General features: G+C 37.2%; 1 long non-coding RNA gene across 1 annotated transcript; it reads left to right on the top strand.

Annotated features, from left to right (window-relative positions):
- Positions 1-35,997: 35,997 nt before the first annotated feature.
- LOC121138942 lies at positions 35,998-62,289 on the top strand. The gene is made up of 4 exons (XR_005875807.1): positions 35,998-36,233; positions 54,251-54,301; positions 57,167-57,276; positions 62,068-62,289. It is a non-coding gene; the product is annotated as an uncharacterized LOC121138942 (long non-coding RNA).
- The last annotated feature ends 9,800 nt before the right edge of the window (positions 62,290-72,089 follow it).

Genomic DNA, 72,089 nt, shown 5'->3' with positions numbered 1-72,089 from the left:
GCCGAAGAGTGGAGTTCCTGGGTATTTTGGTAGGTTTATTCCCATTTTTCTGAGGAATCTCCATACTGATTTCCAAAGTGGCTGTACAAGTTGACACTCCCAAGAGCAGTGGATGAGGGTTCCCCTTTCATCACATCTGCTCCAGCATAAATTGTCTTTGGTGTTTTTGATTTTAGTCATTCTGACCGGAGTGAGATGGTATCTCAGAGTTGTTTTGATTTGCATTTCCATAATGGCTAATGATGTTGAGCCCTTTCTCAATTATCTCTCAGCCATTTTAGACTCCTGTACTGAAAATTCTGTATTTAGTTCTGTAGCCCACTTTTTAATTGGATCCTTTGGTGTTATGGAGACTTGCTTCTTGAGTTCTTTGTAAATTTTGGAGATCAGCCCTCTGTCAGATGTGGCGTTAGTGAATATATTTTCCCATTCTGTGGGATGCCTTTTATTCTTGCTGACTGTGATCTTTGCCTTACAGAAGCTTCTCAGTTTCAGGAAGTCCTATTTACTAATTGTTGATCTCACTGTTTGTGCTACAGCTGTTATGTTCAGGAAGCTGTCTCCTGTACCAATTCATTCAAGGGTATCACCCACTTTCTCTTCTAAGAGGCTCAGTGTGGGTGGATTTATGTTGAGGTCTTTGATCCATTTGGACTTAAGTTTTGTGCATGGTGATAGACATGGATCGATCCGTATTCTTCTACATGCCAGCATCCAGTTATGCCAGCACCGTTTGTTGAAGATGCTTTCTTTTTTCCATTGTATATTTTTAACTTCTTTGTCAAATATCAGATGTTCATATGTGTGTGGGTTTTCACTTCAATTCCATTGTTCTACTTGTCTATTTTTGTGCCAATACTAAACTGTATTCAGGACTATAGCTCTATGATAGAGCTTGAAGTCAGGGATGGTGATGCTTTTGGATTTTGCCTTGTTGAACAGGGTTGTTTTGGCTATCCTGGGTCTTTTGTTTTTCCATACAAAATTGATTAATTTTCTTTCAAGATCTGCGAAGAATTGTGCTGGTTTTAAAGAGGATTGCATTGAATCTGTAAATTGCTTTAGGCAAGATTGCCATTTTTACTACATTGATCCTACCTATCCAAGAGCATGGGAGATCTTTCCATTTTCTGAGGGCTTCTTTAATTTCTTTCTTTAAAGATTCAAAGTTCTTGTGATACAGGTCTTTCACTTGTTTGGTTAGCATTACCCCAAGGTATTTTATGTTGTTTGTGGCAATTGTAAAAGGTGATATTTCTCTTATTTCTTTCTCAGCCCTTTTATCATATGTATATAGTAGGGCTACTGATTTTGTAGAGTTGATCTTGTAGCCTGCCACTTTGCAGAAGGTGTTAATCAGCTGTAGGAGTTCCCTGGTAGAGTTCTTTTGGATCATTTATGTAAAATATCATATCATCTGCAAATAGTGAAAGTTTGACATCTTCCCTTCCAATTTGTATCCCATTGATCTCTTTTTGTTGCCCTATGACTCTGGCTAGAACGATATTGAACAGGTATGGAGAGAGTGGACAGCATTGTCTTGTCCTGATTTTAGCGGAATTGTGATGATTTTCTGTCCATTTAGTTTGATGTTGGCTGTTGGTTTGCTGTATATAGCTTTTATTATGTTTAGATATGTTCCTGTTATTCCAGATCTCTCCAAGAATTTTATCATGAAGGGGTGTTGGATTTTGTCAAAGGCTTTCTCACCATCTAGTGAGATGATCTTGTGATTTTTGTTTTTCTGCTTGTTTATATGATGGATTACATTGATGGATTTTCATATGTTGAACCATTTCTGCATCCCTGGGTTTAAACTTACTTGATCATGGTGAATGATTGTTTTGATGTGTTCCTGGATCTGATTTGCCAATATTTTATTGAGTATTTTTGCATCAATGTTCATGAGGGATAGTGGTCTGAAGTTCTCTTTCTTAGTCATGTCATTGTGTGGCTTGTGGTTCAAGGTTATTGAAGCCTCGTAGAAAGAGTTTGGCAAAAACCCTTATGCTTCTATTGGGTGGAATACTTTGAGAAGAATTGGTATAAGCTGGTTTTTGAATTTCTGGTAGAATTCTACACTGAGGCCATCTGGACCTGGACTTTTTTTGGTTGGGAGACTTTTGATGACTGCTTCTATTTCCATAGGGGTTATAGGTCTATTTCAATTGCTTATCGGTTCTTGATTCAATTTTGGCAAGTGATAGCTATCCAGGAAGTCATCCATTTCCTTTAAATTTTCGAATTTTGTGGAGTACAGGTTTTCAAAGTATGACCTGATGATTCTCTGAATTTCCTCACAGTCCATTGTTATGTTCCCCCTTTTCATTTTCTGATTTTGTTAATTTGCATGTACACGCTCTGCTGTTTGATAAGTTTGGACAAAGGTTTGTCTATCTTCTTGATTTTCTCAAAGGACCAACTTTTTGTTGCATTGATTCTTTGTGTTGTTTTCCTAGTTTCTAGTTTATTGATTTTGGCCCTCAGTTGATTATTTCCTCAGTTAGATCTCTTCCTCTTGGGGGAGTTTGCTTCTTTGTGTTCTAGAGCTTTCAACTGTGCTATTAATTCTCCAGTATAACTATTCTCCAGTTTCTTCATGTGGGCACTTAGTGCTACGAACTTCCCCCGTAGCACTGCTTTCAAAGTGTCCCATAGGTTTGGGTATGTTGTGTCTTCATTCTCATTGAATTCGAGGAAGTCTTTAATTTCTTTTTTCATTTCTTCTTTGACCCAGGAATGGTACAGTTATACATTATTCAATTTCCATGAATTTGTAGGGTTTCTGAAATTTGTGATGTTGTTGAATTCTAATTTAACACATGGTGGTCTGATAAGATGCATGGAGTTATTCCAATTTTTTTTTTTTTTGGTTTTTACGAGACAAGATTTCTCTGTGTTGTTTTGGAGGCTGTCGGTCCAGCCCAGCCTCGAACTCACAGAGATCCACCTGCCTTTGCCTCCTGAGTGCTGGGATAAAAGGTGTGTGCCACCACCGCTCGGCTATTCCAATTTTTTGTAGCTGCTGAGGATTGATATGTTGCCATGTATGTGGTCAATTTTTGAATAGGTTTCATGTGGTGGTGAGAAGAAGGTATATTCTTTTTTATGTGGATGAAATGTTCTATAGATGTCTGTTAATCCCAGTTGAGTCATTACTTTTATTAGACCTTTTGCTTCTTTGTTGAGTTTCTGTCTAGTATGCCTCTCTAGTGGTGAGAATGGGGTGTTGAAATCTCCCACTATAAGTGTGTGTGGCTTTATATGTGATGTAAGTTTTAGTAATGTTTCCTCTATGAACGCGGATGCCTTTGTATTTGGGGCATAAATGTTCAGCATAGAAACTTCATTTTGATGGATTTCACCTGTGATGAGTATGTAATGACCTCCTTCATCCCTTTTGATTGATTTTATTTTAAAGTCTAATTTGTTAGATATTATGATTGCTACCCCTGTTGTTTATTAGGTCCATTTGATTGGAAAGTCTTTTCCCAACCTTTAACTCACAGGTAATGTCTGTCTTTGAGGATGAGGTGTGTTTCTTATATGCAGCAGAAGGATGGGTTCTGTCTTTGAATACATTCTGTTATGGACGAGTTAAGGCCATTAATATTGAAGGATGTTAATGACCATTGATTGATCATTCTTCTTTGATTTGGAATGGTTGGTGGTGGAATTCCACCCCTTCGTTCTGTCGGCTATTGGTAAGTTAGGATTATCTAATGCCTATGTTTTTCTGCTTTTAGTTAACTTCCTTGGGTTGGAGTTTTCCTTCCAGAATTTTCTGTAGGGCTGGGTTTGTGGCTATGTATTGCTTGAATCTAGTTTTGTCACAGAATTATATTTTTTTCTCCATCTATAGTGATTGAAAGCTTTGCTGGTTATAGTAGTCTGCTCTGGCATCCATGGTCTCTTAGCATTGGTAGAATCTCTATCCAGGACCTTCTGGCTTTCAGAGTTTTCATGGAGAATTCAGGTGTAATTCTGATAAGTTTGCATTTATATGTTACTTAGCCTTTTTCCTTAGCTGCTCCTAATATTCTTTGTTATGTATATTTGGGTTCTTGATTATTATGTGGCAGGGAATTTTTTGTGGTCCACTCTGGTGTTCTGTTAGCTTTTTGTACTTTCATTGGCATGTCTTTCTTTAGGTTGGGAAAGTTTTCTTCTATGATATAGTTGAATATGTTTTCTGCCCCTTTGAGATGGTTTTCTTCACTTTCTTCTATACCAATTATTCTTAGGTTTGGTCTTTTCATGGTGTCCCATATTTCCTGGATGTTTTGTGTTAAGGATTTGTTGGACTTAAGATTTTCTTTGGTTGATGAATCCATTTTTCCTAGTGTATCTTCAACACCTGAGATTCTGTCTTCCATCTGTTGTATTCTGTTGGTAATGCTTGTATCGGTAGTAACTGACCATTTGCCTAGCTTTTCTATTTCCAGCCTTTCTTCAAATTGTGGTTTTCTTTTATTGTCTCTATTTCAGTTTTCAACCCTTGCACTGTTAAAATTGTTTCTTGCAATTTTCGTTTTTTCTTTTTGTCAATATGTTGCATTTTATGAAGTTTTTGGGTTGTTCTTTCTTCCATTTCTTGCATTTTATGGTTTGCTTTTTCTTCCATTTCTTGAAGTTTTAGTTTGTTTTTTCTTCCAGTTCTTCCAATTTTTGGTTTCTTTTTTCTTCCATTTCTTGCATTTTTTTGGTTTCTTTTTTCTTCCATTTCTTGCATTTTTTTGGTTTGCTTTTTCTTCCATTTCTTGTATTTTTTGGTTTGTTTTTTTCGTCCATTTCTTTGAGGGATTTTCCTAGATCCTCTTTTAGGGCCTCTATCATTTTCATGAAGTTGTTTTTAAGGTCATTCTCTTCTGATTCATTTGCATTGGAATGTTGGAATCTTGATGGTGTGGAATCTCTTGAATCTGGCGGTGTTATATTTGTTATTCTGTTGCTGAGTGTGTTTTTGTATTGTCTCTTTCCCATCTCTTCTTCTAGTGGGTGCAGAAAGAGCCCCTTACTAGTCTGGTGGTTAGGTGACCAGAGTTCCCTTTCAGTGGGTGCTAGCAAGTGCAATACTCTGGCAGTTCTTCTATTCCTTGTCCTAGTTCTGGTCCTGGATCTTCTGGTTTCCTGGTCTCGTTGGTGGAAGAGAAGACCTGGGATCTGGCATGTTTGGCTCCTGCCAGGATGGGAAGCTCTGTGGCCAGCCCCAGTCACTCCATCTTTATGAACTTAATCCAACCTAAATGCATTATATATTTTCTGCTACCATCATCAATGTTACAAACCAAATTCTTTATTTTGATTCTGGAATATTCCCCCAATATCCAGTGCCTTGGATGACTGATTGTTCTAAAGGATGCTATTATGGGAAGCCAGTGTAAATGTGAAGTAATGGGTCCCAAAGGGAAATATTCTATCATTGTGGCCATGTCCTGTAGGAATAAAGTATTCCTGGTAGATTTCTTCTCTTTTTGCAAACTGGCTGTGAAGGGAGCAGCTATATTTAGTCAACTACCAATTCCCCACTAAGACATGCTTATTTGCCCCTGGCCTAAGACCAGTGAAACCAAGAGATAATGCTCTAAATAGAATTTCCTTCCTTATAAATGTAACACTTGGAGCATTTCCTAACAAAACCAGAAGATGGCTAATGCATCAACAGCTGCCTCTCACCTGTAGCCAGAATATTTAAGGTTTTACTTAGAATCTTGCATAAAGAAAGAGCAGAGTCAAGGAAACACTTTTTCATTTTTGTAATATTGGTGAAGGGATAATTACAGTACTTAGATGTATGCAGATACTACAAATTTATTACAATATTGGAATCTTGAGAAAACATAGAGAAGTATTGGTAATTCTGAGATGGGTCCTGTCAGGTGATAGTGACAAATCAAAGAGTATCTTCATTTTTTGCTTCTGTTTCTTTCTTTTGGTTTTAAACATCTAGGAGGCAAGAAATTTAAAGTGAAGCTAGAATTATCACTGCCAATGATTCTTGCTTGCAGAAGGAGATATTGAGTAACATCTGCTGTTTAAAAGTGTCCTTCTCTGTCTTATGTTATCGTGATCATAGAGTGGTCTAGTCTTAGTATTGACTGCAGTGTGAGAAAATTGTTTATGTTTAGTTTGAAACACAAAGGCCAGGCTGTCAGCTGCCAGCAGTGAGCCTCTAGGCCCATTTTTCACTTTCCCTCTGCCCATATCAAGTTCTATATCCAGGCTTTCCAATTGGTTTGCAGCATCCTGAAAGACCTGTGCTCTTGTTAGTATGTGAGTCTCAGTATGTCTTTTATAGACCCTGAACAGTTTCAAAGGCCCTTCATCTATAACTTCCTCCTACTCATTCTTGTGAAAAAGTATGTATCTCATTAGTACAGTAACAGTGACTGAAAATAAAGTCATATGAAAAAACAAAGAACTAAATGTGAGTCCCCATCAAGTCATTCACACCCTATTTCTTTCTGTCACAGTACAATCTTTTACATCCCTTGATTTAAATATTTATAGCAGTTTTTTACATTTTATCCATTCAATAACACTTATTTAAATAGAAAGAATGAATTTCTATGAGGGTTTTAGTATGCTCTGTTGATCACCCTTAAGAATGATTTGTAAGCCTATATATGCTTGCCTACATTATTCTTTACCGGAATGCCCTATTCTTGTGTTTTCTGAGACTTTTCCTGGGGAAATGTAAATAAATGTCTCCTCACCCACATACAGAAATGACAACAAAGCAAAGTAACAATTCCACCAAAGTCTAATTTGATGAACTAGTGTGTTTATTGGTATTACTTACAGAAGTATGGAGACAGATTACTTATGGAAATATGAATGATACAAAGCATATGCATCACCACAATTCACTTTATTGTGGGTAATGACTTACAAACGTTTTAGGCCTAGAACTCTCTGTACAACTCATGAGAGCTCCACAGGTCCTGACTGTTTATCATCTTGAGGGAAGGAAAACCCTTATCACTATGGTAAGTTTCTGAAACTTCTTATTCCTGCTTATTTTCTGTGACTTAAAGAGTGCCCTCTAATATGCAGTATTTCTACTTGGAGGAAACTGGTACACATCTTGACTATAATACTGTCTATACTGAACTTCAATATGCACAGTGCCTGAAACATACATTCCTTAATAATTCGAAATACTCATACAAGACAAGAATAATCACATAGGTGATCAGTTTATAGAAGGTTCTTCTGGTAGATATAAGAAAGTATGGGATGTCAGTGAAGAGGTCTGAATTAATATGCTCTGAAGCCTTTCCTTTCACTGTGAAAGTCAATTGCTTAAGATTTTCAGAATGGTTATTGTCAATGCTCAGGGCAACTCTCCCAAACTTACTGGGGCTGCCTGACCTCCTGCTGGACACATGGCTTACTGACTTAGCATTTGTGAAGGAGTTCTCAGGGGACTTAAATGTTCTATCAAAATGCTTATTTTTACCAGGTCATTTTTCTCATTACTTCCAATCTAGCAGCTTGAAGATTTTCTCTACTCTCTCAGGAACTTGGTTTGAAAATATAAAGAAATGAGCTAGGGTTTTACATATTGTCTGGGAGACTTCATATATCGAATGACTCAATGAGGATTTGAATAGAATATGAATTAAATAACTTGAGATGAAGTACTTTTCTCTGCACAGGCACTTGATATTACAGACTAAAAGGAGATCTACATTCTTATTCTACATGTGAGTTAAAAGTATAGTATCAGGACTCTGCATGTCACTCAATGCCAAATCACCTGCCTGTTATGCCAAAGACTCTGAGTTTTATTCCGGCAATAAAGAAAAGAAGTAAAGAATGTCTCTCAATATGAATCAAACTCTTTATACTTTTCCCTTTATGAGAAAACTGTCATGAAAACAAAAGCAATTAATTGAATGTGCGAATACAATTTATCAAAGATGGTCAGATGGATGCAATATTCAGTGTGTGTGTAGGGTATTTGTAGAGTTGAAATAAAGAAAGCATATGATTATAGTGCTTCTTTTTGAGCACAGTGCTCATGAATATATTTTTCTGCATAGTTGAAAGAGTGACCTTAGGAAATATATGTCTATCACAAATAAAGTAAATAATCTTTTGAATAGAGTTATTTGTAACTAGCCAAATAAAAAGTGTTCATTTGAAAGAATCAAACAATTTTTGCATGGGAAAGACAATGATAAATTATAACTTTGATACGAATTTTCATAATACCTTGGAATATTCAGCTGTAAATGTGATGTTCCCATCAAATCTCTGTCCTCAAAGCTCAGGGAACTCCACAGAAGAGGAGGCAGAAAAGATGTGAGAGCCACAGGGGATGAAGAACAACATGAAAATTAGAGGCTTTCAGCAAAGCTCACATAGCTCACAGAGGCTGAAGCAGTATGTGCAGACCCTGGACAGGTCCACACCAGGTCGTCTGAATACATGTTATAGCTACCACTTCAGTGGTTTTATGGGATTCCTCAGTATGCAAATTAGTGCGTATGTGATACTTGTGCTTTCTGTTGGATATTTTTCTTTTGTTAGTTTGTCTTATGCAATTTTGATGTGATAGTTTTGTTTTATCTTATTTTATTTTGTTATATTTTTAAAACATTAATTAACCAATTAATCAGTCAATCAATCAATGAAACTCTAGACAACATGGTAAATGTTAACTAGAGAACTTTAACTTATACCTGTTGGGAAAGGTAAAAGCTCTCCAATAGTTTTCTCCAAAAGAATTATACTGGGTATTTCAGCCACTCCATGACAAAGATGATAGTCAGGAGTAGTTGATCAACATACAATAGATGCCACAGTTAAAGTTTGGTGTTTGCTTTTCTTTTTGGGTGAAATAGTATTTTGTTTCTTGGTTTGGGGGATTTGTTGTTATGTTGTTGTTTTGACTTTGAGAAAGAACAAAGTTTTGAGGGATGGGAAGAATATGATCAAAAAATATTTAAATATAAAAATTATTTCAAATAACAAAAATATGATAAAATTTGCTTACAACTTTACTTTTCCATTAATAGCAAGAAAATCTGTAAAGGTTCTCTGAATTTGGAGATGGTAGTCCTCTTGAAGTGAAGAAGAAATTTTGGATCTTACATCCTGATGGGAGATATACTATATTTTGCACCAAGAATGTATTGGGAAAATAAAATAAAATCTTAGACACTACAGAAAAATTATGTTGTTATTGAAATAGAAAGGATTTTCTTCTTTGAATGTTTGAAAGTGACACTTGAAAAAAATCAAAATTCTAACAAATGCTGAAGATTTCATTGAAAAATTATGAAAGACTCAAGATATTATAAAATGTGAGATACCGTAAGACTGGTGTATGATTCAAAAGTTTTTATTATTTTATTTTTATTTAGTATGTATGTGTATACACATATGCTACAGTGTGCAGGTGGAAGTTAGAGAATGTCTTACAAATGTGGGTTTTCTCCCCTGCTCCATGTAGGTCCTGGTGCCTAATCTCAGCTTTTCAGGTTTAGGGTAGATACATTTGCTCATTATGCCCATTTTATTTTCTCAATGGTCCTTACAATATAATTTTGGCACATTTTAAATGTGTATTTTAATATTTCAAATTTTACTGTCATTTCCTAGTTTTCCAACAAGTGCCTCAAATGCAATGAAAAAACAAAGTATCAAAGTGAGAATAATGTCACTCCACTCAGATAATATAACGGGAAAAACAAGAAGCCATTAATATCGAGATTGCATGCATTATGGAAGAAATGGTATATATGCACTCATGCTCATTCAATCTTTTCTTTTTTAATTTCATTTTGCATTCCAACCACAGTTCTCAATCCCACCCCTCTCACCTCCTTCTATCCCCCTCACCTCCTCCAACCCCATCCCCTCACCTGCTCCGTAGCACACCCTGAGTCCACCCTTCCTCACACAGAGGGCTTCCATGAGGAGTCAACATAGTCTCACATGATAGGTTGGGGAAGGGCTGGTCTCTCTCTCAGGCATTAAAAGTGAGTGTGGCACCTCACCCTTAGGAATGTGCTCCAACAAGTTAGCTCATGTACCAGGTTTGTGTTGTGATCCTACTGCCAGGGTCCCCTCTGATAGTCCAAGCTTCAAAACTGTCTCCCACATATGGAAAGCCTAGTTCAACTTCTGGAGTCACTACTGGATGAGGGATCTATGATAATAGTTGGGGTATTCATCAATCTGATGACAGGGGAAGGCCAATTTAGGCATCCTCTCTACTATTGCTAGGAGTCTTAGTTAGGGTCCTCTGTGGATTTTGGGGAATTACCCTAGCACCAGGCTTCTCCCTAAGCCCATAGTGGTTCTCTCTATTAAGATATCTTTTTCATTGCTCTTCCAGTGAATCCCTTCCCTCCTAGGCCATTTTGCTTCTTCCTATTTTCACCCGCTTGCCCTTTCCAACCCCTACCCCAGTATGCACTGTGGATATCACCTAACTTTTTTTCCCAGGATGATCCGTGTGTCCCTCAGTATCCTCCTTATTATATAGCTTCTGTGGGGCTCTGGATTGTAGTCTGGTTATCCTTTGCTTTACATCTAATATCCACTTATCTGTGGAAACATACCATGTGTGTCTTTCTGAGCTTGTGTTATCTCACTCAGGATGTTTTTTTCTAGTTCCATCCATTTGCCTGCAAATCTCACAAAGCCTCATTTTTTATATCTGGGTAGTACTCCATTCTGTAAATGTACCATATTTTCCTTATCCATTCTTCAGTTTAGGGTCATCTAGGTTGTTTCCAGGTTCTGGCTATTAAGAATAATGCTTCTGTGAACATGGCTGAGCAAATGTCCTTGTGGTATGACTGAGCATTCTTTAGGAAAATGCCCAAGAGTGGTATCAATGGGTCTTGATGTAGAATCATTCCTAATTTTCTTAGAAACCACCATGCTGATTTCCAAAATGGCTATACAAGTTCACACACCCACCATCAGTAGAGGAGTGTTCTCCTGACTCCACACCCCCTCCAACGTAAGCCATTCACTGTATTTTTTATCTTAGCCATTCTGGCAGGTATAAAATAGAATCTTATAGTTATTATTTTGCATTTCTCTGATGATTAAGGATGTTGAGCATTTCCTTAAATGTCTTCTGGCCATTTTGGATTCTTCTAGTGAGAATTCTCTGTTTAGATCTGTACCCCATTTTTCAATTGGGTTATTTCGTAATTTGATGTCTAGTTTCTTGAGGTCATTATATTTTGGAGTTTAGACCTCTGTCAAATGTGGGATCTGTGAAGATCTTTCCCCATTTGTAGACTGATGTTTTGTCATATTGACAGTTTCCATTTATTGATTGTTGACAGATCCCATTTATTGATTGTTGCTTTCAGTGTTTGTGTTACTGGTGTTATATTTAGGATGTTGTCTGCTGTGCCAATGCATTCAAGGCTACTTCCCATTTTCTGTTCTCTCAGGTTCAATGTAGCTGGAGTCATTGATCTACTTGTACTTGAGTTTTGTGCATGGCAATAGATATAGATCTGTTTGCAATGTTGACATCCAGTTATGCTAGTACCATTTGTTAAAGATGCTTTCCTTTCTCCATTGTACCATTTTGGCTTCTTTGTCAAAAATCAGTTGTCCATAGGTGTGTGGATTAATGTCACGGTATTCAATTAAATTCCATTGGTCCAAATATTTGTTTTTTATGCCAATGCCAAGCTGTTCTAATTACTAGAGCTCTATAGTAGACTTTTAAGTCTATAATGGTGATGCCTCCAGAAGTTCCTTTGTTGTGCAGGATTGTTTTTGTCATTCTGGGTTACTTGTTTTTTCATAGTAACTTGAGCATTATTCTTTCAAGGTTTGTGAATAATTGTGTTGGGATTTTGATGAGGATCAAATTAAATATGTAGATTGCTTTTAGTAGGATTGACATTTTTAATATATTGCTCCTACCCATCCAAGAACATTGAAGATCTGTCTATTTTCTGATGTCCTATTTAATTTCATTTTTAGGGACTTAAAGTTCTTGTACAGATCTTTGACTTGTTTTATTAGTGTTACTCCAAAATATTTTATATTTGTGGCTATTGTAAAGGGTCAAATTTCTCTGATTTCATTCTCAGCCCCTTTATCATTTGTATGTAGAAGAGCTGCTGATTTTTTGGAGGTAATCTTGTGTCCTGCTACATTACTCAAGGTCTTTATCAGCTGTAGGAGTTTCTGAGAAGGACTTTTGTGGTTACTTATGTATACTATCATATCATAGTGATAGGTTGAATTCTTCCTTTCCAATTTGTATCCCCTCAATATCCTTTGTTGTCTTATTACAATAGCTAAAACTTCTAGTACTATATTGGATAGATAAGAAGTTATTTGAATTTATGTGGCTTTTTAGAGACTTATTATAAATTAGGAACTTAGTTATTCTATAGGTGTTATTCTGAAATAGTAAAAACAGATTTTAGATAATATAATAAAAATATAAAACAAAAATATTTTAATTATTTAAGAAACTATATGAATTCTAAGTTCAGATTAGTAATTTAAATCAAGCTATTTGACATTGATTTAAGATGTTATGGAGAATCCTGTTCTGTAACCAATAACTCTAATTTACTAATATGGTCCATAATATGTCATTTCAGCAAATTTTTTAAATTGACAAAAATTATAAGTATTATTTTAAGTCAAAACAGTTTCCAAACTTTTAATACATTAATAGGCATTTTAGGATCCTAAGATGTTAAAATGTATGCATCTATCAGAACTTCACAAATCACATATTTATGTATAATTATGTAATTTCAAAAGAAAAAAGTTACAAAAATAAACCAGCAATAAAAATCACAATTAGATTGCACCATGAATTGTGTGTAAAGCTCTTCTTTCTCAAATTTATACAAATATAATATGAAGTGCTAAGTTTATAATTTTTTATTATATAATACCTTAAGCTTATGGGAAATTCACTTGAACAAACCAAAATAAAGCTTACATCCAAAGGAGTAGCTGTGTAGCTTGGAATTTAAGCTAAATGTTAAGCCATGTGAAAGGCTGCAGTTCTTGACAAAAAATGGCAAAGTGGTTATTACTAATAATTAAACTGAAAGAGAAAATAAAATTAGAGGAAAGAAAACTAACTAAAGAATGAGACATACACAAACCAGGAAAGAATGATATTATTAAAATATCAAAAATCATAAAAGTCATGGACTAAGCATGGTATAGAATTCAAAGCTCCTGGATTCTATACCCAAGTTCTATTACTTTTCCTAGAGAAGTGTGAACAATTCATTTCTCCACCCTTTATAAATAGGACACTGAGGACAAAAGAAATGAGCCCACCAAAACTAGTTTGTGGAACCAGTGAGAATTATTGGAGTCATTTGCAAGAATATAAGTGACTCTCATGTAACTGTACCACCACCAAGCCCCATATTAGAGTGGATGGCAACTCACAAGAGCTGATTACTTGAAACTCATTGCCCAGGTTCATGCAGTTGTGTTGAAGAATCTCCTTTTCTTAAGCAATTCTTTAATTACCTGTGTAGCCCTGTGGTGGAGGAAAACTGTGAGCATTACCTGTGTAGCCTACTGCAGGAGCACTTTATTTCCTGTGTAACCTCATGCAGGAGAGCTGTGAGTATTACCTGTCTAGCCTAATGCAGAAGCAATGCATTGCCTGTCTAACCTGGTGTAGAATCACTGTATTACCTGTGTAGCCTTATGCAGGAGCACACTGAGTATTAACTGTCTAGCCTAGTGCAGGAGTACTGTGAGTATTATCTGTGTAGCCTTGTGGAGGAGCACTGTGAGTCTTTCAATATTCTGAATTTTTTCTAACGTTGGGGGACTTCATGAAAGTCTTGAGTTTCACTAATTTCCTGAGTAACACAAGCTTCTTCCCTCCTTCCTCCAGGAAAGAATGTTTCAATTCAGGGGAAATAGCTACATAAAACTCTAATGCAATCTATGAGACCTTGGTTAGTAGATCAGTATTTATCCCTGGCATACAAATGGAATTTGGGTACCCATCCCACAACGAGGGATGCTGTCTTACCCTGGACTCTTGGGTAGGGCCTAGCCCTGCCCTGAATAAAATGACTCCTGAGGAACCGAGTGGGGATTTGGTAGAGGGCTCTGGAGGCTGGTGGAGGGGTGGGTGAGGAGGTGAGCAAGAGGGACCTGGGATTGACATGTGAAGCAAGCTTGTTTCTAATTTAAATAAAAAAATAAAAAATCTTATTCCTTATTTTAATATTAGAAACAAACACACAACAACAAAACTCTAATGCTGTTTCTATCTCTCACATTTTAGGGTATCCTCTTACATAATGCTCTCCCACTCTTAGTGGGGATGGTAGAGATATCTGATTATTCTCTTCATTGTGGATGTTGAACTACTCTAAGACAGGACTAGTTACTTATTAGTGGAAGTGTGTACAAAGTAACTCTCTACCATAACCACCACTGGCTACTGGAAATCCAAGTTTTCAACTGTGATAGAGATTAGTAAGAGTAGTATTTTATCATCATCAATGAAAATGTTAAGGAAGCAGTTTTAAAGCTTAACCAAATACTTTTAATAAAATAATAGCTGTAATCTCCACTAGGGTTTGGAACTTTACAAGCCACCCTCATGTCTCCAGGAAGGTATGCCTCAATTTGGAAGAAAACGAAAGAAAAAATAAAAAGAAACTAAAAACAGGAAACTGTTTACCTTTTTACAATAAATTAAGAAAACAGTAAACAGACTACTTGTAATGAAGACAATAAAATTAGACATGATACTTCTACAGTTCATTTTTCTTTCTTTTTATTTATTCTTCTCTCATACAATACATCCCAACAACAGCCTGTCTTCCCTCCAGTCCTCCAAGTTCTCCCCTAGCTTCTTCCTCAACTCCTTCCAGTTTCTCCTTACCTAACCTCTCCCCCAGATCCACTGTTTTTTTCATTCCCCTTCAGAAAAGATCAGGTCTTCCAGTGATATCAACCCAATGTGGCATAACACGATGCTATAACACTAGTCACAACCCTCATATCAAGGCTAGATTAGCCAACACAGTAGATGGAAAGGGTTCCAAGAACAGGCAAAAGAGTCAGAGACACCCTCCCATTCCTACTGTTAGCAGTCCCACCAGAACACCAAGTTACACAGATACAATTATGCAGAGAATCAAGAACAGACCCATGTAGACTCTAAGACTGCAGCTTCAGACTCTGTGAGCACCTATGAACTCTACTTGGTAGATTCCATGGGCCATGTTTTCTTGGTGCCCTCAATCCCTTATACTCTACCGGAGAGGGTTCCTCTAGCAGCTTATGGAAACTGAAACAGAGACTCACACACAAACATTAGGTAGAGCTTGGGGACAAACAGTTAATTATAGAAAAATATTCTTTATTATAGTGATAAACATTTAATGAAAATTCATTAACCAAAGCAGATTTAAGTTCACTTTCAAATTTACTTTGATAAGCATACTCCTAATATAATTAGATTATGAAGAGATCATTTAAAATAATATAAGGCCTTTATCAATGAGTGATTATATATAAAAATAATAATTGGCTTAATAGTAATGTCACTTATATATCAACTCCAGCACCAAATAAATAAATATCTGTATCATCACCTCCTATAACTATATTGTCTTAGCATGAATATTTATGGAGAATCTTGTAAGAGTAATAGATATTTTTCTACCTAAGCTCTTACATACACGCGTAAGCCATTAATAGTGAATAAGTAAATGTAAGAGAGAAATAGAAATGTTTTACTTTAATATGCTATTAACCTAAAGCTATAAAGCAAAGGGAAAGAGTAAAATCAAGTAGTAAACAATTAACTGTCCCTCCATTTACTAATAGCATTCATAAAAGTTTATTGACTAGATATGAAATTTTATTATGTAAGATGCTAAACAATGTGACCTAAATTATTCATTATGGTTCATTTAATCTCATAATAAAAAACCAACACATATTCAAACTTTGTCTTCAATTTGTAACTATTTTATTTTTCCCAGTTTTTTTTGTTTGCTTTTGTTTTAGACCAGGTATATTTTAGTAGTTCCTTAAGAGTTGTCTACATCTATTAAAAAATCAAACACACTCTTGTCTCCAACCCTACTTTGTGTCTTTTAAGAAAAAAAAACACTTCAAGAACAATTTGTGCTGCCCAAATGCCCTTGGATGTATAATCTTCCATTGGAGCATAGTCAACTTACTAGGGGGTATGTTCTTACAGAGACTGAATGTTTCTGTTGAGCAGCTAACTACTGACATTAGCTCCATTGCTAGAGACAAGTGATGGATCTCATAAGGATCCCCCATAGAGAGAGGCAATCCAACTCCTCTCTCCATATTGGGATTTTGTCTGGCTTAAAGTTATACAAATTTTGTGTACTATGTCACAATTACTGTGAATTCATATATGCAACCGCACTGCTCTGTCCAAATGGTAATGATCTTAAAATCATTAGAACATACATTTGAAATGGTAACATTGGAATCTCACTTTGAATATGAAGAGATAATAAGATTTACAGTTTGATTATAGTCTCCAGAGATCCTGAAGTTCATCTGGTGAGATGACTCAGCGGGGAAAAAACACTTTCTGCCAAGCCTGAATACCTGAGTTTGATCACCAGGACACAAAGGTGGAAGGAGAAATCTGACTACAAAAATTTGTCTTATGACTTCCATATATACTTCAGGTATGTGCGCCCCCTCCAAACAAAATATTTTATAAGATACAATTATATATTATTTTGTAAGATATATTTATATATTATTTTGCCAATTTAAGTGCTTTGTAATCTGAATTCATATTAAAATATATTAAACAATTCATATTAAAACAATTTAATCTGTTATTTTTTGCATAATCATATCACATAGTATGAAAAGAGGTAAAATATAAAGTCAAATGAAGCTCAATATATCAGCAGATATCTATATGAATAAAATAAATTATAGTGTTCTATGCCATGGATCTCTTGGAGGCAACACAAACAATTATAATGTCAATGAAACTTTTTTCCTGAGGTCCATTGTTTTTTACACATGCTTACTTTGTATCAACTAGTAATTATTAAATTTCCTTCCACTATTAACCTGAGCTTCTTAATACAACAGTGAAAAATGTTTAGGTCACACTGAAGTTCAAAAAGAACCAGCTGTCACACATAGATGACTCCAGCCAATTGCAGATGCCAGAAAATTGCATATAAAGGGTTCATCTTGACATTAATGGTATCAATTGTAACACATATTGTGGTTTCTATTATGGTCTTGAATCTGGATTGACAACCGAATGTCTAAGTCCAGGCCATAGTATAGTATAGCCAAGAATGGGCATGTGTCTATCAAGTGTACCTAGCACTGCATGTGTCTCACCAACCTGACAATATGAGAAATGACACAAGTGCCACATGTGGTTGGGCAAGCTTTGGTTCTGTGATGTTTGATGAGGATTACATATGTTCACACATGTTATGCACATTAATTGATAACTCTGCAGTGATATTTGCTTTGATCCACTTTGAGAAGAGACAGAGGCAGCCCACCTGTAGTTCACTGCAGTTTAATACACAAACTAATCTAACTATCTTATCAGAGTGACTGTTGATAGTTTGCTTGTAAAGGAAACATGCTGTGTAAAGGGTGGTCTAAGGTATTTTTCAGAGTCACCTACTCCTTGCTTTCTCAACAGATTATAAACTGCTAACTACCCTTTAATTTGCCTCGTGCTTAAACAAGTATACTAGAGACATTCCTGTTCACATTCATTCAGATTGATTTTAGTTAACTGTCTTTCCTTGGAGGATTAGATTCATATTTTATGCTACAAGAACACATATCATATTTACTATTTTAGATTGCATTACTTCCTGTCAGTTATTGAGGTTTACTGGGGTACCAGCTGTAGAGAGAAGCCTTTTTCTTGTCTGCCACTTTGGCATTTCCCCATCAGTCGCCTGGGCTCTGCCGTGTTGTAGTCCCCAAATAACACACAAGACGCTGTATTAATTATGAAGCTATTGGTCTTGCTTGTTTCTTACTGGCTAGCTCTGACTTAAGTATTTATCCCATAATTGTTAATCTAAGTATTTCTCTCACAGGAGAAAAGTTCTGGACATCTTACTTCTCTGGTGGGCTACATGGTGACTTCTTGTGTTTTTCCTACCCAGAATCCTCCTGGACTCCTAGTCCCACCTATCTTGCTTCCCTATTGGCCAACACTGCTTTATTGACAGATACACAGGATTTCCCCATCAACCAGCCCCCTAAACCTCTCAGGATCCAGAAGTTACACTTCAGTGAGCACAGGAACTAGTTAAAGGGATCTGACAGTGAAGGAAACCAGCTCATGTATATCTTCTTCTCATCTTGTCTCTTTAATCTTAAAAAAAAACTCTACCTCGGCAGTGGTGGCACATGCCTTTAGTCCCAGCACTCGGAGGCAGAGACAGGTGGATCTCTATGAGTTTGAGGCCAGCCTGGTCTACAGAATGAGTTCCAGGACAGCCTCCCAAACAACCAAACAATACAGAGAAACCCTGTCTCTAAAAACCAAAAAAACCAACCAAACAAATGAACAAAAAAACTCTCTCATCCCACAGGTTTCCAGTTTATATACCCATACAGACACAATTAGCAATTCCCTGCCAATATCAAGGTTACAGGCAAGCACCTCTCATGGCCAAGAAAACATATAAGGGCTAACAAGGTGGGTGCCTGTTGTCTTACTTTATGTCTCAGAGGGGGCATGGTTGTCAGATTCCCCTTCAGATACTGGGAGGATTAAGGAGGGAGGTTTAAATCAGTATAGAATTCTAAGAAGAGAAAAAGGGGGTTTTCATGTGCTGAGCTACATTCTTAAATGTTGCTAGTTTAGCTAGAAGTTTGTAATTGGTAAATGTTATAAAAGGAGAAGAGAGGAGACACTGTAGCTCTGTGCTTTCTAAGCATTCACTTCACAGAGGCTGAGAACACATCTTCATGGTAACTATAACAATCAGTGTAACCTGCTGAAGAAAAATGAATGGCATTGATCAGAATTAGCAATTTCACCAAAATTTAGCTGATTAAGGGGACCTCTCAGCTCTAGAGATTAAATCTAAATAGACTAGACCAAAGGGAAAAACTATGGCTATATAGTGTAAAATCCTCTTGCTAAGTGGTGGGGCACTGGTTCCCACTGATGCCCAGAAGGAATTCCTTACTCTGCGGCTGCTTAAATCATCCATAATTTTTCCTGTAGTTCTAGGGATATAGGCACAAACAGTCAATTTCCTAGACTACGATCAATCTTGTGTCAATGAAACTGAGGTGAGGGTAAGTACAGAATATTAATAGCTTATTAGGGAAGAGCAGGGCCCAGTTAAGGTTGCACCCTCCTAAGTTGGCTGTTAAAGAAATCATAGTGCTCAGTCATGTTTATCCTGAGGGCAGACAGACATGTTCCTGTCCTTTGAGGCTCCAAATGTAGTCTGTTTGCAAGGTTCCACTCCTTGCTGGACATAATGTAATAAAAGATAATTGTGGGGGATAACTTTTAAGATTATATCAGGGAATGGACATAGTTTTGACTATGAGAACAAAGCTTTCTTTAATGTGTGAATACTTTCACAACAGGGACCCATTGTGTGAGGGAAGGTCATCTAGTACACCAGTACATGAGGAAATTATGCCTAAGAATTGAGTAATACACTGCTGGGGTTTGGCAGGACAAATCCCACTTTGGAAAAAGGAGTGCTGTGGCTTCACAAGGGTTTTATAGAAGTAACAGTGACTATTCAAAAGGCAACTATAACTAATGTCTTGCAATGTGGGTGTCCTCCAATGGAATATCTGATCCCAGTGTATCCATCTCATAATTTTGTCATCTGAATTCTCACTGTATAATCCTGTAGTCTGTAGCAGTCAGTGTCTTTTAAAATTATTTATTTATTCTTCTCTCACATATTAAATCCTGACTGCAGTTTCCCCTCCCTTTTCTCCTTCCAAACTTTCTTACCCACCTCCTCTCTACCTCCAATATCCACTCATTGTCCATTTACTTTCAGAGAAGAGCAGGCCTCCTAAGGACATTAGCCACATGTGGTATAACAACTTACAAGACTAGGCACACAGCCTCTTATCAGTTCTGGATGAAGCAACTGAGTAGGAGGAAAAATGAATATATGCAGAGGGCCTAGGTCAGAAATATACAGGTTCCCTGATTGTCAGTTCAGTCTCTGTGAGCACCTGGAAACCTAGGTCAGTTGATTCTGAGTACTTTCTTATGGCCCTTACAATTGTTCCTCCCCTCTTCCACAGGATTCCCCAAGTTCCACCAATAGTTGTCGATCTCTGCATCTGCAGCTATGTTACTGGATAGATCCTCATTGATGAGGGTTATGCCAGGCTCCTGACTATAAGCATAGCAGAATATCATTAGAAATAATTTTATTGACATTTTTGTTTTACCAGTCGTGTTTTGCTCTATTTTAGATCTCTGGATTATCCAGCCTCTGCTTCCTAACCCTTCAGGCAGTGTCAGACAGATATAGAACTCAGATTACATCATTCTTTGATTGGTCATTGCCACAAGTTCACCAACTTCACATCTGACAGAGGTTAATATCTGAATTGTATAAAGAACTTAAGAAACTAAACGTAAGCAAACCAAATAATCCAATTTTGAAATGGGGTAGAGATGTAAAGAGAGAATTCTCAACCCAAAAATTGCAAGTAGGTGAGAAATATTTTTAAAAATGCTAAACATCCCTAGCCAACAGGGGAACAGAAACAGACTCTTGCCCATCCTGGACTACCAACCCTAGAAGAGCATTGATCCAGGTGAATTGTCAAGGTGGTCAGCCAACCTTTTGTATCTCAGTAAGCCAAGTATGTATTACCCTTCTAGGAGGATTTTGTCCTCAGTGTCTAAGAGTCATTAGTACATAGAGAGTTGCCTTGGTGGCCACCTTTTGTTGATTAATATGCTGCAGGGGACATTTAAATGAAAGAAGAATTAGCCACACTCCCCTCCACAGAGGAGGCTTTTAAACTAGTGATTATTGCCAACAAAACAGGGATAAAGAATAAATGAGGGGCTACCTCTCTCTTTCTATCCAGAAACAATTTGCATTCAGAAATCAGGATCCCACATATTCTCTAGGGAGATCCCAGGCACTAAAACCATGACCTCCATGCAAACTGTTTCTAGGTTCACAGTTCTGGCCTAAAACATAGTTCCTGACACTATTCATTATGGGTCAACCTAAGACAGACATAGTTCATTATGTTGAGCCCCACTGAGGTAGGGACAAGTTCAGGGCAAAGTACCCTAGCTCCCACTGAATAAGTCCTGTAAAACAATGAGAAAACAGGTAAAAGTGGGAGATAACTAAGCTTCAATGGGTCTGACAGATGGCCTAGAGCATGAGCAGTAGTTATTTCCTGGGTCTGCCAGAGGGTCTTTAAAACAGCAAAAAGATGATGTAGACCTATGGACAATGACCACCTCACCTCAGCCAGCCTAGATTGATAAGAACCTGTACAGTAGATATTTCCTGACAAAGCAGAGATAATGTGGACTTATAGTCAGTGACCATATCACCTCAGCAGATTCCAGCTCAGTGGATCTCCTCCACTGGGTCAGGGTTGGGAAGTATATAAGGCTTACCCCTCCTTGGAATAAACTGAGCTTGTAGTTTCAACTTGTTCCTGATGTCTGTGTCAATTGGTGTCACATCTATTGTACTCCACCCCCAAGGGACACTGGTCAGGATCCTGCAATGTCTATTGCCCTGCAACATAGGGCTATATATGAGTATTGAGCCTTCCTGGATTGCTGCCATTGTTGATGTTGCCTCAGTAATTTTTTGTTACCATTTTTGCCCTTTTCTGTCACCTATGCATTAGGTATGAGTAACCCAATCTTGCATTCATTTTTTGACATCTCAGGAAGAGGGATTCCTTCTCCTAGCTCATGGTGCTAGGTTTCACTCCCTGATCAGTGTTTTTCAGTAAGTAGACCCCCTCAGCGTTGAATGTTCCTTATTCAGTCCTGATATGGGAACCCCTCTCTTCCTTGCACTGTTTGTCTTTGTCTCATGAAGGTGATAGAGAGGCACACATCATTTGTCTTGGTTTGCCTGGGACCTCTGTATAAGGGTTGACTCCCCAGGAGGTGCAATCAATATTACCTCCTGATAGGCTCTCCCCATCCAGTGACATTATATACACATCTTTCTCTCTGTCACTTGCCTGCATTTCACTATAGGAAAAATCTCCCTTCTCATTGTAACAGGGCTCATATGGGGCCCTCAAGTCCTTTTTAACCATCTGAGGTGGATAATTTTGAGTAAACGTTATTTGGAATGAGTATGTATATTTTAATAGATAATTCAGAAAAAAAGAAAGTAATTTTAGATGAGGTTAAAGCAGTAATGGAGACTGGCCTAGAGCTAATGCCAGCCTTCTTTTCTCATTTTTCTGAATGCTGGGATTACATACATAAGATACCATACCAAAGTGAAGAAAAGAAAATAGTTAATTGCCTCAAAAATCTCCTGAGAAATTCTGTGAAATGGACCTTTTGGATTTGTAGGTATCAATTCATAATTTTGCTCTAGTAAGCACAAAAACAACTGCTTTTAAATACAAAGGGGAGACTTATGGAGCACACCTACCAATGAGACATTGTTCAGACCATCAGCTCATGGGGACCACATGAATATTCATTCTATATTCTAAATAAAATTCTTTGGGTTATTAAGTATGAATGAAAATGAAGACCTTCATGCCCTATAAAATTCTAAATTGACTTTTATTTTGTTTTTACTTTGAAATTAGTTATTATTTATAATTAAATAACAATATTTTAAGAACAACAAAGCATTAACTTAATTAAAAGAAAAATGGGTCAGATGATTTCAAATATTTAAGCATATATTGCATGACTGAGAGTTAATTTTAGTTAATAGTAGATGTACAATAAACAATTACAAGCTAAATTATAAATATTATTATCAGGCATGGAAATAAAAAGAAAAAATACTGAGATGACCTTAGTACAAAACAATTTGATTTGGGAAAATCAGAATTGTAAATTGATGCATGTAAAGAGAAAGGGTGGCTACTGTTATGTCCAAGAAACAAAGAAAATGTTAGGTTTTAAGGGGTGATAGAAAACTAGACATAGTGTTTTTAAAATTCTCATTCATGCTTGAAGCGTTTTTGGAAAGCTGGTAAGGAAGATTGTCAAGGTACTGTATTCAGGAGTCCCAGAAACTGATAGCTTGAATTTAATCTAGTTATGACTATTTTACCATAGAAAAGAGCAGTTGTGTTTGGTTTCCACAGTAAAACTGAAGTGCCATAAGTTTGTTTTATACTCCAAGGAAAAAACTCCTTTATACCTTTCTTTGAAATAGTAACCACTCTAATACTATTCATTTACCAAAAAGGCTTAGTAATATTTTACAACAAATGTAATAGATCATTGTTGGCTTATTCCTATCGCTCATTAGTCCAAAGGTTGTCTTAATCATGTTCTTTATCTTGGTACTTCATACAAGTGTACAACTCACAGTTGCTCAAATTCAATCATATGTCTTGTGTGATTTAAAAAGACTGAATTTACAAGTAACATAATGACCTGGCATACACATGCTACAGTACAATAAAGCTTAAGTGCTTACTCCTTTTGGAGGTGTTTTGCCACACAAAAGATGTCATTTAATTTATGTTTTCTATAGACTATTAAACAAGCTAACAGCATGTTATAGACAAAGAAACAATATCTGAAGGGTATATTCACAGGTCTCCAGAGATCACTTATATAAAAGATCTTAGGCATAAAATAACTCTCTTAAATATGCCAGACATAGTTTTAACACAACGTTTTTGAGCTTTCATTCAAGTGTAGCTCCTGTACCAGAATTTGACAGAGGCAGATCACAAACATGTATCAAAATAGTAAACAACTATATCCAACAGTACATTATTTCTTAGTCTTTTTCACTGTCATGCTGCTGCATTATCCATCATTTGAATCTATCGTATTCTAAAAATAAGAAAATAAAGCCAATATAGTCACAGTTAATATCACATACATGGGTACATTAAGGTAAATTTTGGAGCTATTACAAATATACTAATTTTGATTGCTCCTTTTTTACTCAAATGTGGACTATTCATCACAGACTGTACACAGTGTTTGAACCCATGCTGTCTACCTTTGCACTGACTTAGAAGATTAAAGATCCTGTGGGACATAGAGTTTGAGACAAGTAATTGTGGTGCATGCCTTTAATCCAAGCACTTAGGAGATAGACACAAGAGGAGCTCTGAATTTGAGGACATCCTGGTTTCTAGAGCAAGTTCCAGAACAACCAGAACTATATAGGGAAACCCTGTCTTGGAAAAAAAAACCAAGAACAAAAACCCCCAGCAGTTTGTATAGTTTTATAGGTCACAGACATACCACATCAAATGAATTGATAAAGGTTAAAATTACATAGCTTGATAAGGAAAATTTGACACATTGTTATGGGTAGGCCATAGCTACCTAATCTTCTGCTAGATGAAATGATAGTCATTCTGTCTTAAAATCAAGCTATATAATTATTTCACTACAATGCTCAGAGGAGGGGCCATAATTACTTGCTACTTATAACACATTTTAACACTATATATTAACTTAATAGTAAAAACTATATTTGTTTATCTTTATTGACACCCAAAAGCTTTTGTAGGCTTCACAATTCTAATAACTTTTGTTACCAAATATATATTTTAGTCTTAAAACTATGAAGCAATCGTTATGATTCCTACCTTAAGTATGGCACTTTAAAGCAACTTCTAAAATCTACTAAGTTTGTAAATATTTATATTATTTACATAGTAAAATAATTTTAATACTTCATTGAATTATTTTTCAATCCACTGATGATAGCACACAATGATGATAATGCACTAAACCTCTGAAGATGTAAGCCACCCCAATTAAATTTTCTTCCTTTATAAGAGTTGCCCTGGTTATGGTGTCTCTTCACAGTAATAGAAAACCTAACTAAGACACATATTGCCACATCTTTACACTCTCACAATATCATGAGAATTTCTAAAAATGATCCATTTAATTAACAGATACTTATTACCACCTGCTATATACCAGAGACTAAAATAACATTGGCATACAAGAGTGAATAAGAAAGCAAATTATCCTCCTCCACTGAGCTTCACACTATTAACACATACAAGCTACGTCAAAATAATCTAATGTCAGACAGGATAAGAAAAATGAAGAAAATTTTATATAGGTAAAATGAACATAATGATAGAACATTCACAAATATGGTCAAAGTGTAGAAAGACCTTTTGTTATTGATGTAAAATTAATATAATTTGATTCTCAATACTTGAGGACATGGGTTCTATTTCCTTATGTTATAAATGGAGCTCAAGTTGATTTTGACAGCCAGTTTATCTTTTCTGACTCATAAATTTGGAGTAGTAAGAAATTGAATCCTAGTCATCTCATAGTTGTGTAAGACCCTACAATTGCTAACTTTGGGAGGTTTAAAGAATGCAAGAGATTTATCCATGGTATATAACATATAAAATTAACTGTCTATGCTACCTGGGATATTCAAAAGCATATGAAAATATGGTATGTGTGTTCTGGACTGAATATCATTTTTGTTATTCCTTTGATTCCTAAGGCTTTCTTAGTTAAATTTTACTTCCTAAAACTATTCTGCTCTAAGAACACTCCTTTATTGCTGGTGGGAGTGCAAACTTTGGAAATCAGTATGGCAGTTTCTCAGAAAATAAGTTATCAATCTACCTCAAGAACCAGCAATACCACTCTTGAGCAAATACTCAAAAGATGCACACTGATACAACAAGAACATTTGCTCAACTACATCCATAGCAGCATTATGTTTTTTATTCATATTAGAAACAAGCTTGCTTCACATGTCAATCCAAGATCCCTCTTCCTCCCCTCCTCCACTGTTCCTCATCAATATCACCAAACCCCCAACCAATCCCCACTCCACTCCTCAGAGAGGGTGAGGTCCTTCATGGGGGATATCCAAAGTCTGTCATAACATCTGGTACAAGGCCTATGTCCTCCCCCATGTGTCCAGGCTGAGAGAGCACCTCTCATGTAGAATGGGCTCCCAAAGTTCATTAGTATGTCAGGTATAAACACTGATCTACTACCTGAGGCCCCATAGATTCATGAGGCCTCCACACTGACACCCAAATTTAGGGGATCTGGATCAGTCCCATGCTGGCATCTCAGCCAGCAGTCTGGGTTCCATGAGTTCCCCTACTCCAGGGCAGCTATTTCTGTGGATTTCAGCAGCCCAGTCTTGACCCCTATACTCATCACTCCTCCCTCTCAGAAACTGGGTTCCTGGAGTTCAGTTTAGTGTTTAGCTATGGGTGTCTGCCTCTGCTTCCATCAGTCACTAGATGAAGGCTATAGGAGGGCATATAAGGTAGTCTTCAATATCATTATTGGGGGAGGGCATTTAAGGTAGCCTCTCTACTATTGCTTAGATTGCCAGTTGGTGTCATCCTTGTAGATCTCTGGAAATCTCAATAGGCTGTCCACTCTCTCCATATCTCTTCAATATTGTACTTGAAGTTCTAGCTAGAGCAATAAGACAACCAAGGGAGATCAAGGGGATAAAATTAGAAAGGAAAAAGTCACTGTTTGCAGATGGGAACACCTACAACTGATAAACACCTTCAGCAATAGGGCAGAATACAAGATTAACTAAAAAATTTCAGTAACCCTACTATATACAGATGGTAAATGGGTTGAGATAGAAATGAGAGAAACATCACCCTTTACAATAGCCACAAACAACATAAAATGTTTTAGAGTAATGCTGACCAAACAAGAGAAAGACCTGTATAGCAAAAACTTTGAGTCTTTAAAGAAAGAAATTAAAGAAGACACCAGAAAATGAAAAGATCTCCCATGCTATTGGATAGCTAGGATTAATGTCGTCAAAATGGCAATCTTGCCAAAAGCAATTTACAGATTCAATGCAATTCCCATCAAAATACTGGCACAATTCTACACAGATATTGAAAGAACAATAATCAACATTTATATGGAAAACCAAAAGACCCAGGATAGCCAAACAACCCTGTACAATAAAGGAATTTCTAGAGGCATCACCATCCCTGACTTCAAGTCCTACTATAGAGCTATAGTCCTGAAAACAGTGTGGTATTTGCTCAAAAAATAGATAGGTAGACCAATGGAACCTAATTGAAAACTTGATATTAACCCACACACCTACAAACACCTGATTTTGGCAAAGAAGCTAAAATTATACAATGGGGGTAAAAGCATCTTCAACAAATTGTGCTGGATTAACTGGATGCTGGCATGTAGACGACTACAGATAGATCCATGTTTATTGCCATGCACAAAACTTGAGTCCACATGGATCAAACACCTCAACATAATCTAGTCACAGTGAACCAATCAGAAGAGAAAGTGGGTGGTACCCTTGAACATATTGGTACAGAAGACTGCTTCTTGAACATAACACCAGTAGCACAGACACTGAGATCAACAATTAATAAATAGGACCTCCTGAAACTGAGAAGTTTCTACAAGGCAAAGGACACAGCCAACAAAACAAAATGACACCACACAGAGTGGGAAAATATATTCACCAACTCCACATCAGACAGAGGGCTAATCTCCAAAATTTATAAAGAACTCAAGAAGCAAGTCTCCAAAACTCCAAAGGGTACAATTAAAAAGTGGGCTACAGAACTAAATAGAGAATTCTCAATAGAAGAGTCTAAAATAGCTGAGAGACACTTAAGAAAATATTTTTAACATCCTTAGCTGTCAGAGAAATGCAAATCAAAACAAATGTGAGATACCATGTCACTCCTGTCAGAATGGCTAAAATCAAAAACATCAATGACAATTTATGCTGGAGAGGATGTGGAGAAAGGAGAACACTCCCCTATTGCTGGTGGGAGTCCCAACTTCTACAGCCACTTTGGAGATCAGTATGGACATTCTCAGGAATATGTTAATCAGTCTACCACAAGATCCAGAAATTCCACTCTTAGGCATATACACAAAAGATGTGCATTCATACAACAAGAACGTCTGTTCCACTATGTTCATAACAGCCTTATATGTAATAGCAAGAACCTGGATACAACTTCACCTGATGACTAGATAGAGGAAATGTGATACATTTACACAACGGAGCACTACTCAGCAGAAAAAAAAGGAATCTTGAAATTTGCAGGCAAATGGATGGCACTAGAAGAAACCATCCCAAGTGAGGTAACCCTGTCACAAAAAGACAAACATGGTATGTACTAATATATGTATTTTAGACATGGATCAGGGAATTGCCAGCCTATAATCCCACTTCCAGAGTGTCTGGGAACCATGGAGGACCCTAAGACAGATATGCCTATCAGCTTTATTTGTAATAGTCAGAACCTGAAAACAACATAGATGCCCCTCAACCAAAATGTAGATAAAGACAATGTGGTACAGTTACATAATGGAATACTAGTCAGCAGGAAAAAACTACAAGGACATCTTGAAATTTGCAGGAAAGTGGATTGAACTAGAAATATCTAATTTGAGTGAGGCAACCCAACCCAGAAAGACAAGCACAATGTCTACTCATTCATAAGTAGATATTAGATATAAAGCAAAGGATAATCAGCCTATAGTTCACCACATGAGAAAATCTAGGTAACAAGGATAATTCTAAGAGATACATGGGTACCTTTGGTAAAAGGAAATAGACAAGATCTCCTGAGGAAATTGGAAGCACTGGGGTGAGGGAAGGCAGAAGGTGATGGGGAGGAGACCTTATAGGAAAGGGAAGTAGAGAGAGGGACAGCAAATAATGAGATATCTTGATTTAAGGAGTCATTGTGGGACTAGCAAGAAACCTAGAACTAGGGAAATTCCCAGGAATCTACACAGTTGACCCCAGCTAAGACCCTAAGCATTAGTGGAGAGGGTGCCTAAACTGGCCTTCCACTGTAATCAGATTGATGACTACCTGAATTATCATCATAGACCCTTCACCAAGCAACTGATTAAAGCAGATGCAGAGATTCATAGCCAAGCACTGGGCAGAGCTCCCAGAGTCCATCTAAGAGAGGGAGGAGCAATAATATAAGTCAAGGAGTCAACCCAACTTTTGGACTACCCACAGAAACAGTTGATCTGAACTAGTAGGAGCTCACTGATTCTGGCCTGACAATGGGGAACAGGCATAGGACCAAACAAGACCCTCTCTGAATGTGGGTGACAGTTATGTAGCTCAGGAAGTATGTGGGGCTACTGACAGCAAAACCAGAATTTATTACTAGTGCTTAAACTGGATTTTTGGTGCTCATTCTCTTTGGAGGGATACTTGGTGAGGTTAGATACAGGAGGGAGAGCCTTATTCCTGCCTCAAAGTAATGTGCCAGACTTCATTGACTCCTGCTTGGGAAGCCTTATCCTTGGGGGGGGGGAGGAAAAAGGAGGAGTAGAGGGAGTGGGAACTAGGATTGATATGTAAAATGAGAAAACATTATATTAAGATAAAAAGATAAAACAAAAACGTGGTCTTAAATACTCAAATTTCAAAATGTTATTCAACATATACATAGTCCTTTGAGAGTGTGAACTATTGCATTGATAAAACGCAGTCTACTTGTGTCCTAGGGAAGCCTGGCAGGCTCAGCAATACTAAAGTAGGCAACAGAATAAATTTCACTGAGTGGATACTTTAGATGCCTAAATTCTGTCATGGGCAGACTCTATGCTGCTTGTTGTGTCCTGTGCCTCCAGGACTTAGTCTTACCTTGAGGAAGAACTTAAGCTTGCCTGCTTTATTCTAGAGACCCTCACTCCTGTGGCAATGGGAAAAACGGAAGACATTCATAATTGGAAAGAAAATGATGTCTGCCAAAGTCACAGGTATCAAAATAATTTTCATTTCTAACACATTATAATAGTGTGGTCAGTTAAATCTTCTAGTTAAATGCCTGTAGCTATTATTAAAATGCTCAGAAATTTTAACATAAGGGTAAATTGGCAGAATCACTTAGAAGATATTTTAAGTTACATGTTTATGTTATGTAGATCATAAATAGAGTAATCATATTTTCACATAAAATCAATCATTTATATAAAGTCAAAATTAAATAATGTGAGTCATTATACCATTAGGAAGTGACTAAAGGAAAACAAAAAATTAGATTGGGAATTAAACTTGTTGACATATTTGAAAACTTTCTTTAACATACTCATACTGATGTTCTTAATGTACTTCATGTCATCTCTGTAAAACAATATGTACTGTAAACTACACATGGAAATGGAGCACATTGATGATAGTGATTGCTCAAACCTAAATGTTCATAAAACTGGGTTCACACCTCAACTCTCAGAAAAAAATAAAACTTGCTAATTCTTGTTATGATTTATTCTTTCTTTAGCTATGTTTTTCCACTGCCATTTTTCATTATTGCTAGAATTTTAACAAGAAGAGTACAATGGGAGCTGAAATTAGTGGGTCAATAATTCATAGCCACTCAATTGCTGACATAAATGTGGATATCATTCATCACACTTCGTATTTACCATCAAACAGTTGAAACAATTGTTTCTCTGAATTTCTAAATTTCTAATCACTTCATTTCCCTTCTTTCTTCCATACTCTCTGAAAATGCACTAGATTGTAATTGTCTAAAGTTTAATATACTGGTGGTGGATGGGGAGTGGGTGAGAGTGGAAACTGGGATTTGTATGTCGAAATATTGTTTTTAAAGTAGAAATTGATTTAAAAAACTTTGCACCTCTAAATGTCACCTGCCATTTCAGAGTCAATGTAGAAGTAGACACTATCTCACATCATAGTAACAAAGGAATTCTACATCTTAGGGTCATTTCTGATGTTCTATCTATACAAGAAAGAAATTTCAAGTTGCTCCATCCAACCAGCCTCAGATATACCATATAATGAATCCATCATGGCTCTTACCTATTTCATGAGAGTAACCATATCTGGATGGACTCTAAAACAAATCTTATTTTCCCCTGACAGGTGAAACAATTTTGGACATCTTTTTAAAACTCATTAACTGTCAAAATATATAAAGGGACTTAATAAGCCTCCTCAAACTTTTCGATGAAGTTTCACCTGTTGGAACTGAGGATTTGATTATTAGATATTAACATGTTTTCTGCCTAGTTTTATGTCAACTTGACACAAACAAAAGTCATCTGAAATGAAAGAACCAGGTTGTAGGCAAGTCTATAGAATATTTTCTTAATTAGTGCTTGATTAGGGAAGGTTCAACCCTTTGTGAGTAGTACCATCCCTGAACTGGTGGTCCTTGGTTCTATAAGAAAATAGGTAAGCAAGCTAGGAGGAGTAGGTCGGGAAGCAACATTGTTCCATGGCCTCTGCATCAGCTGCTGTCTCCAGGTTCCTGCCCTGCTTGAGTTTCTATTCTGACTAGCTTCTATGATGGACTACAATGTGGAATATACAGCAAATAAATTACTTCATCTCCAAGTTGTTTTGGCCATGGTGTTTATCATAGTAATAATAACCCTAATAGGACAACATGTATTTTAATAACACCTTAAAGAAATAGCTATTTAGTTGATTTGATAAGGTTGACCCTTCCTTTGCATGCCCTCTACCTAGTTTGGATCAGGAGTAAGGCAGAATAAGATAATGACAGTACCTGTAGGGTGGTGATCAGCTTATATAAGTAGCTGGGCCTCAAAAACAGAGAGATAAGAGGAAACAAGACCTCCATGTCTCTCTAAAGGATGTGCCCTCAATTACTTGAAATTTTCTACGGGAAACATCATCCTCAGGCTCCCTATGTCTCTCAGGAGTTACACAGGTGTTTGGTGTATGAGCTCTCAGAGGACATAAATCAAAATCCTAATCATACATTTGTGTATAACAGAGTATCCTTAGAGAAGACCAGAACAAAAGTGTGGACATAGATATTTGCTTTCATAATAAGTTAATTTGTGTTGGAAATCTTTCTAATGGATAAGTATTTAAAAATAAGGAATTAGGTATCAGGGTATTCCAATATTTTGAGTAGAGAAGGATGAAGAATCAACATAGTCAAGTAATGGTTTCTAAGCCTGCTCAAAAAGAACATTGCTTCCTGTGTTAGTCAAGTTCTTGGCAAGGAAGACATAAAAATGTAACAGATTACTGTAGATTGATTTACACATAGCATAAGACAGAATATGGTAAGGGCATATTTGTTTCTATAAAGATTGATGAAGTGAGATACCACTGTGTCTCAGAGTAGAGGGAAGAAAACACACACACACACACACACACACACACACGAAGCCTATAAATTTCTTGCAGGACTACAGAGTCAAGGATGTGTTGGAAGTATGCTGCTGTGCTCCAGAGAAAGACTGCACATGGAGACAGATTTCTTATGGAGAGATGTGATCTCTCAAAAGAAAAGACTTCAACAATGCACTCTAAATACAGAGCTGTCTGATCAAATATATTTATGCTACTAAAACAATGTCCCTCTATCACTTTCAGAGATTATTGTTCCTTGCAAATCCAACATGGAGATATTGTTCCTAATAGCATGCCTGATTAAGCAGCTATTGCATAACATACTGTGTTGCCAGTATATATGCTTTAAAAGAATAGGTTTTTTTAATTTTAATTTTAAATAGCTTGTTTAACATGTCAATCCCAGTTCCCTCTAACTCCCCTCCTCCAGTACCCCACCACCACCCCCCATCCTTCCACCCTATTGCCAATTCTTTCCGCATAGGAAATATCTAGACTCTATCATTTCACTCAGGGTAGGGTCCAGGCACTTCCCTAACAGTCCAGGCAAAGAGGGCAAACCTCTTTGTGTTATGGACACACGATGTCTGTTAGTATTCGAGGAATAAACACTGATCCACTGCTCAGGACCCCATAGGTAGCCCAGGCCTCCTCACTGATTCTCACATTCAAGAGCTCTGGATCGGTCCCATACTGGCCTCCCAGCTGTCGGTCTGGGGTCCAAGAGCAATCCCCTGTTCAGATCAGCTGTCTCTGCTGGTTTTGCCAGCCCATTCTTTGCCAATTTGCTCATCGCTCCTCTCTCTCTGTCACTGGGTTCCTTGGGATCTGTTCAGTGTTTAACTGCGGGTGTTTTCCTCTGCTTCCATCAGTTACTGGATGAAGGCTCCTGGGTGGTTTAGACATCAAGTTCATTATCAGGAATAGTCATTCGAAGTGGTCTCTACACTATTGCTTAGCTTGCCAATTGGTGTCATCCCTTTACATCACTAGAGGTCACAATGGTGCCTTATCTGTCTTCTAACCTATGATTGCCTCTTCCCCCTATCTTCCCCCCAGTCAATCTTCCTGTTCCTCCACGACCTACTCTCTCTTCCTCTTCTCCCTCTCTCTTCTTCCCAGCTCCCACTCCCCTCTACCCCTTGCCGTGTTCCCCATCTGTTTAGAGGATCTTGCCTCATTTCTCTTCTCTTGTGTACCACGTATATCTTTTATGTTCTTTCCTGTTTCCCAGACTCTCTGTCAGTGGAAGTATAGACTGGCACTCTCCTGTTCCATGTCTAAAATCCATATATGAGTGAGTACATACAATGTTTGTCTTTTTGTGACTGGGTTACCTCTCTCAGGATGGTTTCTTCCAGTGCTATCCATTTACCTGTGAATTTCAAGATTCCATTGTTTTTTTCTGCTGAGTAATAATCCATTGTGTAAATGTACCACATTTTCTCTATCCACTGTTCAGTGGAGGGGCATCTAGGTTGTGTCCAGATTCTTGCTATTACAAATAATGCTGCTATTATATAGTGGAGCAGATGCCCTTGTTGTATGAATTTGCCTCCTTTGGATATATGCCTAAGCGTGGACTTGCTGGGTCTTTTGGTGGATTGAGTCCCATTTTCCTGGGGAATCTCCATACTGCTTTCCAAAGTGGCTGTATGAGTTGGCACTCCCACCAGCAGTGGAGGAGTGGTCCCCTCTCTCCACATCCTCTCCAGCATAAATTGTCTTCGGTGTTTTTGATTTTAGCCATTCTGACAGGAGTAGATGGTATCTCAAAGTTGTTTTGATTTGCATTTCCCTGATGGCTAAGTATGTTGAGCACTTTCTTAAGTATCTCGTGGCCATTTTAGCCTTTTCTATTGAGAATTCTCTGTTTAGTTCTGTACCCCACCTTTTAATTGGATCCTTTGGTGTTTTGGAGACTTGCTTCTTGAGTTCTTTGTAAATTTTGGAGATTAGCCCTCTGTCAGATGTGGGGTTAGTGAATATCTTTTCCCATTCTGTGGATTGCCTTTTTGTCTTGTTGACTGTGTCCTTTGCCTTACAGTAGCTTTTTAGTTTCATGAGGTCCCATTTGTTAATTGTCGATCTCAGTGTCTGTGCCACTAGAGTTATATTCAGGAAGTGGTTTCATGTACCAACTCGTTGAAGAGTATCTCCCACTTTCTCTTCTAAAAGTTTCAGTGTGGCTGGATGTATGTTGAGATCTTTGATCCATTTGGACTTACGTTTTGTACAAGGCGATAAACATGGATCTGCCTGCAGTCTTCTGCATACCAGTACCCAGTTATGCCAGCACCATTTGTTGAAGATGCTTTCTTTTTTCCATTGTATAGTTTTAGCTTCTTTGTCAAAAATCAAGTGTTCATAGTTGTGTGGGATAAAATCAGAGTTTTCAATTCGGTTTCATTGGTCTACCTGCCTATGTTTGTGCCAATACCAAGCTGTTTTCAGGACTATAGCAGTATAATAGAGCTTGAAGTCAGGTATGGTGATGCCTATTTGTATCCCCTTTATCTCCTTTTGTTGTCTTATTGCTGTAGCTAGGACTTCAAGTACAATATTGAAGAGATAAGGAGAGAGTGGACAGCCTTGTCTTGTTCCTGATTTTAGAGGAATTGCTTTGAGTTTCTCTACATTTAGTTTGATGTTAGCTGTTTGTTTACTGTATATTGCTTTTATTATATTCATGTATGTTCTTGTTATCCCTGATCTCTCTAGGACCTTTATCATGAAGGGGTGCCGGATTTTGTCAAAGGCTTTTTCAGCATCTAGTGAGATGATCATGTGGTTTTTCTTTCGCAGATTGTTAATATGGTGGATTACATTGATAGATTTTCTAATGTTGAACCATCCCTGCATTCCTGGGATGAAGCCTACTTGATCATGGTGGATGATTTTTCTGATGTGTTCTTGAATCCGGTTTGCAAGTATTTTATTGAGTATTTTTGCATCGATGTTCATGAGGGAAATTGGTCTATAGTTTTCTTTCTTAGTTGTGGTTTTGTGTGGCTTGGGTATCAAGGTAATTGTAGCCTCATAAAAAGAATTTGGCAGTGAGCCTCCTGCTTCTATTGTGTGGAATACTTTGAGGAGTATTGGAATGAAGTCTTCTTTGAATTTCTGGTAGAATTCTGCACTGAAGCCATCTGGGCCTGGGCTTTTTTTTTTTGTTTGGGAGACTTTTGATGACTGCTTCTATTTCATTAGGGGTTATAGGTCTGTTTAGATTGTTTATCTGCTCTTGATTTACTTTTGGCAAGTTATATCTATCCAGGAAATTGTCCATTTCCTTTAAATTTTCAAATTTTATGGAGTACAGAATTTCAAAGTATGCCCTGATGATTCTCTGGATTTCCTCAGCATCCATTGTTATGTCCCCTTTTTCCTTTCTGATTTTGTTAATTAGCATGCTCTCTCTCTGTCTTTTGGTTAGTTTGGACAGAGGTTTGTCTATTTTGTTGATTTTCTCAAAGAACCAACTCTTTGTTTCATTGATTCTTCTCAATGTTCTCCTGGTTTCTACTTGATTGATTTCATCCCTCAATTTGATTATTTCCTGGCATCTATTCCTCCTGGGTGAGTTTGCTTCTTTTTGTTCTAGAACGTTCAGCTCAAGTATGACTGTTCTCCAGTTTCTTCATGTGGGACACTCCCCATCCTGCTCGACCCCCATCCCCTCAATCTTCCAGGGCTGCTCCTGGCATCCAGAAGACCTGCCCACACAGGAAAGAATAGGGTTTTACACCCTTTTTAACTACGGACCAATTTGTGTCCCTTTGGAAATACTATGACACCAGCTGGAGATGCATGCCACACAAGAAAGAAAAATGTCTGTCCCTTGTGGAAGAAAATTGGATGACATCTGTCCCACAAGAGAAAGGCACACTTTCTCACAACTCATACGTAAGAGAGGAAGCTGAGCTTCTAGAGTTATTTAAAAATATATACCTTTTCTTTCTCACTAGTATTTATTTAATAAATTAAATACTCAAGCTTATAAAAACCAAATTGCTGGAGGCAGGTTATTAAAGTAGTTAATAACACACTGCTGGTCAAATAGTGAGGATATAGTACTTTCATTGTTCTTAAGATCAATTTACATGGTATAATGTTCATACATTTTCAATTTCATTTACTATATTTATCTGTATTGTTGTTGTGCCAGCATATATGTCTACATATCACATGTTTCTGATGTCTATGGATGCCACAAGAGAATATTGGATAAGTTGAAATTAGAGTTACATATGGTTGTAACCCACTATGTGGGTACTGAGAATTGCTCCTAACTGACAGGTCATATCTCCAGGCTCTAATTATATATTTTTTATTTATCCCAAGAGAAGTGTAACCTAAACAAGAATTTTCCAAACAATGTTAACCACAATGTTCCCATACTGGACATAATCAAATATTCAACAATATCAAAATGATGGTTATATTTTACTGTACTTTATTAATGGAGTAGAGACCTAAACACACTCTATTAAAAATCAACTGCAATGAAAACACAAAGACCACTATCGAAACCTTTATGTTAACACAGATGGAAAAGATTCAGATCTATGATGCATACATTCATCATACATGAGACGTGGATCATTATTTGAAGTTCAAGTCTAGGGAACAGTAACAGATGTGCCAGAATGCAAAAGAGTGATATCTGAAGAAGCTTCTGGATTGATAACAAAGGATCATCGGGGTTATTGGATGATAAGAATATATTATATGTTGATGTCAACATTTGCCTAGCCATGCACTTAAGAAGTATTTTATTGTATAAAAATTATTGTTCTTTCCAGAATGAAGACTCAGCAAGACTCCCTCAATGTGGATGTCAGTGAGGAGACCTAGGCAATCTATGGGACCTTGAATAGTAGATCAGTCTTTATCCCTGGCATACAAATGGACTTTGGGAGCCCATTCCAAAATGAGAGATGCTCTCTCAGCCTGGACTCTTGCGGGAGGGCCTAGGCCCTGCCCTGGATGAAATGACAGACTATGGACACCCACCTGGAGGGCCTTGCCCTCTCTGGGGAAAGGAGTCAGGACTGGGGGAGGGAAGATGATGGAGTTAGTGGGAGGGCATGGGAGGATGGGAGTAAGAAGGAGAGGGAGCTGGGATTGACATGTGAAGCAAACTTGTTTCTAATTTAAATTAAAATGTAGAAAGAATGACAAAAAAATGTCGTTCATGGGTCAGAAGATAGCGCCACCAAAGAGATGCAATTAGAGCTATGACCCATGCAGTTTTTATGGTAGAATGTTGTTTTATCTGAAATTAAATTTATTTTCAAAATAAAATACTTTGTAATTGCTATTGTAATAGCAGAGCAGAGGACAGTGATGGATTGAGTCAGAATAGTTATAGATAGCTTTACCAAGACAAAGACAGGAAAATAGACCTCAGTGAATTAAGCAGAAGAGGCACCCACTCTATGCAGGAGGATGAGCCAGAATACCCCAAAGGCTCCACAAAAATTGAAAATGAACAGTTAGAGGTTCTTCATCAAAGGACTATTGAAATTATAATTCAGTTGGTGGAGTGGGGAAACAATGTGTCAACAGAAAAGTGCACATAATATGATCCTATGCACTTAAAAAAGAGAAAAGTTTATTCAGTATGTGTACAAGAAAAAAGTTGGTCCAGCCTTATCCAGAGCAATGATAGGACTCAACTTTGAATATAAAAACAAATATTGGGAAACCAGCAGATCCAGGTAAAGAAGACCCCACATCCAAGCGTGCTTTCCAGTGACTGGGGAAGGCCATAGAACTTCTCATCCGAGCGGGATCAACCCGGATCCCAAGTCTTCCCTTCCAGCAAAGGGACCAGAGTACTAGTTGGGAGGCTAAACACCCCAGATTCCTGGTCTTCTTCTCCACCCACAGGACCAGAACAAGGATGAGGAATAGAAGAACTACCAGATTATTGGACTTGCTAGCAACCATCCAAGGGAACACTGATCCACTAACCACCAGACCACTAAGGGGCTCTTTCTGCACCCACTAGAAGAAGAGATGGAAAACAGACATTACAAAAACACACTCAGACTATGGACACCCCCATGGAGGGCCTCACCCTCCCTGGGGGAATGAGGGGGATAACGGGGGGATGGGGGGAGGGCACGGGGGGAGGGGAGGGAAAGGGAGAGGGACCTCCAACTGACTTGTGAAGCAACCTTGTTTCTTATCTAAATTTAAAATGGAAAATAAAAAAAAATAATAAATAAAAAAAACAAAAAAAAACAAAAACACACTCAGCAACACAAAAACAAATATGACACCTCCAGATTCTAGAGACTCCTCACCAACAAGACTCCAACATTCCAATGCAAAAGAAACAGAAGAGAATGACCTTAAAACCACTTTCATGAAAATGATAGAGGCCATAAAAGAGGATGTAGGAAAATCCTTCAAAGAAATGGATGTAAAAACAAACAAAAAATGCAAGAAATGGAAGAAAAAACAACCCAAAACTGCAAAAAAAAATGGAAGTAAAAATGAAGCAAAAATGCAAGAAATGGAAGAAGAAGAAACAAAACAAAAAAGGCAAGAAATGGAAGAAAGAACAAACCAAAAAAGGCAAGAATTGGAAGAAAAAATAACCAAAAATGCAAGAAATGGAAGATAAAGCAAACTAAAAAAAATGCAAGAAATGGAAGAAAGAACAAAACAAAAAATTCATAAAATGTAACAACTAGATGAAAAGATAAACTGAAAATTGCAAGAAACAATTCAAACAGTGCAAGGGTTAAAAACTGAAATAGAGACAATAAAAAAACACAATCTGAAGAAAGGCTGGAAATAGAAAAGCTGGGCAAATTGTCAAGTACTACCAATACAAGCATTAGCTACAGAATACAAGAGATGGAAGACAGAATCTCAGGTATTGAAGATACACTAAGAAAAATGGATTCATCAACCAAAGAAAATCTTAACTCGAACAAATCCTTAACACAAAATGTCCAGGAAATATGGGATACCATGAAAAGACCAAACCTAAGAATAACAGGTACAGATGGGAAGAAAACCAACTCAAAGGGGTAGAAAACATATTCAACAAAATCATAGAAGAAAACTTTCCCAATGTTAAGAAAGACATGCTAATGAAGGGGAGGTACAAGTAGTTTACAGAACACCAAATAGAGTGTATCAAAAAACAAAGTCCCCTTGCCACATAATAATCAAGACCCCAAATATGCAGAATAAAGAAAGAATATTAAAAGCAGCTAAGGAAAAATGCCAAGTAACTTATAAAGGTAAACCTATCAGAATTATACCTGACTTCTCCATGGAAAATCTGAAAGCCAGAAGGTCCTAGAAAAATATTCTACCAACACTAAGAGACCATGGATGCTAGCCCAGACTACTATACCTGGCAAAGCTCTCAATCACTATAGATGGAGAAAACCAGATACTCCATGACAAAACTAGATTCATGCAATATGTATCCACTAACCCAGCCATACAGAAAGTTCTGGAAGGAAAACTCCAACCCAAGGAAGTAAACTACAACCAGAAAACCTTAGGCATTAGAGAATCCAACTCTACCAACAGCCAAAAGAAAAAAGGGGTGAAATTCCACACATAATTCCAACAACAGCAACCATTGCAAATCGAAGAAGAATTTAACAATCAATGGTCATTCATATCCCTCAACATTAATGGCCTTAACTCACCCATAAAAAGACACAGGCTAACAAAATGGATCCGAGACAGAACCCATCCTTCTGCTGTATATAAGAAACACACCTCACCCTCAAAGATAGATATCAAATCAGAGTTAAAGGTTGGGAAAAGATTTTCCAATCAAATAGACCCAAAGATCAAGTGGGGGTAGCAATCCTAATATCTAACAAATTAGACTTTAAAATAAAATCATCAAAAGAGGTGAAGGATGTCATTACATACTCATTACAGGCACAATCCACCAAGATGAAGTTTCTATCCTGAACATCTATGCCCCAAATACAAAGGCAACCACATTCATAAAAGAAACATTACTAACCCTTAAATCACATATAAAGCCACACACTTATAGTGGGAGATTTCAGCAGCCCACTCTCACCACTAGACAGGAATACCAGACAGAAACTCACCGAAGAAGCAAAGGGTCTAATAGAAGTAATGACCCAACTGGGAATTACAGACATCTATAGAACATTTCACCCACATAAAAAAGAATATACCTTCTTCTCACCACCACATGAAACCTTCTCAAAAATTGAACACATACTTGGCAACATATCAAACCTCAGCAGCTACAAAAACAATTGGAATAACTCGATGCATCTTATCAAACCACCATGTGTTAAAATTAGACTTTAACAACAACACAAATTGCAGAAAACCTACAAATTCATGGAAATTTAATACTGCACAACTGCACCCCTCCTGGGTCAAAGAAGAAATAAAAAAGAAACTAAATTCTTCCTAGAATTCAATAAGAGTGAAGACCCAACATCCCCAAACCTATGGGACACTTTGAAAGCAGTGCTACGGGGGAAGTTCATAGCACTAAGTGCCCACATGAAGAAACTGGTGAATAGTTACACTACAGAATTAACAGCACAGCCGAAAGATCTAGAAAACAAGAAGCAAACTCCCACAGGAGGATTATATATCAGGATATAATCAAATTGAGGGCTGAAATCAATAAAGTAGAAACTAGGAAAACAATACAGAGAATCAGTCCAATGAAGAGTTGGTTCTTTGAGATAATCAACAAGATAGACAAACCTTGTCCAAACTTACCAAACAGCAGAGTGTGAACATGAAAATAAAGAAAATCAGAAATGAAAAGGGGGATATAACAACAGACTCTGAGGAAATTCAGAGAATCATCAAGTCATACTTTGAAAACCTGTACGCCACAAAATTCAAAATTTAAGGGAAATGGACACTTCCTGGATAGCTATCACTTGCCAAAATTAAATAAAGAACAGATAAGCAATTTAAATAGACCTATAATCCCTACGGAAATAGAAGCAGGCATCAAAAGACTCTCAACCAAAATAACTTCAGGTACAGATAGCCTCAGTGCAGAATTCTACCAGAAATTCAAACAACAGCTTATACCAATTCTGCTCAAAGTATTCCACACAATAGAAGCAGAAGGGTCTTTGCCAAACTCTTTCTATTAGGCTTCAACAACCTTGATCCCCAAGCCACACAAAGACACAACTAAGTAAGAGAACTTCAGACCAATACCCCTTATGAACACTGATGCAAAAATACTTGAGAAAATACTGGCAAATTGGATCCATGAACACATCAAAACAATCATTCAACACGATCAAGTAGGTTTAATCCCAGGGATGCAGTGATGGTTCAACATACGAAAATCCATCAATGTAATCCACCATATAAACAAGCTGAAAAAGAAAAATCACATGATCATCTCACTAGATACTGAAAAAGCCTTTGACAAAATCCAACACCCCTTCATGTAAAGGTCTTTGAGAGATCTGGGATAACAGGAACATACCTAAACATAATAAAAGCTATATACAGCAAACCAACAGCAAACATCAAACTGAATGAACAGACACTCAACGAAATTCCTCTAAAATCAGGAACAAGTCAGGGCTGTCCACTCTCTCCATACCTTTTCAATATTGTACTTGAAAATCTAGCCAGAGCCATATGAGAACAAAAGGAGATCAAGGGGATACAAATTGGAAAGGAAGAGGTCAAACTTTCACTATGATATGATAGTTTACATAAATAACCCAAAGAACTCTACCAGGGAACTCTTACAGCTTATTAATACCTTCAGCAAAGTGGTAGGATACAAGATCAACTCAAGAAAATCAGTAGCCCTACTTTATACAGATGATAAAAGGGCTGAGAAAGAAATCAGAGAAACATCACCCTTTACAATTGCCACAAACAACATAAAATACCTGGGGAAACCAAACAAGTGAAAGACCTTTATCACAAGAACTTTGAATCTTTGAAGAAAGAAATTAAAGACACCAGAAAATGGAAAGATCTCCCATGCTCTTGGATAGGTAGGATCAATGTAGAACAAATGGCAATCCTGCCAAAAGCAATCTACAGATTCAATGCAAATCCCATTAAAATATCAGCACAATTCTTCACAGACCTTGAAAGAAAAATAATCAATTTTGTATGGAAGAAAAAAAGACCCAGGATAGCCAAAACAACCCTGTTCAACAAGGCAACATCTGGAGGCATCAACATCCCTAACTTCAAGCTCTATTATAGAGTTATAATCATGAAAACAGCTTAGTATTGGCACAAAAATAGACAGGTAGACCTATGGAATCAAATTGAAAACCCTGATATTAACCCACACACATATGAACATCTGATATTTGTCAAAGAAGCTAAAATATACAATGAAAAAAAGAAAGCATCTTCAATAAATTGTGCTCACATAACTAGATGCTGGAATGTAGAAGAATTCAGATCTATCCATGTATATCGCCATGCATGAAATATAAGTCCAAATGGATCAAACACCTCAACATGAATCCAGCCACACTGAACCTCTTAGAAGAGAAAGTGGGTGGTACCTTTGAACGAATTGGTACAGGAGAGAGCTTCCTGAACTTAACACCAGTAGCACTGACAGTGAGATCAGCAATTGATAAATGGGACCCCCTGAAACTGAGAAGATACTGTAAGGCAAAGGACACAGTCAGCAAGACAAAAAGGCAGCCCACAGAATGGGAAAAAATATTCACTAACCCCACATCTGACAGATGGCTGATCTCCAAAATTTACAAAGAACTCAAGAAGCAAGTCTCCAAAACACCAAAGGATCTAATTAAAAAGTGAACTACAGAACTAAACAGTGAATTTTCAATAGAGGAGTCGAAAATGGCTGAGAGGCTCTTGAGAAAATACTCAACATCCTTAGCTATCTGGGAAATGCAAATCAAAACAACTCTGAGATACCATATCACTCCTGTCAGAATGGCTAAAATCAAAAACACCGAAGACAATTTATGCTGGAGAGATATGGTGAAAGGAGAACACTCCTCCACTGCTGGTGGGAGTGCCAACTTGTACAGCCACTTTGGAAATCAGTATGGAGATTCCTCAGAAAAATGGGAATAAACCTACCACAAGACCCAGCAACTCCACTCTTAGGCATATATCCAAAAGATGCCCATTTATACAACAAGGATGTTTGTTCCACTATGTTCATAGCATTATTATTTGCAATACTCAGAACTTGGAAGCAACCTAGATGCCACTCAACCGAAGAGTGGATAGAGAAAATGTGGTACATTTACACAATGGAGTGCTATTCAGTAGAAAAAAAAATGGAATCCTGAATTTTGCAGGCAAATGGACAGCACTAGAAGAAACCATCCTGAGCAAGGTAACCCGGTCACAAAAAGAAAAACATGGCATGTCCTTTCTCATATATGGATTTTAGACATAGATCTGGGGAGTGCCAACCTACAATCCCATGACCAGAGAGTCTGGGACACAGAAACTTCATTCAGTGGCTGATAGATGCAGAGGCAGACTCCCACGGCTAAGCACTGAGCTGAACTCAAGAAATCCAGTGACAGAAAAAGAGTACTGATGACCAAAGGCATTAAGACTGGGCTGGTTTAACCTCCAGAAACAGCTGACCTGACAAGGGTTAACTCTTGAATCCCAGACTGATGCCTGGGAATCCAGCATGGGACTGATCAAGACCGGCTTAAAGTGGTTGTCAGTGAGGAGGCCCAAGTAATTTCTTGAGCCTTGGGTAGTAGATCAGTATTTTTCCCGGTTATACACATGGAGTTTGGACTCCCATCCAACAATGAGAGATGCACTCTCACCCTGAACACTTGGGGGAGGGTACAGACCCTATCCTGCATAAACGACAGACTATGGCCACCCCCATGGAGGGCTTCAATCTCCCTGGGAAATGAGGGGATATTGGGGGTTTGGTGGGAGGGCACAGGAGGAGGGAAGGGAAACGGAGAGGGACCTGGAATTGACATGTGAAGCAACCTTGTTTTTAATTTAAATTTAATTTTAACAATAAAAATATCTAAAAAAATCTGGTTCTTACCAAGTGCTTATATTCATGTGAATAAACCATAATATATAAAGTATAAATATTACATAATAAACTTTATTTTTTCAATCTTTCTAATAGGTCCATTCTATGTAAATGAATGATTTTATCTTTTACATAATAAAAAAATCTGTCGTGACTCTTGCAGATTTACCTGAACTGAGAGTTCCCTATTATTTCTGTCAATGTTCTAAAAACAACCCTTTAAATCACAAAGTACAATGCCTACTCCCTAAAGTTACTAATAACTTAAGAACCTGACCTGAATCTGGATGGAAGACTTGTATGAAGGACTGACTTGTAATCCAGAAAAGACATATCTCTTTGTCAAATTTGATTCATAACAAAATCAGATACTAATATGAATGTGTCCTGATGGCCTACTATAGACAAAATAAAAGGGATTGAAGAAAGAAATTAAATATTACTGTTTATTTCCATCAGGCTAAATTAAAACAAAAAATAACCACTCAGAATGTGAATGCATGAATGTGATGCTTGCATAGAGGACATGATTTCATTTTCTTTCTGATTTTCAACCTTGTTTATGCAACATAAAATGAAATGAAAATGAATCTTTGCCTCATATAATAGATAAACAAACAGGGAGTAATAATGAGCTTTCTAGTTCATTTTTGCAATTTGTGGAAAAGACCTAGATTGTGCTGATATGAAATTGTTTAACAAAATGAACCAGAAAGTATTATTATTACTTCATGTTTGTTTTTCTGTTGCTTTTGTTGCTTTTTGGTCTTAGATCACAGTAAGTTTTGATACCTATTGAACTGGGATTGGGAAGATTATAATTATTCTCACTGATACCGGGCTTTGTCTTTTTTGAGTGGGTGTTTTGTTCTTTGGTTTCTGTTTCTTCTCTGGATATTAGGAGAATATCTTGGTTATGTGTTGCCTAGTGGGAAATATTCTGTGAGCCTAATAGATACGACCATGTGGCATAGGAAGGAGGAAAGCAGAGTGTTACACAGCAAGCATCAGATGTGGATAATAGTCTAGGTGGCCTTGGCTCTATTGGTATGACCAGGTGCTTACTAAAGTCCCCATAACCAACACCTGAGGTGCCTAACTGTTCAAATGGTCTCTATGTTATCTCTATAACCAAGACCACGCAAGATCCTCCATTAAGATAATGCAACCTATCTAGCATCCATCTTCATGAAAGAAGTAGCACATACTTTAAAAGAGTTTCAATGTAATTATGCCTCTTTGTGTACATGTGATTGTGTCACACAAGGAAACTTTTTTTCTTAATTATAGTGTACTCAAATATGCCTAAAATAAAATGATCCATGCCAGACTCAAGAAGTTTGAACCAACACCAGCTGTTGAGTCATGATGAACCAGGATTTGCTTCTTTCCAGGAATCAGTACTCTGTCTATCCTAGTTTTTGCAGAGACTCCCTAGTGTTTCAGATCCACAGGAGATGGGGCAAGGTGGTAATAAAGGCTTTTGCCTGTGTTCTGTTGCAGTACTGGGAGTTCAACTAGGGAATTGGATCTGGAGTAACAGAGGGAGAGGTGAAGCTCATGATTCAGCCTACCTGATGCCTCTCACAATTGACTTTAGGGTTAGGATAGCAAGGAGTGCTTGTAGAATTAGTAGCTAGGATAAAGCAATTAGTGGATGGAGGGAGGTTGGGAGGGAAAGATTTGTGGGATCCACTATATATACATATATAGTTGGGGAAGGCTGCATTAGATGTTCTGCTTCAGAGCTTAGGATGAGAAAGGGGGGGGTTGGAATTGTAGGAATGTAAGGAGATGTGAAAATCCACTTATCAAAGTTAAATCAGGACCAGATAAGAAACTTAAACAGATCTATAAGCTCTAGTGAAATAGAAGTCACTGAAAGTTGTCCAATGGAAAAAAAAAGCCTAGACCCAAATTGTTTTATCCCTGAGTTCTACCAGAATTTGAAAGAACAATTAATGATAGTACTTCTCAAATTATTCTGCAAAAGACAATCAGAATAAACATTTCACAAATCATTTTATGAGGCAACCATTACTCTCATGAAAATCACATAATGACCTCTAAATGTTAGGGGTATCTACATACATGGTGTTACCCTAGGCTCGGCTTATACATACCTGTGGGAAAATACATTTATTTTGTTTATTGTCTGATGATCTTTGTAGACCTGGCCTAATAGAAGAGGGGAAGGGCATCTATTGCTAGGGTATAATCCAATGTTATAGAAACATCTTAGGAATTTCCTTTAGTAGGTATCAACTCATTCCTATTAATCAAAACAGAAAAAATTAAGGTTGTATTTTTGAGAAGGGAAGTAAGACTGAACAAGCTTCCTGAATACTGGCTGTCAAGTACCAAGGAAATGGATATTTTTTCATGCATTTGCACAAAAATTTGGGACATTCACACATTTAGCTCTTTGGATTTGGTGTCACTAGCAAACAAAACCAGAAAAAAATGGTGATGTATTCAAAGTAGAACACATATGTGAAACAAAATGGGGTGAAGCTACCTAACTTGGCAGATGGTCCAAAGTGAAACCACAAAGTATTATGGCGTGACATTTGAGTTTTAAAAAGAAAAAAAAAGCAATAAAATATGTCATTCAATTTATTATTAACTTCCTAAAATGTTCTCTTACACAAAATACAGTTAAGAGGCAAAATATCCCATACACAAATATGTGCTAAATTATTTTCCTAATCATGTACGTGGAGTTTGATAATCTTTCAGAAGTGGTAGTTATATATCAAAACTATTAGATACTCACAATCCTATAAGTCATTTGTAAATTTTTCACAAAATATTTGAAGGGATGTTCAAGAAGTTGTAATAATCAAATGAAGCAGTATGGCTCTCAACCCATGTTTCCCTTTACCCAAGTAGAAAACATTGAACATGGAAAGTAGAATAGGAACATGCTTCCTTCTTTTTTATACATCATTCTCCAATCAATTAATTAGTATAGCAGTGATATCAGTGCCTCCTGTGTGGAATTTCTAACCCTAATAATTCTTTTGCTCTTCAAATCAGCAGCTTTACATAAGCTAGCCTTGCCTCAGTCTATTAGAAATAATACAGTATTATAAGACAATAATACATGCTATAAGGCAATACTGTAGGAATATAAAATAAGCATATAGGTGATTGTGGTTAGCATATTAATGGTACCAACATATAAAATGTTTAGAGAGTAAGATGGCATGTTTTATATAATTTATATAGGCATATATGACAGGAAAGTGGAAGTAAAAATTGTCTATGGGAAAATTATCAATGGGAAGGGAGGAGATTCAAAAGCAAACAGCTGAGTATGGGGGAAGATGTACTTGTTTGAAAATATTCTTGTGTAACATGGTACCATGTACAGTGAACGTATGCAATGAAAAATTACTGAATGAAAGAACAACTTATCAAGAGTAAAAATTTTAAAAACAGCATGAAGCATATAAAGCACATAACATATGTAGATCCTCACCTAGAATACATGTATCTGTGTAGACAGGTAAAGTAATGTTGGAAGAACAAGAAAAGGCAGTGATAGGTGATGAGGAAGAAGGGAATATAGACCGTGGACACCTGTATCATGACAAATTATATGAAGCTGACAGTTTTTCTAATTTTAAGTCATTCGCAGATACTGGGGGAGGAATTGTGACAGATAAGAGCACAAAAATGTGACTGATACTAAAAGAGCAGTGCTTCTTGGAGTGGCTGAGCTTCTTTTTCTTTTATTTTCCTTTTCTGTTACATGACTTTTAATAATGAATTTCACATTTAGATTATGCAAATAATTAATAGAATACATGCTCCTAAGGTCAATTTTAAAGACCCTGCATTTCTTCAGTCAACTTGAAAGATGAGATTTAAGAATGAAAAGAGAGTATAGAGCAAAACAGACTTTGAAGAATCACTACCTAGCAGCCATGATATAAACCCATTACAACATTATAGCATGGACTTGATCACAGTGGACAAATCACATTGTGTGTGTACTGATATGCATGTAGTATATATTTTTTTCTTTCTCTTTTAATTGTAATGTTTTTCCATAAAGTATATTTTGATCATTTTTCCTTTTTCTAATTCCTCCCAGATCCTTTTTCCTACATACCTAACTTTATATTCTTTTCATTTCTCTTTTTAAAACAAACCAAAAATAAAGCATAGGTATCACATGCCTCTAATCCCAGCACTCAGGAGGCAGGCGGATCTCTGTGAGTTTAAGACTAACCTGGTCTACAGAACAAGTTCTGGGACACACTCTAGAGTAAGAGAGAGAAACCTTGTCTGAAAAAAATTTTTTAAAAATTAAAATGTAAAAATCTTAAAACAAGTAGTAGACCAAAAATGCCCCCACATATTGGAAGTCAAAACAAACAAGTAAAAGACCAATAAGAACAAAAAAAAGCAAGTCTACAAAAGCATCACTGAATTCATTTTGCACTGACTGACTACACCTAGCCATGACTATACTGGCCCTGAAGAGTGGTTAATATACAAAACAAGACTCCTTTGAATGAAACAGATTGTTTTTCTTTGTTAAAGTGTATCAACATGCAGATAGCTTCTTGGTTAAGAGTAGGAGCACATGCTTATTTTTACCTTTCAAGAATGGGATCCTGTGAAGGCCTTGCACATGCTCCTAAAGTTTGAGTGTTTATGTGTAGAATTTTGCGAAGATTTCTATTTTCATGTTCTTTAAAATGTAGTTATTTGGGTTTATAAAGAAATACAGAAGTCTAAACACTGAGATTTCTACAGGCAAAACCCTCTATACTGTGCTTGCCTTCTGTTAGTGACATGTTAACATTTTATTCAGACTTCTTTCCAAAGTCATTTTTATATTAATAATCATAGTGAATATGTACTTATCAAATTACTGCTCTTTCAGACTTTTCTTCAAGTAGATATATTTTACTGGACATGAAATGCCACAGGCTGTGTTAAGTATTTTTATTTGAATCTCTTAAGCATGCTGTTCTTTTTTTCTTTGGTTTTTGTAGTGTGTGTGTGGTGTATGTGTGTGTGTGTGTGTATGTGTGTGTGTGTGTGTGTGTGTGGTTTTTGCGGTCATTATGGTTCCTGTGTAAATTTTGCATTTTCCCAGAAGTTATCATAAAGTAGTGTAAACCATCACATAGTACATCCAGCACTGAGTGCCAAGAAAAAATTATGTGACTCTAAAAGCTGCCAGTGAGGTGCCTGCAGTCTTGAATGACTCCTAACATGTCTCTAGCCCTAACAACAATGTCACAAGGCCAGTGCTATTTTAAAGAGATCAAACAAAGGGTTTAATCTACACCTTCAGGGCATGTAGGATACAGTACTTGTATGGGAATTAAGGAAAGGGTTTCTTTGGAGCTGGAGAAATGGCTCACCTACTAACAGCAAAGGCTGCTTTCCAGGAAGACTGGAATTCAATTTACCAGTACCCACAGAAGTTCACAGCCATCTATACTGGAAGTGAAACTCACTTCCAGGGGATCTGACATCCTCTTCTTGCCTCCATTGGCACCAGGCAAACAGTATGTTGTAATGTAAATAATACAAACCACAGACACATTAACTAATCCCTTCATTTAAAAATTCCGGATAGTCTTAACTAATCTGCAGACAGTGTCAGTGAACTGTGAGGCATAGCACATCTGAATAGGACAATTAGCTTGTGGCCATGAGCTGCAAGTGTCAGCCCAAGGAAAGGGCCTGTAGGAAAAGCCTACAACCCACATGGGGTGGTGGGAGGGAGCTGGCCGTCTGAAGAAAACCACACATGGTATCATTAGGAAAAAAGATGTGGGGCAGGAACAGCCTGATGGCAAAGCCTCCTGAGTTTGGGTGGCAGTTCAAGACTGTTTACAGAGGCTACATCAGGAAAACCCCAACCTTGCTCAAGGATATGGGGAGATAAAAATAGAAAGCCGAGTCAGTTGCACAGGGACTCCAGTGGGAGCCCAGCCTGAAGCTCAGGCGTGGGCCTGGGCCGGTGGCTTCAAAGTGGCTTTTCCATGAGTTTGTACTTTAATGTTGGGTGTCAAATGTAAACCCATTACTATAACCCAGTTACAGATATTGCAGTTCAAATTTGAAGATCAGAAAAGCAAAGCAACCAAGAAACTAGCTCTTATTTCCACCTCAGACCAAAATGGGAGATTCTGTCTCCACAGATGCTCAGAATGCAATTCTCCTCAAACTGCACTGCTCTACACCATGCCTCACACTGCAATCCTCCCAATCAAGCCTCAGACTGTAATCCCCTGAGTTTCTGTATCTTCCTCCCTTAGCCTTATATTCCTCTCTTTGCCCAGCCACATCATTCCTCTGTCCACCTCCCTAGGACTGGGATTAAAGCATGGGGTCCCAAGCGCTGAGATCCCCTTTGTGTGAACTGCTACTCATTTAGACTGGATCAATTTTGTGTAGCTCAGTATGGCCTTGAACTATCTGTCTCTGGAGTCCTAGGATTAAAGGTGTGTACCACCACTGCCGGTCTCTAAGGCTGCGGCTCACTTCGCATTTTGATTTCCAGTGGCTTTTTAAAAACACAAATAATCTATCTCCACTGACAGCATGTGGTACACAGACATACATGCAGCCATTACCACACAGGCACCAAATCAAATCAAAGTTTTAAAAATAAAAGGCCGTCATAATTTCAGGGAGAAAAGACATGAGTCCCTTCATGGGAAGATCAGGAGCTGAATCCTTACTGAATAAGAGGGTTTTGGTAATGAACAACCTATGTAACCATGCATGGCCACTCTGTCTAATATGACACAGCCAGACAATAGACACTATATTTCAAATTCCCTGGCACCAAGATTCATATGACTTCACTAGAGTAAAAATGTCTCTTTCCCTGACTGCTCTTATTTTCACATGGAAATTTGACTTATCCATGTTGAGTCATCAGTGTGGCACTATTTCAGTTTTCCTTCTATAGAGCTCTCACAAGTCTTTATCTCCTGCCTGACTCAATGAAGGCTTTCTCCCCTCCCACACCTGAGAAATATTACACTTCCTACTTAAAGGGAAAAACATCTGCAAATCAGAGACCTTTAAATTATAATCAAGCCCACTAGCCTCTGAGTGAGCATGGGCGTAACTTGTTTCATGTATTGAGGAATGCCAGAAAAGCTAGGAAAATTTGATGTAGGATTCTCAGGTTAATAAACTCTTATTTTGGAACCACATTTGAATAAAAACATATGCAATTGGAATAGTTGTCATCTCTAAGCCACACATTGTGAACTCCTACGTAGATTGAACTGTGAAGCAAGAAGCCAGATGGTTAACCACATGGCTGTGATAATGGCCATGAAGAAGGCCAATCACAGACAAACTCTCTCTGCTCAGATGCTCATTTGTATTAGAATAAGCAGCTATCCTAGGGTCCTAGGCTTTCTATTATGATAGATTCTGTATTTCCAGGGGATTCTGATACTCCAGCTTTCATCATATATACACCAAAATTTTTGTGCTGATATAAGAGTGACAATAAATGGACACACTCAAGTTCTGAGTTTCATTCCTTTTTTTGTTCCTAAAATTGATTGATTGATTGATTGATTTACTATGTATACAGCATTCAAACATGGATGCCAGAAGAGGGCACCAGATCTCGTTATAGATGGTTGCGAGAAAACATATGGTTGCTGGGAATTGAACTCAGGACATCTAGAAGAGCAGTCAATGCTCTTAACCACTGAGTCATCTCTCCTACCCCTGAGTTTCATTCTTGACAACATTCTAAACAAGAGGAGAAATATATATATCCCCAAACTGACCTTAAATTCGTATCAATAAATGAAAATTCATACCAATACAAAGTATTCATTTCTACAGCATAATCTCCCTTTTACCTTTAAAAGGAGTTTGGTTGTGATCATTAACCATTTATAACCAACCCCATTTAAATTAAAAAAATATAAGAAATATTTGGGAATTTGGGCATTGTTCATTCCAAACTGCTTCCTACTGGTTAGGGATGCTGTCCATACCATGGGGATCATGACAAAACACAGAAACCTGGCCAAGTCCTTGTTTTTGTAATCTGTACAGCTGCATCATCTCAGTTGTCTTAGATGTTGGATCACCTGGGACAGAGTTTCAGTGGGTCTTGCTTAATCAAACCACACTAGTATTGAAGGAATCCATATTTTTACATTTTCTGTGGAAGCAGAAATTCTTTTACCAAGTAACCTGTTCTTATATTTAAATTTAGAAGTCAAAGCATTTTCAAAATATATAAATTGGATTAATTCACTAGCAGTTCTTTTAGCAGTTGTTGCTATCTTGTAGCTGGTCCACTGGGGACTTTCACTACTCTAACATTTTCTTCCTACAGGATCCCATGAGGTTATCGTTGTCTCATTCTGAGAATACACACCATTTCCATAATGTTGACATGACAGGATAATTAACACCTGTTTAGAGTTACTTTTCAATTGTTTAGGGTTGGCATTGGAAGGAGGTATTCAGACTTGGGCATCTCTTTCAGAGGTTTAGATGGAATAGATATGCTTAGGATGGGATATAGGTAAATTATATCTTCTGGTGATTTTTAATCTGTTTATCACACAATTCATCAGACTGTGTAAAGTCTTCTTTATATGCATAAATATCCTTATCATCTTCTATGTATATATGTTTTATATATGTTTGAGATATTTTGTATATTGACACAATCTAGTTTTGTTTCAAGACTAAATATTTTCATTACACTAAAAGGGGAATTGTAGGGAGATATCTTAGATACCTGTGCTGCTGACCATGCCTGCTCTGGGTGTGGCTACAGACGCATATGGACATGGGAATAATAGACTGTACAGGGAAGACGCAAGCTCTCTTTCAGGCTTCCTGTCTGGTCTGGGAAAGCTGCTGACTCACCTGGGTTGCCAGATTCTCTCATAGCTTCCACAATAAATAGTTGCCTATACCCTCATCAAGCGATTTATGTGTGCAATTTACTTTACAGTGACACTCCTGTATATGACCTCACTTCTCCCTATTAAAATAGTAGTATTTACTGTGTACTCTTAGTTATCAAAATAATATGGCATCTTTGTCACTCTCAGGAGCTCATGGTAAAGAGATGATTTTCTTTTTCAGAAGAGATCTTGAACTTTGGAAGAGTTAAAACTAGAGGATTCTTGAAGATGGACTAAATGTATTTTGTGTTAGGAGATGTCCATTAGTCATTAAGGGCCAGGGGTGCATTGTTCTGGTTTGAATCTGAAATGTTTCCAAAAGTCTTATCTTTTTAGTACTTTTTCCTCAAATAGAAGCCCTATTTGAGAAGTCTGCCAAACTTGTAGGAGGCGGAGCATAAATAGTAGACATTGGTCTCATGGGGTGAACCTTTCATGATTGGTTATATTGGCCCTAGGTTCCTACTGCTGTATGGTCTTCCTGGTCTTCCATGATGTAAACATTTACTCTTGTCATGAAATGAAGCTACTCTGCCATGAATACCCCACCACGATGATACACTGAAATCATGTGAAACCATGTAGCAGTAAAAATCTTTCATTATATATGTAAGAGAAATATGTATCAATGCCAAAATGTAAAGGATACATAGAATCTTTAAGATCAGAGCTATGATTATAGTCATAATTAATTTCAACCAACAATGTCCACTCTATCCAGTATGGCCTGAGACTGACACAGAATCTTACTGTATCAATTGGATTAAAAGAGGATAGCAACTGGGGATCTTATTTTGAAAGAAAAATAAGCAAAGTATGGTGAGGAGATAGACTCTCTCACCCATCAGTGGGCATGCAAGAGATGAAGGAAAGTTGGATGCAGGAACCCACAGGTTAAAGGATGTCTGTTGGTTACCTTGACTTTCTCAATTCTTTTTTCTTAGGATGAACCAAAGAATGGAAATTGATGCATGAAGCCACATATGCAACTTAAGGTCAGAGTTTTCTCAGTGTACCATTGGTAATCCAGAGTTTAAATCTGCCAGTGTCTAACATAAATGATAGTTAAAAGCTCAGAACCATTGAGAGAACCAAGTCTTATTCAGTATGCTCAAAATCATATTTTTTCAGTGGAGTAAGCCAGTTTTCCATGACTGGGCTGAAAGAGGGTCCCTTAGAAAGCTGTGCGGTATGTGTTAGTGCTAGGGTACAGGGAAGCATGTACACAGAAGCAGGGTTCAGAGAGGAACTGTGGAAGCAGAGTGGAGAGTGATGTTGGTTTAGGGAAATCTACTGCACTCTGCTGTCACAGAGGCTGGAAGATAATTTGAAGGGGACCCAAACAAAAGAGTTTGTGCAGTCCCCTACTGTGTGCATGGTTGGATCTAAAGGAGAAACTTAAGATGATAAAATGATTTTTAACCAATCTGAACTATGAGACCCTCTAAGGTCTCAAAGAGAACTAGTCCTGTATATTGTCTTGTGGTACAGAAAGCTGAGAACCTACTAATGATAATTTTGTGGGAATTCAGACTCAAATTTTTTGCTCCAAAAATACTATTCCAACCTACCCATCTACACTAAGCAGTCTTCTAACACTTACTGATTCCATGTTGGGAATATTGTTAGATCTCAAAAACATGTACTTGCTCTAGAGAAAGTAGGCCAAGATTGGACTGTGAGAATTCCTTGATCTCATAGTTTGATTTTCTCAACCCTATTTCCAGAAACAAAACACTACCCTTTTTTTGTTTTCTGTTTTGTTTTGTTTATTTGTTTGTTTGTTTGGTTGCTTTGGGGGTTTTTGGTATTTCAAAACAGGGTTTCTTTATGTTACAACTCTGACTGTCCTGTAAAGAGCTCTGTAGACAAAACTGGTCTAGAACTCACAGACATCCACCCATCTCTGCTTCCCAAGTGCTGGGATTGAAAGTGTGTTCCACTACCACCTGTCACATGATATTTTTAATATGTGAAGATAGCAGTAATCAGTTTTGTAATTTCCTCCTCTAGGTTAAATAGATACAGCATTTGTGATCTATAGCATACTTTGAAATTTGCTCAGCATTTTGATTTTTCTGTTTTGTAAGTTCTCTGCATCTATAGATGTTGCCTCAAATTCATTTACTTTTCTTTTATCTGCATGTTTTCTTATAAGCTGAATGTGTAACACATGTGTACCTGGTGCTTTCAGATAACTGGAAAGGTCCTCTGTAATAATATCAAGTGCTCTCAAGTCATCTCTCCAGTGTGGATGTTGCCTTAGAAGTAAACTGTTGATTTTCCTGCATAGTTATTTCTTTTTATGATGTTTTGTTATTTCCCTGGATAGCAAATTTGACCAGATACAAACCTTTCAGTTTATCTACAGTTTTATTCTTCTAATATATTATTTTTATTTTCTGTATAATATATTAGACAGGGTTTCATAGCCCTGAAAATTTATATGAGATAATGAAAAGAAGGAAGTATATTGGTTTCTTCTAGGCTGAAAGAAAAATCCATTCATCTAGGATCTAGGAGCTATGTCTACAACAAAATGCATAAACTGACATTTTAGAGGACAAGAAAAAAGTCATCCTTACTTTGCATCCTGGTTGTATTTGAGAGGACTCTGAGGAGTAGAGCCCATATAAACACATTAGATAAACAATATTTAAGTAAAAGAAAAGTGAATTTTGTCAAGTGGTATCTGAAATAATTGCACAAGCACATATGGTTTTATTTAAGTTGTTTTCTTTCTGGCAGCTGTGAATGAATCCTGAGAGAGCTCACTCCAGGCAAATATGCTTTAATACACACATCAGCCTCAAGATAGCTTCCTTTCTCTGTGGGATCATAGAAAAGTTGGTTGTGGCATTAGAGAATTCATGTCAGTCAGTCTTACTATACATATGATAGGACTCTACTCTGACATACCAAGGTTAAAAGGAAAAGACAGTTTTCTAAAACGGTCTAACAGGTTTTTGCTGTTAAAGGCAGATATTAAGAAAACTTTAAGTTTCAATAACAAATTCTTAAATCAAATAATAAAGATTCCAACATTAGGACTCTTTAGAAGTTTTAATGTGTTAAAAATATTTTTGAGTCACTAATTTAAACCAATGAAATAATTGGGAAAGAGTGCCTATAGTTATCTTGATATTTTATATAGAGATACATTATAATTATAGTAATAGGATCTTGAGTCACACTTCCTGCTTTCAAAATCTCATCCTGCTTCCTGGTGTCTGTACCACTTTGGATGAGTAAGATGAGAAAGTAATGATTCATCTAATCATAATGATTCGTAGTGAGACTTAAAATGCCGGAGGTGCTCTTATGTTGTCTTATATGTTATCATAAAACTTGTCTTAAAATGTTAGACTAAATAGTCTTTCCTTTGTTCAACATACACTACAAAGATTGTTCTTTGTGCCCAAGTGCAAATTGTTGAGGATATCCCAGAATTCTTGTGTTTGTAAAGATATTATTCTCAAAGTCAAACAGCCCTAGGAAATTCCATTTTATGGAAGTTTTTATTCCATCTAAAGGGATAAAATGACTACAGTGTTTGGGTGGAGGCAACAATGTCACCATGTTTCAGGAACCACCCATCCAGCACAGACAGGTAAAAAAACTTATTCCTGGAAATTGTTTATTAGAATGAATTGAGACAGTGGGGAACCTGACATCTTAAAATCATAGCAGGAAAGCAGGCCCACAAATTTATCAGGTACACAAGCTGGAAGCAAAGGTATTACTCTGTGTGTGTGTTAGATTCCACAATGTGAGACCCCTAACACTGCAATAGGGAGGACCTACTGTGTATATCAAGGACCAGAAAGTAGGAGACATCCCTGGTACTTCAACTCAATTAGGTCTCCTCCTGCTGCTATGTCCTACTCCACAAGTTGACCATTCAGGACACAGACCTGAACCTGCAAGTTCCTGCTTCTAACCCAGTGTGGACCTTCTCCTCGGAGTGGAGGTAGGTAGCTTTGTTTACAGACCTTGTCTCTAGTAGCTCTACAAGCATCTCCCTCCAGGCACAGACCTGATTTTTATCTTATAGATTCTCTCTCAACCAACTTTAGAAAGCTTCTGAACTCTGCTCTAACTTGTCAAACATATTTTTAAGGTGGTATACATATCTGCATATTTATAGATGTATTTACTATGTATCATGTGATAGAACCCACCTATTATTCAAGTTTCCTCTTCAGTGTTGAACGTTTCTACTGACATAAATTTATGACTTGTGAAGTGTACCTTTGAAGTTCCAAAATACACATAGAGTATAGGTGATAACAAATGTAGTGAACAGAAACCTGTGAAAGTTATCTTGACATCAGCAATCTTTATTACTTTGTTGCAACTGCTAATAAGGACCTTGTGTATTGTCTGGGTTAGATTGGATATGTGTATAAGACATGCATGAGAACATCCCACTTCTTCCACATTCTTCAAAATAACTATTAGCACATTATGCTCTAGAGCTAAATTCTAGTGCTGTATTATAACTACATAACTTTAGACGAAGTGTTGATGTGCAGTGTGGTGAGGATAAAAATAATAACCTGACTGAGTCTGTTTTACTACTTGTTAGACTTCTGAGGCAGTGTCGAGACAGAAACAGAAAAAGACAAGAGTCTGACCTTCAACAGATGAGACTATTTTTTTAACACACAAGGGAGGGGCAGCCTCTATTCTGAAGGAAATTAAGGAGTCTGCCAGAGAGAGGGTAAGCTGGATGCAATCCTTTCAGGGGCAGAACAAAGGGCTTGGGATGAGGAAACTGTTGCAGCCTCAGTGGGTTAAACCACTCTTGTAGCCTCACCTTCCTAAAATTCTTCATCCAAGGGAAACAGTCTGTCTCAACAGATATTTCTTTCTGTGTTGACTGATGACTGAGGGAGGTTATCTGTAATCACATGGGAATTTACTACTAAGGTTCCCAATATCTACTTAGCAAAATAAACAATAATTCATAAATCTTACACATCGAAAATGCCTACAGCATAGCTGTGACTTGATTCCTAGTGCATTAGTCACTATAATTGCTATCATCATTATTCTGTTTTTATATATTTTCAAAGATGACATTGTACTCTTTTTTTTCCTTTTTTTTGAGTCTACTAACATGGCTCCAGGATCGTCTGTCACTGCAGTTGTTGTCATAGAAATATGACAGCATGAGTTTGTTCCATTTACACAGCCCTTTCCTGAATCTTAGTTAATTTTCCACACTACTTAAAAGTAGATTAACAAATAAGCAATAACCAATTTGTTTGAGATTTAAATATCTACTAAAATTCCTATGGTTCTTCTCTTCCTTCAAATGAAGAACTATTCCCTTTGGGGAGGAGGAGTGTTAGTGCTAGTAGGTAGAAGTGCTCACATTTTTCCATTTTTAGATCAGCAAAATTTCCTTTCAAATTGACTATGTACATGCCATATGATACTGAGCATTATATAATGGAAATAAATGACATAGAGTCCCAGTGCACGTGGGGTCCATTTTTGGTTTTTGTGATTCTATCTTTCTGTTGCTCTATTTCAGTCTATCTGGATATTAACAACTTTGAAAAGGAAGCCATAAATCAAGCCTGACAAGTTTGCAGTCACTAGAACAACACAGAAGGGACAAAATAGCTGAGAGCTTGCCTTGGCAGAGAGGCAAGGTTTTGAGATGGCCTGTTTCTCTCTAAGAGTGTGTATAAGTGACATCATTCTCTGGTGATTTTTGCTAATTTTATGAAAGTGTATGTTTAGGGTGGTTTTGAACCCTCACAGTAAACTGTGGGCTTCTCACACATTTAATAGGTTGTGTAGATGAGGGATGCTGTACTCGGAGATGCCAGAAACTCCCAGGATATCACTCCTCAACCACTGTCAGAAACTTATCTCTCTTGGTCTTTTTTGAGCTATTTGTCAGTTCTATATTATATTCATAACGGTCTCAGACTACATCACACAGCACACTCCTTGAGAATAGAAAACATTTCTTACTCGTGTTCCCTTTGCTGCTTCTGAATTGCTAATCAGAGGAATTAACAGTTAACAAATCCACTCAAAGTGCAAACTGATGGCCTCGTGAATATGAAAGAAAAGAAGGGATGAAGAGTAACTTACACATTGAGGGAAAACAACCTGTAGTCTGAAGAAACACTTGTCACCATCTCATCAGACACTTCGTGAGACAGGCGCACACTGCCTTTTGGTCAATGCATTCTCAGGAATGTTACATGTCAGTAGCTATCCAAAGTGGGAGAGATTGCTCAGTGGTTAAGAGCACTAACTATTCTTTAAGATGACTACACATAGAGGTCCACAAACATCTGCCACTCCAGTTCCAGGGCATATGATGTCCTCTTCTAACATCTGTAGGTAAGAAGCACTCATGTGCTATACATTCAGGCAAAATATTTATGAATATAAAATAAAAGTAAACCTTTTCAAAAAGTAAAACAAAGAAAAAAGATAACAAATCAAAACATGATTGTCTTGTCACTTCTGGAAACTTAAACTTGGCTACAGCTCTCACAGGCTGATCAGTCCAGTGTTCACAAGAGTTGTCAACAGAGTAGCAAGCACTGGTGGGACCTTAGCACTGCAGAACACTTTTTTTTTTAATTTTTATAATGAGTTGTGGTTTTTTAAATGTTTTTAACTTATTTATTTATTTTTTCAATTTCATGTGCATTGGTGTTGTGCCATGGGTGTTGGGTCCCCTAGAACTGGAATTACAGACAGTTGTGAGCTGTCATGTGGGTGCTGGGAATTGAACCCAGTTCTCTCGAAGAGCGGTCAGTGCTCTTAAACATTAAGCCATCTCTCCAGCCTCATAGAACATCTTCTTAAGCCTCAAAGCAATAAGCACTGATTTTGGCAGAGATAATTGTAGGAATGAAGTGAGGAAAAATAATATTAACTTTCCTAATAAGTAAAGTCATCAAAGAAATGACAAAATGATTTACTCTCCTCTTAATAGTCTGATTTTTCTAGCAAAATACTTCAGATAGAACCAAGGCCCCCCTGACCCCTTTAAGTTTAATAGGCAAGAAGCACCAGAAATGTATGTTTTTGAAGGCTATAGAGAAAACGTGGAATGTCAAAGCAACACTGATAAATATAGCTCCTGTGAGCACAGTGACAAACGCTCTCCCTTATTTAATGCAAACCTGTCAAGTGGGATGATATTTCCAGGAACGATGCAAAAAATTCACAGTAGGAGTAATATATATATATATATATATATATATATATATATATATATATATATAGTTATCCAGTGCAGGACTGAATTTTTTTCCATCTAAAGCAGAAGCAGCATATTTGTAGACATTTGTGGAAACTCCAGACCTGGCGAGTTTCACCTGGATTCACACCCTTAATATCACAGAGGTGGTGAAAGCATCACTTCAAGGACACCCATCAAGTGCAATGCTTAAAAAACAAACAGGAAACCAGGTAGGACTCCTTTAGTAAAGAGGAAGAACCCTCTCAATCCCGAGTCCTTACTGAAATTACATTAACTGTTTCAACAGTATTTTTCATTTCAGTTCTTTGTAAACCTGACTGAGGCAAAGAACCCATATTCAAAACCATATGGGTTACGAGGCAAGGGACTTTAAAAGTAGAATTTAAATTTTATCAAAGTGTAAATCCAAATGAGATAGTTTAGATTCAATGGCCTATATCACCAACAGGACACCAGAGTTGTTTCAGTTAAAAACAATAAATGTTGTTAGTTAGATTCATGTTACTATAGCAAGCCCCAAGGGTGACTAACTTAGAAATAAGACTTAATAAATGATTTCAGAGATTTCAGTAATTGTCAAAGTAGCACCTAATGATGGAAGCTTGTGGGTGAATCAGTTTCTTATCTCTGGATAAGAAGCAAAAATAAGCAAAAAGAGTGACCAGACTTCTGATGTACTCATCATTTTTTAAGACATACCCCAGTTAACTAACTTCCTTGTACTATGTCCCACAACCTAAGGATTTCACTACATCTCGATAGTGCTATGGTCAGAGAATTAAACATTTAACACATAGGCTTTTTTTGTGGATAGTTGGCATTTAACAATAGCCGCTAAAATATCAATTTTTAGTATTTTTTCAATCAAGTATGTTCATAATCCTTTTTTGTTGTTTGAAATTATAATGCTTTTACTTCATGTTCCTTTCTCTTTCCTCCCTCTAACATGTTCCATGCATCCCCCTTGCTCTCAAAGTATGGTCTCCTTTTATTTAAATGTACATATATGCTATACACACACACACAAATATATATATATATATATATATATATATATATATATATACAACATACATGTCTGTATACATATAACAAGGATCAAATGTTTTATGAGTGGATCATTTACCAGGAATATGTAAACAGTTTTGGACTCACTCCACATTTAGTTCAGAAGAGCTTTTGCTCTGACAAGCTTAAGGGAAAGTCATGCCTCCTTGAACGAATAAGAAGGGGAATGAACTGTCTTCTCAATGCACATTCATCTCTTCTCAAGTCACATAACTGTGGCCTGAGGCAGCAGCTGACGAGTTTCACCTAGATTCACACCCTTAATTTCATGGAGGTGGCCCCCAAATAGAACTTCATCTCCCACAAACTCATCAGTGTCATTAAAAAATATGATCCCAAAGTTATACTATATAAAGAATACAATTATTTAAGCAAAGCTAAGTTCTTCAAAATAAAATCTTCTGTGAAGTTTATCTAACACTGTTATGACAAAACTCTTGTGTTTTCCAGAAAATAAACATACTATGAACAGGATCAGTGATAGAATCTGCTGTATCTCAACTCCAAATCACCACATCACTTCTGTGACTTACTGAGAACCAGTGACCTCACAGGAGTCTGGATTTAAAAAGATTGTCTATGAAGTCTGGCAAGAAGTGTTTTTCTACTGGTAATCAGGTTTGAAGAAAAAGTGCTGCCAGGTGGCTCATCTCAAGATTAAATGGATCAGGGTCAGAGAAAAATTTCAAAATGTGTTTCTGTCTTTTCCATTTTATCATCTCTCTGAAAATATTTGACTTAAAAACAAACATTCTGAAAATGTGCTATTTTCTTGGAAGAGACAAACAAATGCCAATCAGTGGGTTGGTAACATCTGTTTGTTTGTACACATGCACACAGTGGAATACAACATGTCCTCAGTTTTTACAATGCATCAAATATGTGCTCAGGGCAGTGATTGTTCTATACCTCCTGGTATATTATACCTCAAACACATTAGGAAATTATCATTGTACTTTTGAGAAAAGGTAGAAGTACTGATAATGTCATCACCAATAAAATAAATTATAAAACTTAAACAAGAATGATGATGTTGGAACTTATATAGAGAATACAAATTAAATTAAAACCCCAAAATGGGCTCAGCCATGACAAAGACCATGTTGTCTGATTTACATGTAGTTAGCAAAGCTATTTCCTTAAAGTAACGTTTTCCATAGCACAAATTGGTACAGGGGACCGCATCCTGAAAATAACACCATTATCACAGATACTGATATCAACAATTAATAAATGGGACCTCCTGAAACTGAGAAGCTTCTGAAAGGCAAAAGACACAGTTAACAAGACAAAATGACAGCCTACAGAATGAGAAGATATTCACCAACCCCACAAATGATAGAGGGATGATCTCCAAAATTTACAAAGAACTCAAGAAGCTAGTCTCCAAAACACCAAATAAACCAATTAAAAAGTGGGGTACAGAACTAAATAGAGAATTGTCAATAGAGGAGTCTATAATGGCTGATAGACACTTAAGAAACTGTTCAACATCCTGAGCCATCAGGGAAATGCAAATCAAAACAACTCTGAGATACCATCTTGCTCTTGTCAGAATGGCTAAAATCAAAAACACCTATGACAGTTTATACTGGAGAGCATGTGGAGAAAGGGGACACTCATGCACTGCTGGTGGGAGTGCCAACTCCTACAGCCATTTTGGAAAATAGTATGGTGGTTCCTCAGGAAAATGGGAATCAGGCTTCCACAAGATCTAGCAATTCCACTCTTAGATATATACCCAAAAGATGCACACTCATACAACAAGGACATCTGCTCAACTAGGTTCATAGCAGCATTATTCGTATTAGTCAGAATCTGGAAGCAACCTAGATGCCCCTCAACCAAAGAATGGATGAGGAAAATGTGGTACATTTACACATAGAGTATTATTCAGTGGAAAAAAACAATGAAATCTTGAAATTGGCAGGCAAATGAATGGAACTAGAAGAAGCCAGGTTGAGTGAGGTAACCCAGTCATAAAAACACAAACATGGTATGTACTCACTAATATGTGGATTTTAGACATAGAGCAAAGGATTGCCAGCCTACATTCCAAATCACCAGAGAAGCTAGGAAACAAGGATGACCCTAAGAGAGACAATTTCCTGTGTATACTCCTCTCACAGATACTTCAAAAGGACAATTTTTTAAAGATCAAATCAGGGCACATGAAAGTAGAACCAATCCTGGTCATGACTCTCTTAATATTAGCCAACTGTTTGCAAAAGTTCAATATCCCGCAAGAGAAAACATAGCTGATACTCATTTCTATGATGCTCAGAGGAAGAAAGCTATATTCAATTATAACACTATATGCACCCGTTTCCTCAAACATAGTCAAGTGAAAGTAAATGGGCTGCATATGTATTAGCCAAATCCTGCATGACCAGCCCAGAATGGCTGTACAGGCCTGTTAATCCAACACCCTGAAGGCTGAGGCAGGAGATCTCTATGTCTTGTGAGCCTCTGCTACATAGGATGACCACATATAAGCAAACCAAAAAAAATTGGAATCACAAGAATAAAATATTCAACAGCTCCTAGATTTGATGGGAAATGCAGAAGTACTAGGCAATAAAATACTAGGCAATCTACTTCTTCGCGTTACTCTCTTAATGAAAGCTAGAAATCTAACCAAGGATGAGGGTAGAGATCTTATTTCAAACACTTCAATATTATATGAGTCAAAGTAAACGGTCATGGCAAACAAGTTATTGTTGCATTTGCATTTGCTGGACATAAATCTGTATCACTGGTCCCTGCACTGAATGACAGTTCAGTCACCTCCTCCTCACCACAAGCTAAGTCCAGACCCAATGTCTGTTATCAGAGCCTGTCTGAGCACTGCTTAGATACCAAAGGTTTCTTGAACATGAGAGGCAAGAAAAGGCTGAATATTCAGGACAAAATATTGTGAATCAGAATGGAAAAAATCTACCTTTTAGCAACAGGGAAACAGTTGGTTAAGGAAATAGTTTTAAATACAACCCATATCTTATCATAAATAGTGAATATGTCTCTCATAGTACAATAAATAAGAGAAAAACAATCATTCAAAGGAAAGAAGAAAATTTGAAGTATGAAACCCTAGAGTCTCAAAGGAGAGATGAAATTTACAGTCCAGATAAGAGATGACAATTCAATAAAAGGGAGATGTTATCTTCCATTAGAAAAGAAGGTAAATACCAATGTAATCAGAAGTATAAACAATTTGTTTATTTACAGCAGAAATATGAGATAGCTCCTCTGGGTGGCATTCATTTCATGAACAAAGAACTATAGCATCTGTAAAGAGGAAATAATGCATTTTAAGAAGATTACAAAAAATATCACACAGAAAAATAAGAAAGCATGTAAGGGAGAATGAGGTCAATAAGGACTGTTGACTAACTTTCCCTAAATAAAGCTTTATGCTCCATAGGAGCAATGAGAGCTTAAAGCATGAAGGAGAGTGCCTCAGCTGGGTGGTAGAATTACTACATAGCATGTGCAAAGCTCTCTTTTGCAATCCCTGCCCTGGAGAGGGAGGTAGGAAGAAGCGGGGGAGAAAGCCAGAAGCTGAAACACCAGAAAGTGATCACTCAAGATAACACCTGTATTGTAATTAGAATACTGCACAAGAACTGCATTGTTCTAAGTGCCCTAGTACCTTCCAAATCTCCTTGGCTCTCAGTATCCTTGCAAACTAATGGCTCCACGGTGACAGTAGGAGCAGACGTATTAGCAGCCACAGACGATGGTGGAATGTCCTTCAAGCTGCTGAAATCCCATTATTTTACTTTTCAAGAAATATGGAAGATTGTGCTTGCAAAGATTTTTCTTGACTGATGTGACACAGAGCTTTAAATTAGTCTTGAAACAAAAAAAGCCTACCCCTTTTAATGTTTGCCTGAAGACCTACTCTAGAATATACTTCCCAGAAAGGTGAGAAAAAAATGACTTATCAGCCTACAGACATTAATAGCCCATGCATTTATGATGCTGTGTACATTAGTATCATTCACTGAAGAAGAAAACACAGAAAGAGTTGTTTGTCCTTAACAGTTAATTTAATTTAACATGTGAAATAATTAGTGGAAGTATCTGAGAGAGGGCCAAAGGACTGGGCATGATTGTTAAGAAGGTGCCACCTCAGTATCTCTAGCAATAGGTAACACAGAAGTCAGCAACCACTGATTTTGATAACTCAGGCATCTCTGGTAAGCTTACCAAAAGGATTTTATTTTTATCAGAAGGAAGAAATCTGTTCTCCGATGGTTTGGAGGATTAAAGTGGATTCCTCACAAAGGCATAATTATTATTGTTATTCAAAAACTTGAGAGAATGAAATATTTATAACAGAGTTATTACATGGGGAGTGCATAGGGAGATTACCTTTATGTACCATCACCAGCAGAAACTAGACCTGCAAGGTCAGGGGTGCTGTTAGACCTGAAAGGTTGAGGTGCTGCTTGACCTGCAAGGTTGGGCGTGCCACCAGATCTGAAAGGTCAGGCATGTTGGAGTTCAATATTAGTTTTGCATGGAGAGGGTGAAAGAGAAGGAATGACAGCGTCCTTTGTTCAAATCAAACTGTTAAGGACTCTGATTTCCAGGAAATGATCTAACAATGTGCTAATTTCAAGCCAATGGAATTTCATATAGCAAACTATGCTAAATTATGTTTATTTATAGTATTCATACATATGTTAATCTGAAAGTCGGTCTACACCACATTAAAAAATAAATACCGGACATAGTATAATAGCACTTAAGTCCACATCATTGTACATTTTATGTATTTTATTTTCCTTAATTATTTTCTATGAACTCCTCAGAGCTCTATGAAAGTAAATTCCTATGTTCTCTTGTATTTCTTGCATGTTAACTTTCCATGAATGTGATATGGAATGGTCTAATCAACATTGCTGCTTGGAGTACATATATCTTATTTCAAAAAATCTAAATACTAAGAACCAACTTCATGCTTAGAGACGACTCCTTCTTGTTACCTTGAAAATAGTTCACAGTGACTCTTATTTTATATTACCTTTTTTCTCTTAAAACTAAAGATGGTTATAAGTTCTGGTGGTTCTGAGATTTTTATAGTTGCTTAAGCTATTATAAATCTTTTATAAATGTATGTACATTTGCTTATATCTTTTTAATATTTTAGATCTTTATGTTAGCTATTATTGGAATGTAATGAATTACCTGTGTATAAAACGGTTGGTTTTTGATGGTACAATAAAGCAAAATTTATTCACAGTTTGTGTTACTAAATAAATAAATAAATAAATAACACTTTGGGAAATATACCAAAGCAAAGTCCACTCACATCTGTTCTCACGCCAGCAGAGGACATTTTCCCACAATTTATTTTTGACATGTCATTAAAAACTTTAGTATGTCTTTGCTGTAGAAGAGTTCCCAGTTATTGAATTCTATTGCTTTATCTTCCAACAGAATTGGGTGTAAGAATGTAAATTTACCGTTATTTAATTTCAGTATTTCCAACACTAAAGGCACAATTTGACCAAGTGATTAAATCTTGCTTCAGTTTCTCTTTGATGGAAATTTTATTAATTACCTTCATAAATTCCAAATTCTATTCTGTGAAATAACCCAGTATCTTTTTTCTACTACTCATTTGAAAAGCATTAGGATACATAGGGTTGTGAAAAAAATTAGCTCTATTAGTCCAGGTTTTAAAACCATGAAACCAGACATTTGAACCAAATGATTAATACTGAAAGTGTGAGAATTAGGTCTTTGGGATTACATTATCTTTGAGCTATATTATTTGCATAATATTCTTTGCCTAACTCATTGTGAATAATTTTTAAATATATTTGAAAACTGGCCACATGCCCAGTACAATAACAAGCACCGAAACTGCCACAATGCAGGAAAAAATACATTTCTAATATATTACTGTTGCACTAAATCCTATCCTGAGAGGTACCAACATTCTTGAGAGGTATCCATTTGTAGTTTAGGGAGAGCTGCTTTGGCAGAAGTGCTGTGGTGGCGTTCTATGCAGTGACATTCTAGGTCAGGCCACGGATGCTTCCTTATTAGATTCATCACTTCTTCAGTAAGAACATTTTATAAAGTCCTATGTTATTCAATGAATTAGGCACTTGTGTAGGTCCCTGAGTGTATACTGTACCAAGATATGTAAGGGAAAGGCCTAGGACATCAACATAAGGGATAGAGCTAGTCTCATCTGGGAGATGAGCGATAATGTGGAGTATTACCAAACAGGAAAACTGTGCCTTGCTCTACACTCTTCACTTCCCTGCCCATTGAGATAGGCAACAGCGGTCATCAGACCTCTTAAGAAAATACATGAGACCCATCCCCCTCCATCTTCGGGGCCACTCCCGGCTTCCAGAAGAGCCGCCCACACAGGAAAGAGATCAGCCCCTCCAAGACCCCAACCCAGCGAGCCCAGCTTCAGGAAAGAGATCAGCCCCTCCAAGACCCCAACCCCAGCGAGGCCAGCTTCAGCTTCAGCTGCAGTAAGGAAGGAGACCAGTGGAGACAGAAAGCCCCCACCAGCACCCACTGGAAGAAGAGATGGGAAGAAGACAGAATAAGAGATCACTCAGCAATAGAAACACCAACACGACCCCACCAGAATCCAGGGATCCAACACCAGCAAGACCTGAAAAGCACTACATAGATGAAGAAGAGGAGACAGACCTTAAAAATTATTTCATGAAGATGATGGAGAGCCTCAAAGAAGAAACGAGGAAATCCCTTAAAGAAATAGAAGAAAAAACAAACAAAAAAATCCATGAAATGGGGGAAAAATTCAAGAAATAAACAAATCTCTCAAAGAATCTAAAGAGCACCAAGAAAAAACAACCAAGAAAATTAAGGAAACAGCTCAAACAGTTGAAGGATTGAAAGCTGAAATAGAAACGATAAAGAAAACACAGAATGAAGGGATGCTGGAAATAGAAAAGCTCGGTAAACGGTCTGGAATTACAAATGCAAGCATCACCAATAGAATACAAGAGATAGAAGAGAGAATCTCAGGTGTTGAAGACTCATTAGAGGACATAGCATCGTCAACCAAAGAAAATCTCAAAACCAACAAATCCTTAACACAAAATATTCAGGAAATATGGGACACCGTGAAGAAGCCAAACCTGAGAATAATAGGTATAGAAGAAGGTGAAGAACTTCAACTTAAAGGTACAGAAAACATATTCAACAAAATCATAGAAGAAAACTTCCCTAACCTAAAGAAAGATATGCCTATGAAAGTACAAGAATCTTACAGAACACCAAATAGGCTTGACCAGAAAAAGAAGTCACCTCGCCATATAATAATCAAAACATCAAACCAACAGAGCAAAGAGAAAATATTAAGAGCAGCTGAAGAAAAACGGCCAAGTAACATATAAAGGCAGACCTATCCGAATTACACCTGACTTCTCAATGGAAACGATGAAAGCCAGAAGATCCTGGTCAGATGTCCTACAAACGCTAAGGGAACAAGGATGCCAGCCCAGACTACTATATCCAGCAAAGCTCTCAATTACCATAGATGGAGAAAACAAAATATTCCATGACAAAGCCAGATTTAAACAATACGTATCCATGAATCCAGCTCTACAGAAAATGCTAGAAGGAAAACCTAGAGCCAAGGAAGATAACTACATTCACAAAGACACAGGCAATATAGAATCATACTTTACAAAACACTAAAAGAAAAAGGGAGGAGAAACTACACAAAATAACTTCACTACCAATAAATCAAGCGCAAACAAGGATCACCAATCAATGGTCATTAACATCCCTCAATGTCAATGGCCTCAACTTACCTATAAAAAGACACAGACTAGCAGAATGGATACGAAGACAGAACCCTTCCTTCTGCTGCATACAAGAAACACATCTCAACACCAAAGACAGACGTTATCTCAGAGTAAAGGGCTGGGAAAAGATCTTCCAATCAAACGGCCCCAAGAAACAAGTGGGCATAGCAATCCTAATATCTAACAAATAAGGCTTCAAATTAAAATCAATCAAAAGAGATGAAGAAGGGCACTTCATATTCATCAAAGGAAAAATACATCAAGACGAAGTCTCGATTTTAAATATCTACGCCCCAAATACAAAGGCACCTACATTGGTGAAAGAAACATTACTAAAGCTCAAAATGCACATAAAATCTCACACACTAATAGTAGGAGACTTCAACACTCCGCTCTCACCGCTAGATAGGACCTCCAGACAGAAACTTAACAAAGAAACAAAAGAATTAATAGAAGTTATGACCCAACTGGGTTTAACAGACATCTATAGAACATTCCACCCAAATACAAAGGGATATACCTTCTTCTCGGCACCACATGGAACCTTCTCTAAAATTGACCACATAATAGGAAACATAGCTAATCTCCACAGATACAAAAAAATTGGAATAACCCCCTGCATCTTATCAGACTACCATGCATTAACATTAGAATTCAACAATAACACAAATCGCAGAAACCCTACAAACTCATGGAGATTGAACAATGCACAATTGCACCATCCCTGGGTAAAGGAACAAATAAAAAAAGAAATTAAAGACTTCCTCGACTTCAATGAGAATGAAGACACAACATACACAAACTTATGGGACACTTTGAAAGCAGTGCTGAGAGTAAGTTTATAGCACTAAGTGCCCACATGAAAAAACTGGAGAACAGTCATACGAGAGAATTAATAGCACAGTTGAATGTTCTAGAACAAAAAGAAGCAAACTCCCACAGGAGGAGCAGACGCCAGGAAATAATCAAATTGAGGGCTGAAATCAATCAAGTAGAAACCAGGAAAACATTGAGAAGAATCAATGAAACAAAGAGTTGGTTCTTTGAGAAAATCAACAAAATAGACAAACCTCTGTCCAAACTAACCAAAAGACAGAGAGAGAACATGCTAATTAACAAAATCAGGGATGAGAAAGGGGACATAACAACGGACTCTGAGGAAATCAAGAGAATCATCAGGGCATACTTTGAAAATCTGTACTCCACAAAATTTGAAAATTTAAAGGAAATGGACAATTTCCTGGATAGATATCACTTGCCAAAACTAAATCAAGAACAGATAAATAATCTAAACAGACCTATAACCCCTAATGAAATAGAAGCAGTCATCAAAAGTCTCCCAAACAAAAAAAGCCCAGGCCCAGATGGCTTCAGTGCAGAATTCTACCAGAAATTCAAAGAAGAGCTCATTCCAATACTCGTCAAAGTATTCCACACTATAGAAGCAGGAGGCTCATTGCCAAACTCTTTCTACGAGGCTACAATTACCTTGATACCCAAGCCACACAAAGACACAACTAAGAAAGAGAACTATAGACCAATTTCCCTCATGAACATTGATGCAAAAATACTCAATAAAATACTTGCAAACCGGATTCAAGAACACATCAGAAAAATCATCCACCATGATCAAGTAGGCTTCATTCCAGGAATGCAGGGATGGTTCAACATTAGAAAATCTATCAATGTAATCCACCATATTAACAATCTGCGAAAGAAAAACCACATGATCATCTCACTAGATGCTGAAAAAGCCTTTGACAAAATCCAGCACCCCTTCATGATAAAGATCCTAGAGAGATCAGGGATAACAGGAACGTACCTGAATATAATAAAAGCAATATACAGTAAACCAACAGCTAACATCAAACTAAATGGAGAGAAACTCAAAGCAATTCCTCTAAAATCAGGAACAAGACAAGGCTGTCCACTCTCTCCGTATCTCTTCAATATTGTACTTGAAGTTCTAGCTACAGCAATAAGACAACAAAAGTAGATAAAGGGGATACAAATAGGAAAAGAAGAAGTCAAACTTTCATTATTTGCAGATGATATGATAGTTTACATAAGTGACCCAAAAAACTCCGCAAGGTTACTCCTAGAGCTGATAAACACCTTCAGCAATGTGGCAGGATACAAGGTAAACTCAAAAAAATCAGTGGCCCTATTATATACAGATGAGGAAGTGACTGAGAAAGAAATCAGAGAAACATCACCTTTTACAATAGCCAAAAACAGCATCAAATATCTGGGGATAATGTTAACCAAGGAAGTGAAAGACCTGTATATCAAGAACTTTGTGTCTTTGAAGAAAGAAATCAAAGAAGATACCAGAAAATGGAAAGATCTCCCATGCTCTTGGATTGGTAGGATCAACATAATAAAAATGGCAATCTTGCCAAAAGCAGTCTATAGATTCAATGCAATCTCTATCAAAATTCCATCACAATTCTTCAAGGACCTGGAAAGAACATTAATCAACTTTATATGGAAAAACAAAAGGTCCAGGATAGCCAAAACATCCCTATACAATAAAGGAACTTCAGGAGGCATCACCATACCTGACTTCAAGCTCTATTATAGAGCTATAGTCCTGAAAACAGCTTGGTATTGGCACAAAAATAGGCAGGTAGACCAATGGAACCAAATCGAAAGCCC

Source organism: Mesocricetus auratus, unplaced genomic scaffold (genome assembly GCF_017639785.1).
Source record: "Mesocricetus auratus isolate SY011 unplaced genomic scaffold, BCM_Maur_2.0 Super-Scaffold_6730, whole genome shotgun sequence".
In the NCBI taxonomy this organism is placed as follows: domain Eukaryota; kingdom Metazoa; phylum Chordata; class Mammalia; order Rodentia; family Cricetidae; genus Mesocricetus; species Mesocricetus auratus.
The sequence above is the reverse complement of the archived record's forward strand: the minus strand, read 5'-3'. Positions and strand labels throughout refer to the sequence as shown.